Source organism: Camponotus floridanus, unplaced genomic scaffold, assembly GCF_003227725.1.
Source record: "Camponotus floridanus strain SB8 unplaced genomic scaffold, Cflo_v7.5 scaffold272, whole genome shotgun sequence".
Taxonomy (NCBI): domain Eukaryota; kingdom Metazoa; phylum Arthropoda; class Insecta; order Hymenoptera; family Formicidae; genus Camponotus; species Camponotus floridanus.
In genome coordinates, this window is record NW_020229406.1 from 4,307 (window position 1) to 74,515 (window position 70,209).

At 35.7% G+C, this 70,209-nt stretch overlaps 7 protein-coding genes and 1 pseudogene across 17 annotated transcripts in view; 4 read left to right on the forward strand and 4 right to left on the reverse strand.

The window, feature by feature from the left end:
• The window catches only part of LOC112638250, an 8,033-nt pseudogene extending 2,860 nt beyond the window's left edge, over positions 1-5,173 (forward strand).
• Positions 5,174-11,534: 6,361 nt separating this feature from the next.
• LOC105250317 (eukaryotic translation initiation factor 4E-binding protein Mextli) lies at positions 11,535-19,643 on the forward strand. Of its 8 annotated transcripts, none has more exons than XM_020027260.2 (11): positions 11,535-11,735; positions 12,864-12,977; positions 13,243-13,383; positions 13,972-14,141; positions 14,468-14,666; positions 15,002-15,073; positions 16,116-16,176; positions 16,335-16,617; positions 16,880-17,153; positions 17,431-17,552; positions 19,390-19,643. In XM_020027260.2, exons 2-11 carry the CDS (start codon positions 12,869-12,871, stop codon positions 19,492-19,494), a joined length of 1,536 nt encoding a protein of 511 aa, XP_019882819.1. In that variant the 5' UTR covers positions 11,535-11,735; positions 12,864-12,868; the 3' UTR covers positions 19,495-19,643. The 8 variants fall into 8 exon arrangements, with proteins under 8 accessions (XP_019882819.1, XP_025265410.1, XP_019882817.2 ...); XM_025409625.1 differs by having other exon boundaries at positions 13,246-13,383; XM_020027258.2 differs by lacking the exon at positions 11,535-11,735 and adding an exon at positions 11,882-11,915.
• Positions 19,644-23,329: 3,686 nt separating this feature from the next.
• LOC105250316 (DNA topoisomerase I, mitochondrial) lies at positions 23,330-32,895 on the reverse strand. Its single transcript, XM_020027257.2, has 13 exons — positions 32,824-32,895; positions 32,536-32,757; positions 32,141-32,252; positions 31,076-31,430; positions 30,668-30,990; positions 30,443-30,582; positions 30,160-30,363; positions 29,774-29,950; positions 29,581-29,666; positions 27,018-27,991; positions 26,014-26,464; positions 25,071-25,220; positions 23,330-24,600 (listed from the first exon to the last, which is right to left on the reverse strand). Exons 2-13 carry the CDS (start codon positions 32,575-32,577, stop codon positions 24,498-24,500), a joined length of 3,117 nt encoding a protein of 1,038 aa, XP_019882816.2. The 5' UTR covers positions 32,578-32,757; positions 32,824-32,895; the 3' UTR covers positions 23,330-24,497.
• Positions 32,896-34,278: 1,383 nt separating this feature from the next.
• LOC105250315 (mRNA cap guanine-N7 methyltransferase) lies at positions 34,279-37,773 on the reverse strand. The gene is made up of 8 exons (XM_011256332.3): positions 37,527-37,773; positions 36,969-37,137; positions 36,660-36,864; positions 36,067-36,326; positions 35,779-35,960; positions 35,198-35,410; positions 34,767-34,975; positions 34,279-34,671 (listed from the first exon to the last, which is right to left on the reverse strand). Exons 1-8 carry the CDS (start codon positions 37,580-37,582, stop codon positions 34,592-34,594), a joined length of 1,374 nt encoding a protein of 457 aa, XP_011254634.1. The 5' UTR covers positions 37,583-37,773; the 3' UTR covers positions 34,279-34,591.
• A 363-nt stretch (positions 37,774-38,136) lies between these two features.
• LOC105250313 (eukaryotic translation initiation factor 3 subunit B) lies at positions 38,137-43,567 on the forward strand. The gene is made up of 11 exons (XM_011256331.3): positions 38,137-38,370; positions 39,713-39,911; positions 40,012-40,324; positions 40,597-40,953; positions 41,060-41,202; positions 41,278-41,413; positions 41,619-41,814; positions 41,944-42,124; positions 42,248-42,488; positions 42,800-42,908; positions 43,068-43,567. Exons 1-11 carry the CDS (start codon positions 38,238-38,240, stop codon positions 43,166-43,168), a joined length of 2,109 nt encoding a protein of 702 aa, XP_011254633.1. The 5' UTR covers positions 38,137-38,237; the 3' UTR covers positions 43,169-43,567.
• A 401-nt stretch (positions 43,568-43,968) lies between these two features.
• LOC105250312 (CDP-diacylglycerol--glycerol-3-phosphate 3-phosphatidyltransferase, mitochondrial) lies at positions 43,969-48,069 on the reverse strand. 3 transcript variants are annotated; one of them, XM_025409622.1, is made up of 8 exons: positions 47,859-48,069; positions 47,012-47,219; positions 46,781-46,903; positions 46,289-46,566; positions 45,715-45,992; positions 45,339-45,563; positions 44,869-45,078; positions 43,969-44,548 (listed from the first exon to the last, which is right to left on the reverse strand). In XM_025409622.1, exons 1-8 carry the CDS (start codon positions 47,993-47,995, stop codon positions 44,346-44,348), a joined length of 1,662 nt encoding a protein of 553 aa, XP_025265407.1. In that variant the 5' UTR covers positions 47,996-48,069; the 3' UTR covers positions 43,969-44,345. The 3 variants fall into 3 exon arrangements, with proteins under 3 accessions (XP_025265407.1, XP_019882820.2, XP_025265408.1); XM_020027261.2 differs by having other exon boundaries at positions 44,346-44,548; positions 47,786-48,068; XM_025409623.1 differs by having other exon boundaries at positions 44,361-44,558.
• A 602-nt stretch (positions 48,070-48,671) lies between these two features.
• On the forward strand, positions 48,672-59,266 carry LOC105250311 (intraflagellar transport protein 172 homolog). The gene is made up of 14 exons (XM_011256329.2): positions 48,672-48,821; positions 48,995-49,138; positions 49,273-49,385; positions 49,474-49,659; positions 49,786-50,256; positions 52,404-53,018; positions 53,342-53,780; positions 53,866-54,579; positions 54,794-55,250; positions 55,565-55,671; positions 55,786-56,229; positions 56,650-56,973; positions 57,210-57,640; positions 57,929-59,266. Exons 1-14 carry the CDS (start codon positions 48,783-48,785, stop codon positions 58,650-58,652), a joined length of 5,208 nt encoding a protein of 1,735 aa, XP_011254631.1. The 5' UTR covers positions 48,672-48,782; the 3' UTR covers positions 58,653-59,266.
• A 2,762-nt stretch (positions 59,267-62,028) lies between these two features.
• The window catches only part of LOC105250310 (calponin homology domain-containing protein DDB_G0272472), a 76,382-nt gene continuing 68,201 nt past the window's right edge, over positions 62,029-70,209 (reverse strand). For both annotated transcript variants that reach the window (XM_011256328.3, XM_011256327.2), the window contains exons 10-14: positions 68,817-69,002; positions 68,236-68,338; positions 67,774-68,026; positions 67,374-67,549; positions 62,029-64,684 (exon numbers count right to left, since the gene is read on the reverse strand). In XM_011256328.3, coding sequence (XP_011254630.1) covers positions 62,260-64,684; positions 67,374-67,549; positions 67,774-68,026; positions 68,236-68,338; positions 68,817-69,002 — 3,143 coding nt within the window. In that variant the 3' untranslated portion in view covers positions 62,029-62,259. The remainder of the gene's footprint in view (positions 64,685-67,373; positions 67,550-67,773; positions 68,027-68,235; positions 68,339-68,816; positions 69,003-70,209) is intronic.

Consider the following 70,209-nt stretch of genomic DNA (forward strand, 5'->3'; position numbering starts at 1 on the left):
TACGTAATTTTTCCTTAACAGACACCTATTGTAATGAAATAACATACAGTGCACAAGATAGTTAATCAATATATATTATAGAGAAACAATAGAAAATCCGGGTACTAATTTTAGATATTTTTTTAAAGGATGAATGTTGTTTGTGTATATATTTCCTATCGATATGTACAAATAAAACTTGTATATATATTTAGGACATTCAGGACTGCCGCGCAAGACTGCACGCGCCAATCAGGCGCGAGAACGGACGCGGACGCGCGAAGACTCCCAATCAGGAGCGAGGACTGCCGTGCGTGCGCGAAGACGTCCAATCAGGCGCGAGAACTGCCGCGCACGCCGCCAAGACTCCCAATCAGGCGCGAGGACTGCCGCGGACGCGCGAAGACTGCCAATCAGGAGCGAGGACTGCCGCGCACGCCGCCAAGACTCCAATCAGGCGCGAGGACTGCCGAACATGCGCGAAATTGCAAATTTGAAGGTTTAAAGGTTTAAAATTTCGTTGGCGCTAAAATGTAGCGTCAGCCATTGGTTGAACAATGAAGCAACTACTTACTTCTTTGTTCAACCAATGGTTGACGCTGCCTTTTAGCGACAATGAAATTATCTTCCTTTATTCCTCCATTGTCCTCCAGACGGTCCTTTTATGTAATAAATATAATGCTCCATCTGTATACGTAATACGTCTATGCTCCGAGATGTAGGAATTACCTGGTCTGAAGTACTGTCGATCTTGTCGACGTTTGTGGTTTAATTAATCGATTCAATGATTATTGTATATAAATCATCGAATATCTTACTTATATTTTGATCTGTCGAAAAAATTATTACATTGACATTATAGATCAATATATATAATTGCAAATTTATAATTTAATATTGCTAGTCAAATGCCTAATGTCATAATGTCTAAGAATGTATATTATATATATTGATGTATATGATAATGTTAAAAATTAAAAATAAATTGCCATCAGTATTAAATAATTAAATAAAAATGGAGGAGAGAGCAATGCTATGGATGCTTTCTCTTGTTATGTTTGTTGGATCTTGTCTTGGAGCTGGATCACTGCCATTAAGTTAAATAAATTTATCAGAAGAAGTAAGATATAGAAGTGAAGAAGAATATTTTATGTAATATACAATTATGTATGTATATAATAGGTGTATATCAGAATTCATTGTATCTTGTAATTTACGTGCAATATGTTTTCCATAGGACAAGTTACAATTAGTTTCAATATTAGGAGCAGGACTCCTTGTTGGTTACTGCGCTAGCGATTATACCTGACTGTACCTGAGGGTGTAAGAGCATTATTTACTGTGGATGGTATTACTAATGAAAAAGGTTCATATAGTAGTATAGTGCAATTGCATGTTTACTGATTACCATATTTCATGAAATTAACATCTGATTAATAGTATTCCTGTTCTTTTTTCTTTTTTTACAGGCAATTTACATACTTTAACTTGGAATTAGTTTAGTACTTGGTTTATGCTTTTAATTGATCAATGTTCAGCCAGAAAAAGTGGAGGAAGACAAGAAAAGTATTACAGCAACTTTAGGTCTTATAGTAGATGCTGCTAGTTGATTGGCGGTGTTGCATTGGGAGCTGCTGCTACTACATCTCAAGCTGATGTCGAAGTGTCTTAGTTTTTCTTCGCAATAATGTTACACAAGGTAAGAAGGTTATATACAATGTTTCAGAAATGAATTAACAAGCGCTTATAAAATATGTAAGTTAATATAATTAGCTTATCAATTTTTTTTATCGCTGAACATTAAATTATATTTTATAGGCGCCAGATGCATTTGGACTTGTGTCAATTTCTTCTTCATGAAGGTGTAGATAGAAAGTAAGAAAATAAGCAGACACTTATTAATTTTCTCTCTTGCGGCACCGTGTCTTGCACTTGTGACATATTTTGGAATTGGAAAAGTAATGTGAGTGAGTAATGTAAGCTATGTTTGCCATAATAACTCTTTATATATATTCTAAAGATATTTCTACACAAAGTTTATGTAACAATATTGTATGGAAATATTACATTAGTATAGTAAATCTTATATTTGGATGAGGGCACTTTTACGAATTACATCCTTTTCCTGTCACTTAAAAAGAAGAAAACTTTAAGATTTCCAATTTATTTCAAATAAATAATAATTATAATTAATTAATAACAAATAAATTAAAGTTTTTATTAAAATAAATTTGTTTAAATGAGTACAGAATATGAGAATACTAATATTAACGTAAAATTAATATGTATGGTCATATTGCTCATAATCTCATCTAAATTTAATTTAAATATTTGCAATTTTGGTAATAATACAAATAAAACTTGCATCAAGTAGTATGAATATAATTTTGAATTTATTTTTAAGCTGAAAATCTTGGACCTTACTTTGTATCATAAAACATCCAACAATTTAGAGCGACTTTCTATTAAAGGACTTTAATTCTCTATATATATATCTACTGACAATTTCGAAATTAAAAATAAATAATATTTAATGTTTATTAAAGGCTATTCAGTATTTTCCTTTCTATAATATATCTAAAATCATTGAAATAGATGATCTGCTGATATTTTTAACTAGAATAGATTGAAACTGATTGGAGAACCTACTTGTTTTAAAAACTCTTCAAAATAATCGTTTTACAGTACATTTTTCAAGATTACTTATTAATTAATATTATAATATTGTTACATTACGTTACATAAAGATTTCATTATCTTGCCTACATATTTTTCTTCCTATTATACAAATTAATATTTTAATTTTGTTAAAGAGTATATGGAATGTATCGCAAGATGTGTACACATACAGTTACACCCATATGCGCACTATACTTGTTTCTTTTGCTGTATACATATGCGTATTGTTTAATAGAAACATTTATTATCTGAAAGGAAAAAATGTTCCTGCTGATGCACAAAAGCGTAACCATATACTGATATATCTAAACATTTATGATACTTGCTCTACAGAATGACATAATTTAGAGCAAATACTTAAATAAATGTGTTAGTATTTTGTTTTATATTTATAGAAACAAATTTGATGTAAAGTTTATATAATGAAGTTGCATAAAATTACTCTTCTTGCTACAGTATGCTTGCAGATATCCAAACTGTCGAAACGCAATCTCTGCAATATACAATTGTTTATATATATGTATGCAAAGCATATAATGGTGCAAGTTTGAAAAAAATGCTTTACGATTTAGAACAGATGCATTAGAAGCAATTGTACTAATTATTTAACGAGTAAAATCATTTATATATTATTTATTTGCCCAATATTTCTGTTATTAAATTACTCCGTAATTTTTCCTTAACAGACACCGATTGTAATGAAATAACATACAGTGCACAAGATAGATTAATCAATATATATTATAGAGAAACAATAGAAAATGCGGGTACTAATTTTAGATATTTTTTTAAAGAATGAATGTTGTTTGTGTATATATTTCCTATCGATATGTACAAATAACACTTGTATACATATTTAGGATATTCAGAACTGCCGCGCAAGACTGCACGCGCCAATCAGGCGCGAGAACGGACGCGGACGCGCGAAGACTCCCAATCAGGAGCGATGACTGCCGTGCGTGCGCGAAGACGTCCAATCAGGCGCGAGAACTGCCGCGCGCGCCGCCAAGACTCCCAATCAGGCGCGAGGCCTGCCGCGGACGCGCGAAGACGTCCAATCAGGCGCGAGAACTGCCGCTCATGCGTGAAAGCTCCCAAACAGGCGCGAGGACTGCCGAACATGCGCGAAATTGCAAATTTAAAGGTTTAAAGGTTTAAATTTCGTTGGCGCTAAAATGCGTAGCGTCAGCCATTGGTTGAACAATGAAGCAACTACTTACTTTGTTCAACCAATGGTTGACTCTACCTTTTAGCGACAATGAAATTGCACCTTTATTCCTCCATTGTAGACGGTCCTTTTATGTAATAAATATAACGCTCTATCTGTATATGTAACATACGTCTATGCTCCTAGATGTAGGAATCACCTGGTCCGAAGATACCTGGTGCTGTCGATCTTGTCGACCTTTGTGGTTAAATTAATCGATTCAATGATTATTGTATATAAATCATCGAATATCTTACTTATATTTTGATCTGTCGAAAAAATTATTACATTGACATCATAGATCAATATATATAATTGCAAATTTATAATTTAATATTGCTAGTCAAATACCTAATGTCATAATGTCTAAGATGTATATTATATATATTGATGTATATAATAATGTTAAAAATTAAAGATAAATTGCCATCAGTATTAAATAATTAAATAAAAATGGAGGAGAGAGCAATGCTATGGATGCTTTCTCTTGTTATGTTTGTTGGATCTTGTCTTGGAGCTGGATCACTGCCATTAAGTTAAATAAATTTATCAGAAGAAGTAAGATACAGAAGTGAAGAAGAATATTTTATGTAATATAAAATTATGTATGTATATAATAGGTGTATATCAGAATTCATTGTATCTTGTAATTTACGTGCAATATGTTTTCCATAGGACAAGTTACAATTAGTTTCAATATTAGGAGCAGGACTCCTTGTTGGTACTGCGCTAGCGATTATACCTGACTATACCTGAGGGTGTAAGAGCATTATTTACTGTGGATGGTATTACTAAACTGGAAAAGGTTCATATAGTATGCAATTGCATGTTTACTTATTGCCATATTTCATGAAATTAACATCTAATTAATAGTATTCCTGTTCTTTTTTCTTTTTTTACAGGCAATTTACATACTTTAATTGGAATTAGTTTAGTACTTGGTTTATGCTTTTAATTGATCAATGTTCAGCCAGAAAAAGTGGAGGAAGACAAGAAAAGTATTACAGCAACTTTAGGTCTTATAGTAGATGCTGCTGGTTGATTGGCGGTGTTGCATTGGGAGCTGCTGCTACTACATCTCAAGCTGATGCTCGAAGTGTCTTAGTTTTTCTTCGCAATAATGTTACACAAAGTAAGAAGGTTATATACAATGTTTCAGAAATGAATTAACAAGCGCTTATAAAATATGTAAGTTAATATAATTAGCTTATCAATTTTTTTTATCGTTGAACATTAAATTATTTTTTATAGGCGCCAGATGCATTTGGACTTGTGTCATTTCTTCTTCATGAAGGTGTAGATAGAAAGTAGTAAGAAAATACTTATATAAGCAGACACTTATTAATTTTCTCTCTTGCGGCACCGTGTCTTGCACTTGTGACATATTTTGGAATTGGAAAAGTGAGTAATGTAAACTATGTTCGCCATAATAATTCTTTATATATATTCTAAAGATATTTCTACACAAAGTTTATGTAACAATATTGTATGGAAATATTACATTAGTATAGTAAATCTTATATTTGAATAAGGGCACTTTTACGAATTACATCCTTTTCCTGTCACTTGAAAAGAAAAAAACTTTAAGATTTCCAATTTATTTCAAATAAATAATAATTATAATTAATTAAACAAATAAATTAAAGTTTTTATTAAAATAAATTTGTTTAAATGAGTACAGAATATGAGAATACTAATATTAACGTAAAATTAATATGTATGGTCATATTGCTCATAATCTCATCTAAATTTAATTTAAATATTTGCAATTTTGGTAATAATACAAATAAAACTTGTATCAAGTAATATGGATATAATTTTGAATTTATTTTTAAGCTAAAAATCTTGGGCCTTACTTTGTATCTAAGACATCCAACAATTTAGAGCGACTTTCTATTAAAGGACTTTAATTCTCTATATATATCTACTGACAATTTCGAAATTAAAAATAAATAATATTTAATGTTTATTAAAGGCTATTCAGTATTTTCCTTTCTATAATATATCTAAAATCATTGAAATAGATGATCTGCTGATATTTTTAACTAAAATAGATTGAAACTGATTGGAGAACCTACTTGTTTTAAAAACTCTTCAAAATAATCGTTTTGCAGTACATTTTTCAAGATTACTTATTAATTAATATTATAATATTGTTACATTACGTTACATAAAGATTTCATTATCTTGCCTACATATTTTTTCTTCCTATTATACAAATTAATATTTTAATTTTGTTAAAGAGTATATGGAATGTATCGCAAGATGTGTACACACACAGTTACACCCATATGCGCACTATACTTGTTTCTTTTGCTATATACATATGCGTATTGTTTAATAGAAACATTTATTATCTGAAAGGAAAAAATGTTCCTGCTGATGCACAAAAGCGTAACCATATACTGATATAAACACTATCGATATATCGCGATTGTTCCGTGATACATCAATCGTTCATAATTAATTAATTTAAAATAAAATATACTTCTATTTAAAATGTCGCGTGTATATATAGTACGCAAAATATTTCGGCAGAGAATTATCAATTAATATCATATGTTTAGCCTTGACGACGTATAGCAAGCGGCTATACATGTCATAGCTTTGCCATCATTCACACGGTGACACTCGAATATAGAAAAATATTTAACAACATGATAATTAAGTAAAGAGCATTAAGAGCCCACAAACCAATTCGTGTCTTATAATTTATATTATCAGGAGAATATATTTTGCGAGGAGGTCGATGATGCGTTGATGACCTCTTTACAAATCATGTTCTCCTAATAACGCAAACGTGAAAATTTTCGAAAATTCGTTTCTTATAATTTATATTATCAGGAGAATATATTATGCGAGGAGGTCGATGATGCGTTGATGACCTCTTTACAAATCATGTTCTCCTAATAACGCAAGCGTGAAAATTTTCGAAAATTCGTTTCTTATAATTTATATTATCAGGAGAATATATTGTGCGAGGAGGTCGATGATGCGTTGATGACCTCTTTACAAATCATGTTCTCTTAATAACGCAAGCGTGAAAATTTTCGAAAATTCGTTTCTTATTATTTTATATTATCAGGAGAATATATTTTGCGAGGAGATCGAAGATGCGTTGATGACCTCTTTACAAATCATGTTCTCTTAATAACGCAAGCGTGAAAATTTTCGAATATTCGTTTCTTATTATTTTATATTATCAGGAGAATATATTTTGCGAGGAGGTCGATGATGCGTTGATGACCTCTTTACAAATCATGTTCTCTTAATAACGCAAGCGTGAAAATTTTCGAAAATTCGTTTCTTATTATTTTATATTATCAGGAGAATATATTTTGCGAGGAGGTCGATGATGCGTTGATGACCTCTTTACAAATCATGTTCTCCTAATAACGCAAGCGTGAAAATTTTCGAAAATTCGTTTCTTATTATTTATATTATCAGGAGAATATATTTTGCGCGGAGGTCGATGATGCGTTGATGACCTCTTTACAAATCATGTTCTCCTAATAACGCAAGCGTGAAAATTTTCGAAAATTCGTTTCTTATAATTTATATTATCAGGAGAATATATTTTGCGAGGAGGTCGATGATGCGTTGATGATCTCTTTACAAATCATGTTCTCCTAATAACGCAAACGCGAAAATTTTCGAAAATTCGTTTCTTATTATTTTATATTATCAGGAGAATATATTTTGCGAGGAGATCGAAGATGCGTTGATGACCTCTTTACAAATCATGTTCTCCTAATAACGCAAGCGTGAAAATTTTCGAAAATTCGTTACTTATTATTTTATATTATCAGGAGAATATATTTTGCGAGGAGATCGATGATGCGTTGATGACCTCTTTACAAATCATGTTTTCTTAATAACGCAAGCGTGAAAATTTTCGAAAATTCGTTTCTTATTATTTTATATTATCAGGAGAATATATTTTGCGAGGAGGTCGATGATGCGTTGATCACCTCTTTACAAATCATGTTCTCCTAATAACGCAAACGTGAAAATTTTCGAAAATTCGTTTCTTATTATTTTATATTATCAGGAGAATATATTTTGCGAGGAGGTCGATGATGCGTTGATGACCTCTTTACAAATCATGTTCTCCTAATAACGCAAGCGTGAAAATTTTCGAAAATTCGTTTCTTATTATTTTATATTATCAGGAGAATATATTTTACGAGGAGGTCGATGATGCGTTGATGACCTCTTTACAAATCATGTTCTCCTAATAACGCAAACGTGAAAATTTTCGAAAATTCGTTTCTTATTATTTTATATTATCAGGAGAATATATTTTGCGAGGAGGTCGATGATGCGTTGATGACCTCTTTGCAAATCATATTCTCCTAATAACGCTAGTGTGAAAATTTTCGAAAATTCGTTTCTTATTATTTTGTATTATCAGGAGAATATATTTTGCGAGGAGGTCGATGATGCGTTGATGACCTCTTTACAAATCATGTTCTCCTAATAACGCAAGCGTGAAAATTTTCGAAAATTCATTTCTTATAATTTATATTATCAGGAGAATATATTGTGCGAGGAGGTCGATGATGCGTTGATGACCTCTTTACAAATCATGTTCTCCTAATAACGCAAGCGCGAAAATTTTCGAAAATTCGTTTCCTATAATTTATATTATCAGGAGAATATATTGTGCGAGGAGGTCGATGATGCGTTGATCATCTCTTTACAAATCATGTTCTCCTAATAACGCAAACGTGAAAATTTTCGAAAATTCGTTTCTTATTATTTTATATTATCAGGAGAATATATTTTGCGAGGAGGTCGATGATGCGTTGATGATCTCTTTACAAATCATGTTCTCCTAATAACGCAAGCGCGAAAATTTTCGAAAATTCGTTTTTTATAATTTATATTATCAGGAGAATATATTGTGCGAGGAAGTCGATGATGCGTTGATGATCTCTTTACAAATCATGTTCTCCTAATAACGCAAACGCGAAAATTTTCGAAAATTCGTTTCTTATAATTTATATTATCAGGAGAATATATTGTGCGAGGAGGTCGATGATGCGTTGATGATCTCTTTACAAATCATGTTCTCCTAATAACGCAAACGTGAAAATTTTCGAAAATTCGTTTCTTATAATTTATATTATCAGGAGAATATATTTTGCGAGGAGGTCGATGATGCGTTGATGACCTCTTTACAAATCATGTTCTCCTAATAACGCAAGGGCAAAATTTTAGAAAATTCGTTTTTAATTATTTTATATTATCAGGAGAATATATTTTGCGAGGAGGTCGATGATGCGTTGATGACCTTTTTACAAATCATGTTCTCCTAATAACGCTAGCGTGAAAATTTTCGAAAATTCGTTTCTTATTATCTTATATTATCAGGAGAATATATTTTGCGAGGAGGTCGATGATGCGTTGATGACTTCTTTACAAATCATGTTCTCCTAATAACGCAAGCGTGAAAATTTTCGAAAATTCGTTTCTTATAATTTATATTATCAGGAGAATATATTTTGCGAGGAGGTCGATGATGCGTTGATGATCTCTTTACAAATCATGTTCTCCTAATAACGCAATCGCGAAAATTTTCGAAAATTCGTTTCTTATAATTTATATTATCAGGAGAATATATTTTGCGAGGAGGTCGATGATGCGTTGATGACCTCTTTACAAATCATGTTCTCCTAATAACGCAAGCGTGAAAATTTTCGAAAATTCGTTTCTTATAATTTATATTATCAGGAGAATATATTGTGCGAGGAGGTCGATGATGCGTTGATGACCTCTTTACAAATCATGTTCTCCTAATAACGCAAGCGTGAAAATTTTCGAAAATTCGTTTCTTATAATTTATATTATCAGGAGAATATATTTTGCGAGGAGGTCGATGATGCGTTGATGACCTCTTTACAAATCATGTTCTCCTAATAACGCAAGCGCGAAAATTTTCGAAAATTCGTTTCTTATAATTTATATTATCAGGAGAATATATTGTGCGAGGAAGTCGATGATGCGTTGATGATCTCTTTACAAATCATGTTCTCCTAATAACGCAAACGCGAAAATTTTCGAAAATTCGTTTCTTATAATTTATATTATCAGGAGAATATATTGTGCGAGGAGGTCGATGATGCGTTGATGATCTCTTTACAAATCATGTTCTCCTAATAACGCAAACGTGAAAATTTTCGAAAATTCGTTTCTTATAATTTATATTATCAGGAGAATATATTTTGCGAGGAGGTCGATGATGCGTTGATGACCTCTTTACAAATCATGTTCTCCTAATAACGCAAGGGCAAAATTTTAGAAAATTCGTTTTTTATTATTTTATATTATCAGGAGAATATATTTTGCGAGGAGGTCGATGATGCGTTGATGACCTTTTTACAAATCATGTTCTCCTAATAACGCTAGCGTGAAAATTTTCGAAAATTCGTTTCTTATTATCTTATATTATCAGGAGAATATATTTTGCGAGGAGGTCGATGATGCGTTGATGACCTCTTTACAAATCATGTTCTCCTAATAACGCAAGCGTGAAAATTTTCGAAAATTCGTTTCTTATAATTTATATTATCAGGAGAATATATTTTGCGAGGATGTCGGAGATGCGTTGATGACCTCTTTACAAATCATGTTCTCCTAATAATGCAAGCGTGAAAATTTTCGAAAATTCGTTTCTTATTATTTTATATTATCAGGAGAATATATTTTGCGAGGAGGTCGATAATGCGTTGATGACCTCTTTACAAATCATGTTCTCCTAATAACGCATTTAAAAAAAAAAAAAAAAAAAATTCGCGAACAATTAATGTTCGAAATAATTTACGCATTGCCATCCGCGTTTTGTGGACTCTTAATGCTCTTTACTTAATTATCATGTTGATAAATACATAGAGCCGTATTATTTACCAATTTATTTTGAAAAATATTTATTTCATCTTTGAATATTACAGTATCTGTCGCGATTGAATAATTTATTTATTATCAATTTACACACATAAGTATTTAATTGTTATATAGCACTGGTGCTACCGGCATTTCGTGCACATAGCACGGAACAAAACCAGAAATTGTGCAATTATATATTACCCTCTGATAACATTCATGGATTTTGACTTTGTAGTTCATGTCCATGTTTTGAATGTCCATAGAGGGAGTATCACTTTTGGGATTACTCCATAGATTGGACATGAACCATAGCTCAGACACGAACCATGTATTATTATCGACTGTAATGGATGTAGTTGACGTCCACTTTGTCAGGGAGCGCATTAGGACAATATACCCGTTAAAGCGAGGTGGCCGCTCTCAGGTTTCTCTCTGTGCATATGCAGCTATGCAATTTTGTGTGTGATGGCTTTTACAGTACTGGTTGTGAATTTCGGAACGCATCCTGTTAATCGGAGTTTGGTCGTAGCGGTCCTAAGGCCCGGTTCCACAACTCGAGTTAATCCGATTTTAATACATTAAACTGGGTCCTGATTGATTCATTTGCTACTTAAACTCGGATTAACTGGATTGTGGAACTGGGCCTAAGTAGCAATCGAACGTGATTAGATTCTACTTTCAGATCCGGCCAATCAGCTTCAAATTATATCGAGAAATCTGGTAATGTTGCCCAAATGTTGAGTTTGCTGAATGCTTGGTCTAGTTATGTACGTCATTGACATCATTGCAACTTGGTGGCGCTAATAGCTAGGTTAAGCTAAGCAAATGCTAGGCTCTCTATGTTGAATCAGATTTCGAGGCATTTGGGTCTACTTTCGTGACATATGCCTACAATGTATGCTCACATCCCGGAACGATCTGCGTATCGTTCAGTGTCGTTGATCCGTTTGCACGGCGGACAGAGTGGTATTTTTCGTGAAAGGTATATTTAATATCTTGTCGCGATATCGTCGTTTATCGCAAAAATGTACCATTTATTTACAGCAGTTTTTTCGTTCAAATATGTTCTCATTTAGAACTGAGGAATAATAAGGAATAATGTATTCATCGATGTATTTGTTTGACACATCAATTAATTTATTCATGTATATTGTGTTGTATGGTATGCATTTACGCTTGTGTTTATGTGCATAGTATAGTATATAGTGAAACAAAACGCCAGAAATAATCTTTTTTTCGCAGTTAGTAATTGCTGAGTTACAATCTCTTTCTCTCTTGCTCTTTCTCTCTCTATCTCTTTCTCCCTCACTCACTCTCCCCCCTTCTCTTTCTAACCAAAGCATAAATATACATTTATTTTATGTCAGTCGCAGAAAGTGTATGAGAAAGTGCAGCGAACACAGCTACATATGTATATATGGGAATAAGTATGGCATATGGATGGTGTGTGCGTGTGTGTGTGTGTGTGTGCGTGTGTGTGTGTGTGTGTGTGTGTGTGTGTGTGTGTGTGTGTGTGTGTGTGTGTGTGTGTTCGGGTGTGTGTGTATAATGAATCTTTTTCCCATTTTCCTCATATATATATATATATATATATATATATATATATATATATATATATATATATATATATAATCATTGCTTACTCTCTTTTTTTTCTTCATCAGACTTTCACAGATTCAGACTTTTATATCTTTTTTTCTCTCTGCGTTTTCCTTCTTCCTTTCTTGCCTATAATATAGACATATCTATTGCTATTTCTATATAAAAAAAATATATATATATATATATATATATATATATATATAGAATTACGCGATATGTGAAAAAAAGGCTATTGGAAGATAGTGGCATAGCATGAAATTTTCTATGAATTCTATGAAAACAAAAGTTCAATTTAGGTTATATATTAATATCTCTTATAATATATTTATATTAAATAGAAAATACTGATACTCTAATAATATAATATTAAGTATAACAAAAACAGTGACGTCTCTCGTTCACTTTTTCTCTCCAATAATATATTGATTAATGTATGCATTAGTTTTTCCAGCAATTTTTATAATGTAATAATTTGGATTGCGTTATATGATAATATTCTTGTTCCAAGATAATATGGCTACTGCACAGTTGAACAGAACCAGAACTGCGAAGAAACTTGAAAAACCACGACCGCTTAAGCTTAACCAACGCAATTCGACCGTCGATGGACGGATCACGACTGGTAATGTTTTCATTATTTGTTTTAAACGATACTGGATAGTTTATGATTGCAAATTTTACACATAATTAATTTGTGGTCTTCTATAATGATAATTTCATTTAAGAACATAATTATTTTTTTGTTTAATCTTATAAATATATGTAATAATTTGTACATTTATGTATTGGTTGACATGTACTGTGTGCAATGATTTTCTTTTCTTTTTTTTTTTTTTAAATTCTTAGATAAATGATGATCAAACTCTTTATCTCTTCTGATCTTTCAGTAGAGGATATAGTATCCCTAATCGACAATGTTGCGATGCAACTGACCAATGGCTTCCATGATCGAACGCTGCAAATGAATGTGATCTCTATGTGTAGTCATTTGAAGCTTTATGCCAACCAATTGGAAGCTATCTACAAAGGTAAATGAAATGTAAAATTTACTTTTTTTTTTATTTCCTTTTTATTTCTCTCAATTGCTTGGATTTTTTTTTATATAAAATTTGATGGAAAGTTCCAACTTGTATATTTAATATTACTTTTTCAATTATATTTGATTTATATAATATAATTGATTGTAATGAATGTGCGTTTATAATTTTTTTTATGCTTTATATTCCCCCAAGATATACGTATACATTTGTATGTATAAATATATGCGCTAGTATTGATACAAATGGATAAATAATGTATCAGCATTGATCGCTATTGAATATAATCTGGCATTGCCAAACACGGATAAAAGCATTAAAACTGTGATGAATCTACAATGTCTACTATATAGCTACGAATATGATTGTTCGATTCGACAAAGCGCTTGTTTGTAGAAAAATTGTAAAATTCAAGTTTAAACTTTTTAACGAATAATGAAATTTTTTCTAAATTATTGCTTAATTTTATCTCGTTGATCGTCATTTTGTAGCAAGTAAAAGCAATTGTAAGACGATTATATGTATTATTTTGATTTTCAATAAGAATTGTAATCTTACGGATTATTATTATTTCTTTAGATCAGCTAGACCGAGCCTTTGTGGCGATCAGAAATGGGAGCCAGGACGACAGATTAGATCTGACGACCAGGGTTCATCTGCTGGAACTCATTGAACTGCGAGCAAAACAATGGCGTCACACGGATTCGATGGACGTGTATTATATGCAAAAGTTGTCACATCTAGACAACGTAAGTTAAAACTTTCGTTTGTAACTTTTATATAGTTTCCTGAAATTATATTATATTAAGATGATAAAAATAAAAGTTGGAGACATAAAAACCATATTTGTCAATAGTAAGATGTTTCTCTCACGTTGACTATTAAATGGAATTTTCTACTGTACATTTTTAGAAGTTTTTTACAATTATCATTAGTAAAATTATGAAATTTTAAATTTTTATTCTTAGCATCTCAATTTGTGGTGTGTACCGAAATATCTATAATAAGAGAAAAACAATTGTTATTCGGCACGATTAAATTAACATTTCCTTACATCAATTTAATATTTTATTAGCAGACTGAGGCAATCCCTGATACACCTACAAACTCTCTGTCGTCCCCGTTATTAGCAATGACTTCGCCCACTTCAACACCGATTTTGGGACCCGGTGAAGTAATCAAGAATAGCGGAAAATTCACCAAACCTACGCGTATACCGGGAAAAAATTACTGCAAAGACGAAGTCGTCATTCGCAATAGCGACTCGGGAAAAGGTAAAATATTATAATAATATATATTTATTTTATAAAAATTTCACTCGATTAAACTGAGGTATGAGGTTCGATTTTTACACGTATATTAGAATAGCCAATCATTTTTATGATTTTGACATCGATTATTTTATTATAGAATATTTGTGAGTTATTACATATCTTTAATAGTATTTTATATATAATCTCAGCAGGGATTTCTTTTTTTTATACAAAGTGGAATCAACAAACTGATTTTTATGTAAAGCGTAATCATTCATCCTCCAATTAGAATTTTAATGATTTTTCTGGTTATCTGTCGTTCGTTCTGTTGTTAAATAATTTGCACGAAAATACAGTGATGGGAATAAAAGGGCGTCGAGTTCACATGATAGAAGAGCTCAGCCAGACGATCATCTCCTTCCAGCGAGGTAAAAAGCAATGAATGATTCGCCAATGGCTTGTCGCATTTTGTGCTCATGCATAGCAAGAACGATATTAATCGTTCGAATAAAGCCTCTTGAGTTATGAAAGAAAAAATACACTTCCTTATTCCTCTTTCATTCAAAAACGTTGAGTTCTATATAGAAAATTATTATAAAGAAAATTATTACAAAATATATGTACAAACGTGTGACTAAAAGTTGCGATACTTTTTTCTTTCTTTTTTGAGCAAATCGTTTTTTTATCATTTATGCATGATGGAACTGTCACACTTTAATCGCAGAGTGATTTGACCACTTTTGAATTAGTGTCCATTTTGCAATAAAACCTATTAATAGTGAAACGCAAAGTATATATCAATCTTCTTTTGTGTAATGTAAGAAAACGTATGTTTTGAAATACATATTAGATGGATCTAAAAAAATTCATTTTCCTTTTTTTTTTATTTATTTTTTTTTATTTTATCAGAGCTTTATGTCAAAAAATAAAATTTCTTCATAAAAAAAAATCTAATGTATAATAATTCTCTTGTATTAGCTATTGTGGAATGTATTTCATTAATAGCTCGATGAATGAACTGTAAAAATATCGTGCGTTGCATTTGCAGCTTTAAAAGCCGAATAAGTATGTTATATTACCAGTTATTAACACATGCCACACAGATTAATCGATTGATCGCACATCACGGGTTCACCCGAACGAAAGGTTGGCATTTAATTAACTTATTTTGTTCTTTTTAATATATCTGATAACTCACCAGACATTTTTTTTCTTATCTTATATTTAATACATACATAACTATAAGAGATTTTTAAATATATTGTGAATGTATTTTATATATGTATACTTAATACATTTCGCTTGGTGATATATCTCTCCTAACAACATTTAATATTACGTCTTGTTTAATGTATTAACTGTACCATTGAGAGATTTATATAAAAAATCTTAATGACAATAACAATCGCACATAATTTTTATGAATATTAATAAAAAACACTGCAACTTACATGATATTTTGATTTATAGTAAACCCTGGAGCTAAAGAACGACTTGTCCAAATCACGGGCACGTCTGAGGACAAGATTCAGTATGTTTACATTAAATTATTTAATATGTGTGTGTGTATTATATATATATATATATATATATATATATATATATAATTATTAGTTATTATAAATCTTTAAATCTGTTTACAAAAAATTAATGAATGATATCTTTTTGTTTCATTTTCTCTTATACCAGTTACGCGAAGGATTTAATAAAAGATACGATACAACGAAATGCATCTCCAGTAAGACTGGAACAGAGCTCTAGTGGCGAGAAGGGAGCCATGGGTGGTTCTAGCTCCTCGCTCAACAGCAGCGCATCGGACGAAAGCAACCGGCTGCAACACAACTCTCGTCTACGTTCGTCTCTCCTACACAGTTTCTCTACCAACGATGCCAGTATAGGCGAATATAAGTACACTGTTACTGTTGGTAATCAGTCCCTCAAAATTACTGGCTGCAATCTCGATCTCGTTAGGGTAATAAAAATCGCCATAAATTCTGAATTTATCAATTTTTTATTTGTTTATCTATTTTATCAGTATTTATCCTTCTTTCACTAAATTAAAAAAATTTTAATAATTTTAATTATATAATATCTCCAATTTTTTATTTTTTCCATTTTTATATTCTGTTTCCGTTTTGTTTCCATCTATTTTTATTTATGTATAATTTAATTTTTGAAAATCTAATGAGAATGTTAATACACATAATGAGAATTTGGGGGACGGGGGGTTATAGACGGCGAAACTGGTACTAGATGAACATTTTTTGGGCGACTCTGAGAACTTTACCAGCGGGATAGAATACTTCAACTATGAGGATGAGCCCAGCTTCTCCGTATCTACCGTTTCTTCCCATATTCCCCGTTGTACACCGTTGTCACCGTTGGACAACGTGAATGCTTCTTCTCTAAATCGAGAGTTGAGCCTGGATAGCGCTGCAACTTCTTCAGAAAGCGAAGAAACTTACAAATCTCGTCCGATCTCCGAAGAACAATCCAAGACTCAACAAGGTATTTGTATGTTTGAAAAATAGTATAACCGTTATATTTTTAATATTATTATCGAAATAATTGTTCTAAGTTGAAAAGAATTGTATGATCTTGATGATTTTGTTAAAAAAGAAATTCTAAATAACACAAGATGACACACCTCGACAAATTGTTCATATGAATGATTTGTTTTTATATAGTTTCACAAAATTTGGTTACATTACATTTAATTTGAAATGAAATTATATATAATAAATTGAATAATACATAATTAACACTTAATTCTATCTTCATTCAGTTCCGGAAGCAAGAGAACTTACGTACGAGTTTCTGCTGCTATGCGCGACAGGCCCGTACGCGAAGCGACCTCCCGCCGATTGGGCGCGCATACAGAAGGAATGTCCTAATATAGTTCGTAAGGTACCGCTATGCGACAAGAACGCTAATCACATACTGTGCAACACTTTTCGTATTACTCTTCCCTGTAACGCTGCAGTTTAATACTCATATATGTATGTATGTGTATATATATGTGTGTATATATATATATATATATATATATATATATATATATATATATATATAATACTTGCTACAAATATGAACCTTATGCCGAGAATGAATTTGCGTTTCCGAGAATGTGGTGATATGAATGTGATCATTATGGTGTCTTTTAACACACACGCATTTAGATGCTACAAAAACAGAAATGAAATCTGTTCTCATTTAATAACTGATTATTGAATAAGTTATTAACACATGGGAGGAGACATTATTATAAATGTACGAATCTCTTATGTGAATAATCATATTTCGCGTTTTGTATTGAAGAAGATTATAGCAGACTCTATAACTAGGAGACACAATATACGTGATATTGTAAGTACAAGTTAGTGATTCTTCGCAATGATAAGGAGTTAAAAAATTTTTATCAAAATCAATACCAAAGATGTTACAAATGAGATACGATATTTGTTTTGCAATTTTGACGCGCATACGATTTAACTTTTAAAAGATTGCGCGTATTGAAGAAATTTATTGATTGGACATGTACAGCTGATCTTGTAAAATCTAAGATTTATTTTGTTTCCAATCTTATTCTAACATAACTCTTATTCTAACAGACTAAAACTGTTGCGTGTTCTGTCCCTCACTCTATCGCTTTCTCATTCTATTACGACAAATATCAATAGTGACAGAATGATAAGAATTTAAAGGAGAATCAATTTTTAAGAAGGAGATAGTTGACGTAAAGGATAGAGGAAAAAATGTAGAATAGAGAAAATCGTCTATACTCATGTAAAGTGTGATTTAGGAAGGAAATTTGCTATTTGTATTCAAATCGATGGTTAATCGAGATTAAACCGACTTGTTACATAAAATAGAGACTATATCTATTGTTTATTGCATACAAAGTTTTCTACAATGTTATTCTCCAAAGTTTAAAAAAGTTTATGTTCCTATGTTTCGAATCTAGAAGTATACGCGCTACGATATGTTTTTAATATATTTTTTTTTATAATGTTAAATTATATTGTTCATTTATTATAAAGGATTATATTTACTTGCCCTCCCCCTCCTCTGTTACCTTTTTTTCCTTTATACTTTACGAAAACACTAACACATTATTTCAAAAAATGGAATATTATTTTATATAATATACACACACACACACACACACACACACACACACATATATGTTATACACATACACATTCGTATACAAGAGGCTAATAAGACTAATAAAAATAGTATGTTATATGTATTTTAAACTCACACTCTGTATTAATAAATAATGCCCATTGCAAAATCTGTCGAATCTTGCTTCTTGTTTCCTCTTACAGGAAAAATATACTTTATAAGATACTTTTCAAAATTTAGCATGTTTTTTTAAAAAAATATACTGTAGAATTTGTGCAATTTGCAAAGTAAGTTGTGCACCTATAACATTGTATGCTGTTTAGACAGTAAAAGCAAATAAAAACATTTTAAAATATGTGTTTTTAGTTATGTGTGCGTGTGTATGTGTATCGCTATAAGAAAAGACATCATTTATTTATAAGCCTCAATTATGTTCAAATATAACTTTAGCGTTTGCATGTGTCCTCATGAAAGCAATTCAATTAACACTATTCGACGCTTTTTCAAAGAATCGAAGCATGTTGTTTGTAACGTAATAAGGTAAGATAATGATTTTGCCTTATAATATATATCGCGATTTCGACAATTTCGAAAACTAATCCTTTCTTATTTGCAGGCACCGATTCGCTGGTTCGAACCGGAGGCATACAAAGCCAAATTAGCAGCTGCTGGTTCTGTTGCAATATTGCCGATTAACGAAGCGGAAACCGATCCCGAATGAAGTTGAAATTGTCAAATTGCTTTTTCTTCCTGTATTCTATTTTCATCTTGGTGATAAATTTTCAGAAAACAACACGTAGTATCAACCGCAACAAGATTACGGCGTTTTATTCTTGTATGTGCGTATATGTTCTTGTAAAAGATATATATATATATATATATATATATATATATATATATATATATTATATATATTTATGCCGAAATTTCTTAAAGCGTATATAAAAAAAATAATTTTGTTAGTAATCTTTCTAAAAGATGCCAAAAAAGTAAATGTTTGCAAATTAAGTCATTTAAATATATATACAAAGATGTATTTAAATGCAAACAATTTAATATATGTGCTTTGTACAATTGATACACTAGTCATTAGAGTGAAAAATATTTAATTTATTGAATGAAAAATTATTTATTCGATAAAAAAGACTGCTTTCTTTTTTTATTGAACATATACATCATTTTTCAAATTGCATCGTTTCCAACGGTGTAAAGTATGTGTGTGAGCAAAATTTAAAATAATAAATTTCAAAGCTTAAAAGCAAAAATGTTATATTAGTTATTAATATAAAAGATGAGTATGATATATAATACTTGTAAAACCGTACATATTGAAAGACAACTATTAATTTTCATACATGTAATTACGATAAGATTAATAATGTTAGACTGAAGAATTAGAATTGTACATCCAACAGGGAATATCCTTCATTAACAAGATTATAATGATTTTACCCTATATGCTTAATTGAAATAAAGAGATATGTCTCCATTTTGAAAGAAATTATAATTGTAAAAGACTTTATATATATATATATATATATATATATATATATATATATATAAATACACACATATGTATGTATATACATGTACTTTAGAAGAAAAATACGATAGAATCCATTAGAACAATCATGTGCTTTTTATAATTACATATTACTATATAGGAATTTGAATGAAGATTTCAAATTTTGCGATTTTTAGAGAGATTTTAATTTTGCATGTGATGAAGGAAATACGATCTATACGAAATAAACCTATACGAAAATAAAAGAAAAAATCGCAATTTATTTACATATCTCAATGTAGAAATTATCATTTTGGTATTTATTCTATTGTGACGTAATAACAAAAGAAAATACGTGCTTATGCTATGTGCAATATTGTAAAAATCGTTTGATCATAGTAAAACTAATATTTCTCTTTTTCGTTTACAAATTTATATTTTATTATGTCATTAGTGTAAGATATATTGCTTCGCAAAATGTCATTATTTAATTATAAAATTGTTAAACACAATTATGTATTACGCGATAGTTATGAGAGTGATTCGTTATATATACATACATACATACATACATACATATATATATATATATATATATATATATATATATATATATAAATTTTATTTCTATTCCACAGTTTTAGTTGGAACATTATACTTTAAACAACACAAAGTTTTTACAGCATGTTTTGTATTTTTTTCAAGTAAAAGATATTTTTCAAGTAAAAGATATTTTTTATCAAGTAAAAGATGAGCAGAAAAAATTAATATTGTTTAAAAATTTTAAAAAGAAAGATACAAGGCGGCTATTATTCTATAACATATTGTTAACATTCATTAACTAATCAGCTTTTAATAAGTATTCATGAATAAAAGATGTGATTTCCTCGTGCACTGTACAAGTTTACTGCGCAATGTCTAAAACATATATATGTGTCTTCAAGTTTTTACATAATTTCACATATGGATTTACATCGTGTACACATATGAATGTACATTTGCTTTAAATTATATATATATATATATATGCGGTATGTGTGTGTGTCTATATATATATAATATATATATATATATATATATATATATATAATGTACACACATATACACAAAATTTATCTTTATCGTCTCTACTAATTGCGCAGCAATATAATAGTACTATATTGTATTATTATACTTCGTTGTTTATAAAATATATTATATTATAATAAATTAATAAAGTCAGAAAACAATTGTCCTTTTCTTTTTCCTCTAAAAGAAATATTTTATAAACTAAAGAGATGTGTAATAATATATAATAAAATCTACGCGATTCTCGGTACTAAGATTTTTTATTATTCCAATGTACATATATATATATATATATATATATATATATATATATATATATATATGTACATGAGAAAAATTATTGAAACATATGTATGTACTTTGATTCTGCAAGTTCAAAGAATTAGACTAAATTTCAATTGCACTATAACTCAAGTCTTTTTGTAAAAATTAAAAATCTTAGTAGTATTCAATTAAGATTTTCTCACACTAGATTGCATTTTTTCCCTTTTTTTGCTCCTTTTTTCTTTCATCGCAACATACACATTGTTATTATTGGTATTGCAAGTAATTGCGTGAGTGATCACGTTATTTGTGAAAAAACATTGTTATTACTATTATTACTATTATTATTATTATTATTATTATTATTATTATATCAATACTTTGTCCAGTCTAAAATCAATCTCAATTATGATCTAACTAGTAGATTTATAACTAGTTCTTCTCTTTGTAATTAATACATCATTTGTCATCGCTTATGGCAGATGCGTGAATCATGATCCAGTAAATACGATGTGTGTACGTATGTGTTTGTGTAAAAGACATAATGTATGTATATATGAACTTACTATATAATAAATAACAGATTTGTGTTTTAGAGAGCAATAACTAATAATAAAACTTTTATATTGCATGTAAGAAATCAAGATAATATACGGAATAAATATAACATGAAGCGAATAAGAATTTCGTTTCTTTTTTCTTTATACATATATTACGCGTCAAAGAATTAACAATAGTTTTTTATAGTTGAGCGTTTTCTTTAATGTTTTCGCAACTTCCAATTGCATAATTTTATGTAAATCAGAGCATTACAAATTTTCTTAAATACATCTATTTATACGCGTATATGTGTGTATTTGAGTTGTGGAGTATGATTACAAATAATTATTCATATTTATGTACATAACAAATTTGTTAAAATATTTTTTTCTGCGTCTAATGTATAATCAATAAAAGCGCAATCAATGTATTTCTTTTTGCTTCTTAAGCATCGATTCTCTACATATTTTTAATACATTGAGAACAAGAGATATTCTATATGTACAAATTGAGCGGAATAATAATAATTATAAAATTTTACTTTTAAATTTGCCATTTACTTATTACCATTTACACATATTTAGAATGATATAAAATAAATTTAAATTAAAGAGACATGTACAAAAATTTAAAATTATCACAGGGATAATTTTTATTTTCTATTCAAAACACAATGAGAGAGAGAAAGAAAGCGGCAGAGATTGCCTTTATTATCTTCTAGTTTTAAAAAATTTTGAAGAGTTGCCATTTTTAAAATGAAATCTAACACTGATTACGATTTTTATAATCCAAAGAGGGATGTTTTTACACTTGATTCGCGATACAAAAATGTGAAAGAAAGGAAAACGTTTTCAATTTCTCCTAGAAATATATATATATATATATATATATATATATATATATATATAAGCACCTCCGCCAAAATAATTCAGCACGAGAATGAGAAGCTAAATGCTACATTTATCATTAAATAAGCATAAAAGTATGTCTGTGTGTGTGTATTTAACTGGCGCGCATTATCCTTCGGCTCGATACTGCGCAAGGTTAACACGAGATATGCGAATAACGCTAAGAAATTAAAGGATACGATATATTTCTCGTTTATTTTTATAGTTTGAAGACATCACCTTATAAAACATAAATTGCTAAAGGCGATAAGTCACTTAAATATAAATTTCGCTATTTTATACTATTCATGGGGGGGGGGGGGGGCGGGAGGATGGACGAATCTCGATCCCGCGAAAATCTGCTATTCTTTACTAATCTTCTGCTTTTCCATTTATATCAAAAATGTGCACAATATCGAATATATTCTACGTACATATAATGTCGTCATACACGGTATTGTAAAATTGTAAATGTGCTATTTGATGAATGATATTATCATACATTTATGTGAAACAATTATGTATATGTATATGCGCGCGTATATACGCTTTAAGAGAATATAAAATTCATCAGCTGCCTCCTCCGCGATAGTCGTTTTCCTTTTCTTCTTTTTAATGTGTACTATAATAATAAGTTGTATCCCCGTCTCACTCACATGAATATCTCCTACATATGTACAACAGCGCATCTACATCTTGTTGTACATACTCCATGGCATGCCAAAATTATCGCGTAAGATGCATTAAATTATTTCGCACTCTTTGCAGCCACATTAATTGCCGCTGCATGTATATGCATACATGCATGCCTATGAATTTCGCACAAATTTGGGCTACTACTTTTCTCATCTCATACACGCTCGAAATAAATTTCTATCTAAACGAAATAAAATCAAAATCGTTCTCTTCGCGCGCGTTTTCTCTTGAAATTTATTTACGATTTCCTCCTATTTATTCTTTACGTCCGAATATTGTACATATGCACGAGCTAGCACACAGACGAAGTAGTCGAACGTTAAAATATAATTTTCCAAAACAAGCGTGTATGATTGAATTGAGATTGGCGCGGGCTTACATACCGCATTTAATTACATTGCATTACACTAGATATATATAGTCGCGCCTGATTTAATGCACGCGCGTATACACCATTCTATAGAAAATATGTTTGCAACACACTTTCTTACATTTATATTTCGTAAATGTAAAAAATTTTTTGCATTATTTAAGCACATACGCACGCATACAGACACAGACACAGACACACACACACACACAAACACACACACGCATACAACACACGTATACACACATACATATACATACATACACCACACATGCATACATGTATTTTTTTTAAGTCTCCCGGTTGTTAGAATGTAAAATTCACTAGATAAAATGTCAACGGGAGATGTCCTCCTTTCGTAGACCGTCAGATGATGTGAATGATGACCTGCATGGTTAAAACACATAATCGGGACCTGCCATATCTATCGCCCATCGAAACTTGTCCCTCTGAGTCTTATTGTAGATCTTCTCGATGGGTACATTATGCTTCTTACACCTAGAGTATCATAAAAAAATTCATAGAATCATTGAAAATATAAGAGTGAAAACAAGGATAAAATTACAAAAACAAGTACCAAGATATTGAAAAAATAAATAAATAAATAAAAAGAAAAAGAGATAATAATAATAATAATAATAATAATAATAATTACAATTTAATATTCACGTACACAATGTTGTGTGTGCGTGTGTGAAATATATATTTTTTTGATTTTATTTCCTTTAGCTTTATAAAGAAATATACGATATAAATGAAATAAAATATATAATAAAATTAAAAATATAATATATACAATTAGAAATGTAAAATTAAATAAAAGGAAGCAGGTAAAATAATGAAATTAAAATTATAAAATATAAATTTAAAAAAAATAAAAATATAAACTGAAGATGAAAATAACAATATAAAATGTAAAATAAAAAATATGAAATAAAATAAAAATATAAATATAAAAGGGATTTTACCATGCAACAGAAATTCTGGGATCAAGATAATTCAGCTTAGAGGTACCCAGCGCGATTTCTTTATTTTCTTCTCGATCTGTCGCTTGGACTTCCAATTTTGTCAATTGTTCCTTCAATCTTTCCAATTGCTTTTTCTTCTTCTCATATGTTCTGTAAAAGCATAAGACAGATGATTAATTACTGTGATGAACGCACTGCAATGCAAATAATATGCGCAAACTACGTAATATAAAAATAATTAAAAATACACGCATGAAATATTAAGGAAAAAAAAAAAAAACTGATTTTAAAAGACTTCCGCATTCCCACTGCAACCATATTGAATTATATATCAAAAAGGTGAAATTGTATGAATTTTATTCTTGCGAATGCATGAATAAATCGACGAAGACATAAATATGTGCGAATCGAAATAAGTGTATGTGTGTGTGTTAGTGAGATAAGTTTTTTAAATGCGACCATGTTTGATAATATGGATTAGTAAAATATCCTACAATTTTTGTCACCTTATATTTATAAATGTATGTATCATTCATCTGCTTATGTCCTGTATACTATTCAGTAAAAATGGATCTTATGATAATAGATTTACAGCTCAAGATTTACAGCTTCTTTTATTAATTCAAAAATTCAAAAGAGTTTTCGGCATATTTTATCGATCCATACTGAACACGAGTGGTCACATGTTTAAAAAAACTTATTTATTTCGATATATTTCGCAAGAAAATTATAAAACCTGTATGATTTCTCCTGTTACATTATTGACGCCACAATTCAGAATGATGTCAATAGGAAAACAGGAGCTTTAAATTATATAAAACATAAAGTTTATCTATTGTATCGCAATAATGCGCGCATATATATAAATTATGGCTTGTAAAGAGATTTATATTTCATACGATACAATGTATATAAATTATGTTATAAATGAAAAATAACGTACACTTTCTCCTTTACCGAGCCGTGTTTAGCATCCCGTTTAGCGTCCTTCACTTGTAATTCACACTCGGCTATCGCTTCTTTCTTTGCATCAATCTTTGCCTTGAGGTTTTCCATGGATTTCGCGTGCGTTTTCGGCACGGAACGTTGATGATTACATAATATAGCAACGGCACGATTAGCCCGATTATACGAAAGAATCTTTTCCGCCTCCGTGTCGTTCGGGTCAGTAAGTTTATCAAGTTGTTGCTGCAACGTCCATGATGCATTGTAAGTTCTGAACACTTTGGCGGTGAGACCTTCCATTAATTCATTCAAGTGTTTGTTCATCACAGTAGTATTGAGACGATCGAACAGATCATCTCCTGGTGATTTATTCTCCATAAAGAGTTGCAAATTCTTAAAGACGCGCTTTTCCACCGGCACTTCGTTGTAATATCGTATAGAATCTTTACCTGTAAAATTATTTTCGTAAACATTACGTGAAGTAAAAGAAGAAAAGGTATGACGCAATACGAAAGATATATAAGAGCTTACAATACTTTACATAATCCAATAGTTATAGATAAAATATAAAATAAAATGATGCATAACTATTTTGTGTAATTATATATCTTATACGCGCGCGCGCGCGCGAAATACGTAATGATTAAAATTGTTTAACATATGTAAAGTTACACAATTCAACAAAGTTCGCACAATTTTTATAATTGTTCAAACTCAAAAACTGTCAATCTTTCGACATTTTTCGTTATTTTTGAAAAATTGAGGAAAATGATTAAATCCATAAAATACATTATTGAGATTAAAATCCTTGCGTGCGCGTGCGCATGTGCGAATGTGTTAAACTGCCTCTCTTATAATATGCAAATAACTTAATATATAATTCCTGATATTAAAATATATATATATATATATATATATATATATATATATATATATATATATATATAGCATTAATTGTACACGTATAATCAATTTTGAGAGATCCTCGAAGAGAAAATTTACCTAAGAAATCAAACACAACCACGTATTCTTTGCCATCTCTCTGCTCGTGCAACTTAATGTGCTCTACTCGTAACGAGCAACAACCTACGGTGTCCGCCTGATCTTCATCCTTTTCATTACCAGCTCTGAGGGCCAGCTTATCGATAAAGTACAGAGCGACAGCGCGCTGCCTAATACGCATCTCTTTGCTCTTCCAATCCTCTCGATATTCCGCACGAATCTTGTCAATCGACTGCGCCAACTTCCGCGCCGTCTCATACTTTTGCCAGTCCTTTTCGCCCTTGAGTTTGCTAGATGGATTCAACATCACATATTTTACTTGGCCCTGAATATTCTCCGTCCAAGACGCAAGCCACGTAACATTGGGATCGTGTCGCACCTCTTTCCACTTGTGACCGGCTGGCGGTTTCGGTATGTTTGAGTCTTTTGAACAATTGATGAGCACATCTTCCGGCAATACTCGCTTCTTTAGCTTGCCCATCTTGGGATGCTCGCCGCGACCTCTGAACAAGCCGGGCGGCTCGATCTTGAAATTGCCAATCTTCTCCTTATGACCATCGATGACACAGAAGCCGTATTCCTTCTGAATTTCGTCATTCTTCTCTTTAATCTTCTGCTTCTCCTCTTTTGTCATAGCTTTACGTTCCTCGCTCTTTTGGAGAAAGTACGCATGCATCTCTTTAAAGTTACACTTGGATAGATCGGTGATTTTGGCGCGTTCCGACTCAGTCATCACCTCTCGCCAATCATGGAAGAAGTTATTATTGAACGCGTCCTTGGTCGTATAGTCATGATCCAGCATACGTGCGTAGAAAGTTGCGACCTCCTCTGCATCCTGACTCAGCTTTGTCTCTTTGCCGTTGTAATAAAATTTCACATTGGGAGGCAATGGTTCGTAGGGTGGTGCAAACACTGGTCCCTTGTGTTCCAAAAAATGCCATTTCGTACCATCACTTTTCTTCTCTTCTTCCCACCTGAAGAAAGCATTTAATAAAGCATAACGTTCAATGCTAATAATGCTAAATGACTGAATGTAAAGACATTGTAAGATGGATATGGTTATATACATAAAAGTGGAAAAACGTAAAAAAATATTGTTACACACAGATTAATGTTAACCTCACAAGTGCCTGTTTTTCTAGTCTTGTAGCTATAATTGTAGCTTCTAACATTGCATTTAGCAAAGAAACAACTTATATTTTTTATACAGCTCCTCATTATATTCCTCATTATATGTGAATAACAATAGAATAATTGTTATTCGCATCTCTTACGAAAGATAAACACGACGTACGAATCAGATAGAAAAATACCGAATACCAAAATGTAGGGTCTGTTCTTTTCAGTTGCACTGCTGCACTAGTGCAATTAGTTAGAGTGAAAGAAAATGTGTTTGTCTCTTTTTAACTTATTGCACTAGTGCAGCAGAGCAGGTGAAAAGAACAGATTGAGGCACGAGACATTCCACATCTAGGAACTTCAAACCCGACTATACACTTTTGTCCCTAGGGAATAAATATTAAGTCTGTTCGTGTTGCTCGCGCTTCTTACTCAGCGCCCTCTCTCTAAATTCATGCATCCATTTCGTTTCAAGTGCAAAATTTATGGCAAACTGCGCGAATACACCTATCAATCTTATTGGATATCATTATGAATATTGCGCGCGCAATCTTACCTCAATTTGATCCCTCGAGGTACACATTCATAAGACGCTCATTTTCAGCATCGAGACATTTCGCGATCAAAAAATGATGAATCGATATCTTTATTTTTAGGCAGAGTTCCATAAAGTGCACATTTATTACTTTTGTTAGTGCCTAACGTATATATAGATACATACGCGATAGGTGCTTTACGGAACCCAGCCTTAATCGCTCAGCGAATAGTGACAGTAGAATTTCATTGATCAACGAGAGGAAAAAGACATTTTTCTTCTCTTCACCCGGATTAATCCATTTAACGCTTGATTCGCAACGGAAAAGAAAAGGATTCCCGAAAATATATATATATATATATATATATATATATATATATATATATATATATATATATATATATATATATATATATATATATATATATATATATATATATATATATATATATATATATATATATATATATATATAATATATATATATATATATATATATATATATATATATATATATATATATATATATAATATATATATATATATATATATATATATATATATATATATATATATATATATATATATATATATTATATATATATATATATTATATATATATATATATATTATATATATATATATATATATATAGATCCTGACTTAATGATCAATGACAATTGAACGTAATTTTACATCAACGAGGAGTAATTTTGGAATACAACGGAAGAGTGCAGTGACCACGTGATTGATTTTCCACGATAAAATTGTAATTATGAATGCATTACATTTCGAAGCGTTTAATAGATCAATCAAAGCGAAAAATATATTGCACTTTGAAGCGAAATATGATAGCGTCGCAAACGAGGGGAGAGATAAGGAGACGCATTAAATTTCAAAAATTCATACCACTTCCAAACTTCTTGCTCCTCTTCTTGCTTCCTTTTTCTCGGACTAGCACCTTCTCCTTTCGCCCTTACCTTTTTCTTTGATTTCTGTAACAAATATATTATGCAGTCCATTATGCATTCCATAGTTTGTTTATTTTTTCAAAGTCCATTCGTAGAAAACATAATATCGGACAGATTTTTATAATCTATACCTCTTCGGATTCTACTTCAGAGTCGTCGTCATTCTCCCCGTCATGTTTTCGTTTCTTCTTCTTAGTCTTCGAGCTAGTCGCTCTTTTAGGTTTCTTGCGCGCAGACAGTGGTACGTCTTCCTCTTCGTCCGACTCGATTTTCCTCTTTACACTCGGCGACACTTTAGACCTCGACGACTGCATCGATATACATTTAATTGCGAATTAAAAGATTGATACGATAAAATTACGAAAAATAATATTAATTTAGAATGAAGACATAAGTGATGATAAAATATTTATATTCTGATATAGACCAAATGTAGCTACAAGACAAGCGATAAATCTCTAAATATCCATCTTCTTTTTTTCCTACATTCGATCGATATAATTAAAACGAAATTTACTAATGGTTTATCCTCCTCCGAGTCCTCTTCCGTTTTTAAAGTCGTGTTATGAAGATCCGATAGTCTGGTATCGTTTCCGTCCGTTGAGTCCATGCTAGCTTCCTCCTTAACGGCTTCCTCATCATCGTCCTCCTCTTTGATGTAGAGCGGTCGTTCGCCACCGCTGTCATCATCCTCATCCAGTTCTAATTGCGTCATAGGTTCCTGAGAAAAAATTTTATTCTTCGCAATGTAATTTCTTTATCTTTTCAAAAACACCTGCCAATTACAAAGAAAATCTTACTTCTTTTATCTCTGGCTTGACTTCCAGATTATAATGAAATCTTTCATTGGTCGCATGATTCAGTTTCATATCTGTTTCCTCCTTTATTTTAATTTCTTCCTTATCCTTATCCCTCTTTTCCTTCTCGTCACGATGTTTAGCTGTAAACATTTGAACGCGAGCGATTAGAAAGAATCAAATTGGATATTTATGCAATTGTATATTTCTATTCTTATTACTGCTTACATTTATCGTGTCGATGACGATCTTTATCTTTTTCATGACGATGCTGCTTATCCTTACTGCTGGACGAGCTTTCTCTATGTTTGTCCTTGTCCTTCTCCGACGAACGATGTTTCTCTTTATCGCCCGAAGAATGGGAAGTGGAATGTCTATCTTTGTCTCTCTCTCCTGAAGATGAATGTTTTTTGTTCTCTCTCTCCTTGTCTTTCGAGAGATTTCGATCCTTGTCTTTGTCGCGCGAACTAGAATTTAAGGAACTATTGTGCCTATACTTATCTTTATCTTTGCTCTTCGAGTCCTTGTCCTTGGATCCACTGTTGTGATATCTGGAAGGAATATTTAAAATATAAATGTTTAGCAACCCGAATCATGCGTCGTTGTCAATTAATTATTCTCTTCCTTTTATTTTACCTATCTTTATTCTTAGAGCTTGAACTCGATTTGTGATGATGTTCCTTGCTCTTGTCTTTATCTTTGTTAGACAAACTGCTGCTCTTATGTTCCTTATCCTTATTAGAGGAGCTTTTTTTATCTTTATCCTTATTACTGCCGGTACTGTCGTGTTTCTCCTTGACAGAACTGGAACTATGTCTATGCCTGTCCTTATCCTTATCCCTGTGTTCGCTCTTGTGGTTCTTTTCCTTCTCCTTGTTCCTATCTTTGTCTTTGTGATCCGATTTGTGAGACCGCTCCTTGTCTTTATCCCTATGCTCGGACTTGTGTTCCCTCTTTTTGTCAAAACCATTAGACATGCCATTGAGATGATCTAGGAAAATTAAATGGAGATTAAATTTTTTTACAGCAGAGTGAAAAGAGATTTAAAAAGAAATTTGGACATTTAAAAGGCATCTTGCAATCTTATATTAAAAGTAATAAAGTATAAAGATGTAGTAAAAAGTAAATAGCAAAATGAAGCTATTTTATTATTATATACATACTGATTTCTTTGCAATGCAGCGAAACGATAGCAAATTGAAATAGATTTAATTGAATTTAAATTTGAAAAACACCAAGCCGAAAGAACACCAAGTAGAAAGAACGTACAATTGCGTGCAGTTGATTTTAGTGCATTTTTTTTATACAAGAAGCATCGAAAGTTTTCCCCCAAAAAACTTATGTCTGCGCGCTCTTGTTTCCGTTATCGCGAATGATTCAAGCATTTGTACGCGCATGCATGTAGAATACGCGCGCGCCTCTCAATATATTGCGATTATATTATGATTGTCGCAAATTTTAATCAAGGATAAGGCGAATCCGCGTGCGTAAAGTCGTAAATTCTGTCAAACGACGATTCTCATGGGAGAGAACACGAGACACGTGTCGAGCCGCGGCGTTCAATCGGAGCATCGGAGTACAATCTCCGGGGGATATAGTCACGAGGCGCCCGCCGATTCCAACGTTGATGTTTGCGATATGTCGTGCGATGCTCGTTCGCGACTGTCTTTAAGCGCGACCACAAGTAACAGAGGAACTCACCGCTATGATTCCCGGAGACGACGACGACGACGTCGCCGCCGCCGCCGCCGCCACCGCCACCGCCACCGCCACCGCCACCGCCGCCGCTGGCGCTCTCCTTGACCTTCTTTTCCTGAAACAGACAAACCGAAATTTAACGTAAACTGTCGAAAGCACGGAGATTTTGCGCGTCGATTATCAATTTGCCGTCCGCGGCAGAGTCGTAGGAGCATCTCGATTGCTCGCGCCACGGTACACGGACTTAGTCACAGACGCCATTTTGGGACTTAGAAAAATTTCGCGTCGGCACGATCGTGCCGCGACCAAGAGGCGAGACTGCTCCGACGAACGTATATCGCGAAAACGTGCTCCTACCGAGTCGCGGCGGTTTATGCGTACGCGAAATATGCGCTTACCGAGTCCACGTTCATCTGCGACGCCGCTTGCTCGAGCTCCATTTCTCGAGACGAACGTATGCGCGGTATACGATGGACTGTGCAGGCCAACGCGGGCGAGAGGTAGCAGCGCTGTCGGCAGCACAGGGACAAGAAGCCGAGAGAACTGGGCACGCACACAACTCCAACTGTGCGCGAGTAGTCGTCCGTGCCTGTATACCGCCCCGTCGCAAAAGCGCGAAACTACGGCGAAAGAGAGACAGAGAGGGAGAGAGAGGGAGGGAGAAAAAAAGAAAGAAACAAGTTTACTTATGCATCCTGTGCCACGACTCGCCCGTTCCGTTGCACGTCCGTCGAACGACTACCACGAGCGACTATCTCTTCCTCCGCATCCGCACATCTCTGTACGCGCACGAAACGCCGCGCACCCAGTCTAAGTGTCAGAAACGAATGACTGCGCATGCGCTCGCTCGCCCCGCCTCTTTAATTTCCGAAGCACTCGCACTCGCAACTCGCAACCCGACGATCTCGCTTCGCCCGCTTCGAGTTTATAACGTCTCGCTTGATAATCCTATTTTCCCGACACTCGTGGGATTGTTTCATTCTTGTTATTCATCGAAAATTAACCAAAGTCGACGAATGCTCGCGAGCGTTGCAAGCGTTAAGTGGAACGTAACCTTACTGAAACGCGTAGCTCGATCCGACGAAAGATCATTCGTTTCGCGACGCGAAGCCGATCGTGAAGAAAAACCAGTGTAATCCGATGTCCCAAGGAACGAGTTCAATTTCCGATTTTCCGTTACGGATACAAGAATCTTAAATTATATAATTCGCACATTCGATGGGTCATTTGTAATGACCGTAATAAAATTCTCTCTAGTGAAATTTGATGACGAAATTGTATGGATCGATTACCGATTCGACAGACCTCGATCGACAGACTTTCTTCTCCTTTCTTCTCTTTGATCTTTCAGCATCGAAAAATCAAGATAAGTTTCGTCAAAAAATAAAGAAAAAAAATAAAACAAAGTCACTCTTCCAGAAATGGAAAATTTTATACTCACAAAGAGGGTTAACAAGTTTTTGAGGAGGTAGCGATATCGTTAGAGAGATTAAATGAAAATATTACTCCTTCAATTCCAGTGTAAGATTTCGAAGCGAAAGAATGTGTAAACGCGTGATAATTTATAAATTATATACTTTCTCAAATTTATATATACTGATTTTTTCTTTTTTTAAAGAATTTTAAACGAGACGTCTTTGTGTGTGTGCAAAATGATATTTCGATATTGATTCAATTTCACATTAAATCAATCCCGCAAAGTTGGATTCGAGTGTACGTACATTCGATAATTTTCAAAATGTTGGCGCGAAAAAATTTATATCGATCTCTTTTTCGATCATCCTCTATATAAAATTTTCAACAGCAAACTTTTACATGATCTTCGTAGGACAGTTATTTTTGAAAAATAGAGAAAGTAAAGGAGAATCCTCTTTTTTTTTTAAATAATACAATTTTTATAAATTATTCTTATACACGGTCAATAAAGTACGTTAAAGAAATGATAAAATTTTACCATATCTGTATAAATAATGTGGAGTAGTAGTTTGATAAGAGATAGAGATATGTAGGATATATAATTTCCTGTCGCGAGTTAATAATTATACAAAAATTGCTATATTAAAATTAATATTCAGAATCTTATTAATTTATTTACAGATTATATATTTCAAATAATTATATTTTATATATAATATTATATCTCTAGTGTATTTATTATTATAAGTCATTCGTGTAATACTAAAAAATTTCTTGCACCTCGAAAGAATCGAATTTTAATACAAATGAAAGAGAAGAAAAATTATTTTTGTCTCGCAATCAGTGATTTAACTTCAACGTTTTTAACGAGATTTTTACATGATCGTCAGCCTCTATTAAACTACAGTTTTACACAAGTATTACACGGATGATATATTGTAATAAGCCATCTATAGTAATAAAGTTTTTTATTGTAATATAAAATCAGTCGATAAAATTATTCTTTTATCGCTGCGATTTACCTAAAACTACGACGCTCTATAATTTTACATACTCTGGTTTTCCTTCACTGTTCCAGATGGTCTTCATTTTTTGAAACGCAAAGATTGCGTACAATGCTGTAAAGAAAAGAAAAGAGACTTTTGTTGAAGAATCTTAAAATCGAATTGATCCGAAATCTTATCAATTTCATTTTTGTTATTTTTATACTAACAAGTGACTTCCCATTCCGATTGCGAGAGAGTGCCGATCTTGCGATGATTGGCGGGTAGATTCTGCATATATCGAACAGCGTGTTGATAATCTTGCTCTGGATCGCCGAGCAAAGGTGTTTCGTGATATGGCGGATAAGTTTCCAATGCCTGCATATTCCCTAGAAGGGACCTGCCTTCGTCTTTAAAACGTTCGTAATACTCGTCGAACCTGAAGGAAGAAAAAAAAATAATCTTCGTATCTTAATCCAAAATGAAAATTTAAAAAATTTGTCCATTTTTTAATATTAATGTATACCTATGCAAACTTAAGTTAATTTGTGCAAGTTATAAATAATAAAATAAGTCTCTTTCTCGATTTTTGAAATTATTACTAATATATACGAGCGACCGATAGATTTAAATAAAAAGAAAACATCTCTCTTTCTCTCACCTTTCAAATGCTATCAATTCAAGACCATACTTTGAAGCCAATTTGCGAAGAGTGGGTAAGTGCACTAGAAACTCTGGACAATCAACAACACCATCCAAGTGAAAATTATATTTGGCGCCAAAAAGTGGCGGCTTTGTCTTATCTTCGCATATAAATTCAATGCTATATACATCGTTGCCAAATTTATTACCGTCACATTTTTGCCATCTAGAACTATATTAGAAGAAAAGAAAATAATATGAGGGTATATTTCGCTTTTGCATGTAAGAAATGTTACCTTCTATATATGAAAAAAAAATTATATATATCTATGTGCAACTGAATATACATTCTTTAGTAGAAAAGGGATTAAAAAGACTTGTGAAAATAAATTCAAAAGATTGTATAATTTGGTCTGAAAGAAAAAATCAATATTATTTTCATTACTATTAATTTCTTATAAATTATGTATAATTGTGAGATTTTGTTATAATACACTATATATATTTTATATTCTATGTATTAAAAAAAAAAATAGTAATAATTCCAATAGAAACGGATATTTATAAAAAAATAAATAAAGAAGGTAAAGAGAAACATACACTAGGTCGTATGCATCTGGAATGGTTCCGATAAAATAACCACCAGGCTTGAGACTCTCGCCAGCGTTTCGGAGCATGCATTCCGCTTGCGGTAGGGATTCAAAGCTATAGTGAAATGCAAATTGGCAACTAACAAAGTCCAGCTGCATACTTGGATCCGCAAATTTTTCTCTCAAACGAACCTGCAACAATCCTGATTAACCAAATTCCATTGACAAGTGCATTTCTTGCTAGGTAAAATTGCATACAATTGCAGTACGATTTAAGATGAAAATATATATCTTCTACCTTTGTACAATCAGCTGTTATAAATTCAGCAGTAAAAATGGGAGCGAAACCTCTATCCTTAGAACCTTTCCTATTCACCATGTCGCTGTATCGTTGCTGACACTGTTCTAATGACACTTGTGCTATATCTGTACAGATCAGATGAGAGATATTTGCCTTTTTCCACTTGAGAAGATCTCCCCCCTTCCCACAGCACATATCCAACACTCTTAGCGATGCTCCGAAACTCTTACCTTGTTTCAGCTTAACTACATATTCATCTATAACCGGAATAATATAATAGGTTTATTCGCTCTTGCAGCACTTGCAGCATATTAGTCGATGAAATAAGAAAAAAGATTGATAGGTTTAAATCACAGAGTTAATATAATGTAATATAATTTAAGAAAGAGTTAATAACAGTATAAATTTAATATTTTTTAAAATATTTAATAGAGATCAAAGTGAATTTTTCAAAATTTCAATGTTTGCAATCGCAATTATTTAATAGCAACTGTGTTTCAGTTGCAAAAATCTCTCACTGTTGTTCCTCTTTTATTGTTAACAATGATTTTATATTATTCAACATTTAACATTTAAAAATTAATACTTACGTATAAGCATGCTTTTAATCCAGTTATTAAAATTTCTCATGTATACAATGCGACTTTGATTTCTGAACGATAATCCCTTCTCTTCCAACATGTTATAATGATCAGCTACCAAAACTGTATTGTCAGTGCTTCTACCTGTATTAGATTTATCATTGCTTTTTTCATTATTTCCAGATGTTGTCAAATCTGAGGGAACACTTGTGCTCTGCGATAGAAAAAATATTAGAAATTTTAGCATTAGTACAACAGTTATGCAAACATAAAAAAAACTCACAAAACATAACAGAAATGCAAACATTCAAAACTTACAGCAGATAGAGCATCTTCCTCGTTATCATACTTGGCTACTTTGGATACATGTTCACAATCGGGCGACAATTTGTGCTTCCTACTCTGAGGGATCTCCAAATCTGCACTTTTGTCTGTTTCCGACAAAATTTCTGTCTTTATCATGGTGGTGCAGAATTTTTCCGTGTCGCTACAAAAGCCATAGTTTCTTTCAATTTTTCCATATTTAAAATAGAAACAAGTGTATATGATTACTGTACAAGTGTGAAATTAATTAATTTTATAAAAAAATTATTTAAAAAAAGAAAAAATCCATTCTTAACAAGACTGTAAAAATTTTGAAGTAAGAATATTAATACAACACTGATTTTCAAATCTGTTTATTATGAAATTGATATAATTTCACGGAGAACTTGATATTATAAAATTAAAGAATTAATTTTGTGTGTGTGTGTGTGTGTGTGTGAGTGTGTGTGCGCGCGCGCGCGTGTATGTGTGGCGTGTGTGCGTGCGTGTGCGTGCGCCTATGATATTAAACAGAGAGTGAGAGAAAGAGAATATGAGAGATATATAAAAGACCTTTTGTGCTGTTTTTCTTCAGCCTTCCCTTTAGTTTTCACGTGAAGCGCCGACATGTCGACGGCTTAATATATAAATAGTACGTAGAAAGATGTATATTGTATGTACAATGAAAAATTATTACAATGTTAAAAACACTTCCGTGTCATTCCTATGCACTCGAAATTTGAGAACGCGCAAGAACACGAGAAACGTAAAGTCTCATACCGACGACGAGGCTGAACGAAGCGCTTGTTGTCGCGTTCGTCGCAAGCTCTTAGGGCGCATTCACACATTGGCGGAAAAGCAGAAATCCAAGAAATGTAGATGGCCAATCAGAACTCGAATTGGTAATAAGCAGTGGCCGCATTCAGCGGACTCGACAGTTGGGCGACATTACTAGATTTTCCGGCGGTAATTCGACGCTGATTGGTCGGACCTGAAAGCGGAAACCAATCATGTTAAGTCCGCTGAGACGCGGTCCTTGTAGATCCTACTATCAGCGCGATTGGTTTCTACTTTCAAATTCGGCCAATCAGCATCGAATGCGGCCACTGCTCACATCGATAACGATCGCCTAGTTCTTTTTTCCTTGTGGCAAGAGCGAGTGTCAGCCTGTCAGCTGCCATTTTTGTCGCGGTGCGGCGTGGCCACGGCGCGGATTCACGTTCACGGATACGGATGCGGATGCGATATCGGTAGGAGGCAACGGCATGCTCAGAGGTTTCCAAGATGGCGAAGAAAACTCTGGCGGAGAAAGCGGCGCAAAACGAAGAGGCTAAGGGCAACGACGATCCGATGAATGACGATGAGGAACCCAACTTCAGCGATCCCGAAGGCTTCGTAGATGATATTACCGATGAAGGTGAGCGCCCCGTCGTCTTTTTCCTCGTCGAGATATCAAAACGCGACACGTCTGCACTTGACCGCGTGCATCCTCCTTGCGAGCATGGAGAATCTTGCATTTAGAGTGTGTCATTTGCGATTTAGATGTTGAGAAATTATGCTTGCCGCATGTTTCGATGAGTCACGATTCATTTCGAAACTCTTCCGAATGTCGAATGTCGACACGCCCAACTTTGTTCATTTTCACATATGCTGATCGCCGATGTAACTTAACCTGTAACCTTCCTTTCGAGGAGAAAGTATATAATATGATAAAAGTTAAATGTATCAAGATGTAAATGTACTGTATAACTTTATTGAATCGAAAGCATTCTTACGCAAATTTAATAATCATTACGACTATCTTATTATTAACTTGATGGTAATCTTGATGAATAGAGAAGCGAGATAACTGTTCATTGATACTTGTTGGAAAGAAAAAAATTTGTGTGTGTGTGTGTGTGTGTGTTGTGTAATATTGTGTGTAAGCATCATATAATAAATAATCTGCTCCACAGGCTGGCAATGTTATAATCTGCCTTTTTTTTTAAGAAAGAAAATGATTTTTTTATTTGTTAATCTCTTGTTTTATATGCAAACGCTCTATTTTGATGCTAGTCGTAATTTTAGTTGAAAGATGTGAAACAATACTACAAACAATAAACAATATTAAAGTCCATTCGTGGGTCCATTCTTTTTTTTCTTCTTGAATATTAAAATTAAATTCCCTTATCAAATTCCCCATCATCCTATCTCTTGAAAGAGCAAACCTTGACTCTTCTATAAAGTAAATCTATGTGAAATGTTCTTTATACCTAATAAAAATACATTACGTTATAATCTCAGGAACGTGAAAATTATTACAGGTATTAATATTATTAATATAAAAAATATTATTACAGTAATAATTATTACATTATTATTAATATAACAAATATTACTACAGGTATTAATAAATCGGAAAGTCTATCTGTCTATTAGAATAAAAATTATCTTAAAAATATTCTTCTTACAAAGTATATTCATCTATAGTTACTTAAAGATCTATAATTACTAAGGGGGGTAGAAATAGTAAAGCAATTAATTGCCGCATCGATATTAATCTACACGTCGTCTACAATTTATGAGAACCTTACTTACCTAGCCATAAATAAATAGTTTAGTAAAATTACTCGATTGTACTTATTCTTAGAAATACTATTAGCTAGAAAAGTGTGTTTGCAATGTTTTTACAAAATATTTTAAATATTTTTTTATTGTCACATTATATTAGGGAAGCAAGTGTTTTTTGCAACGATAAAACTTTTGTTATAAACTTGTAGAGTTGCTTGGTGATATCTTGAAGCAGAAACCATCGGAGACAGATGGAGTAGAATCCATGATTGTCGTGGATAATGTGCCTCGAGTGGAACCCGATAAATTGGAGAAGCTTAAGTCTGTTATCAACAAGGTGTTGGGAAAATTTGGTACAATTGTCAACGAGCACTATCCGATGAATGAGAACGACGGCAAGACTAAAGGGTTAGTTTAAACTGATGAAAAAGTTGGGACAAAAATTTTAAAAAAGCTATTTCGTTGAAAAATATTTTATGAGAATCGTTTTCCTTTTCTTCATTGACAGATATATTTTTCTGGAATACAACAATCATCTGAATGCTCTAACTGCGGTCAAATCCACTAATAATTACAAGATCGACAAATCGCATACGTTCAAGGTCAATCTTTTCACGGATTTCAACAAATATGAGGATATCCCCGAAAACTGGGAACCGCCGAAAGCTCAACCCTTCAAGTCTGCCAGCGACTTGCACTACCATCTATTGGAACCGGATGCTTACGATCAGTTTTGTGTTCTCTGTGGCAATGGGGCGGGTGTATCGGTGCAAATATGGCAGAACTCTGCACCAGAACCTACTTTACTTGAAGAACGCAATGTGAGTAATTTGCTCTTGAGAAGAAAAAAAAAACATTAAGGGACAAAACTTTGATGTAGACTCTTTTTTTCCGTGTTTTAAATAAAAGTCTAACGATATATCACACTTTTTATTTAACATATAATTGCAATATTAAGTAAGCTTAAGATTTTAAAAAATATAAAAATTAAACTGATATGATGTTATTGAAATTATGGATCTATGGAAAATGATTAGGTCTGTTAAAACACAATATAATCGAAATTCGAGTTATTTTTTTTCTGGTTTTCCAGCGCTGGACAGAGACATATGTAAAATGGTCGCCGCTGGGCACGTATCTAGCAACGTTCCACAAGCTGGGAGTAGCGCTATGGGGCGGGCCGCAATTCACTCAGCAGGCCAGATTCAGTCAACGGGGCGTCGAGTGCATCGATTTTTCGCCCGGCGAACGTTATCTGGTTACCTACACTCCGCGTACCGATCTCGGACAAGACCAGAAGCGCCTGGTGATATGGGATATTTTATCGGGTCAAGAGAAACGGTCCTTTTTTCCCGATGGATCTTCCGTCTGGCCGATCTTCCGATGGTCGCACGACGATAAATATCTAGCTCGCATGGGAGAAGATGTCCTTAGCGTCTACGAGACTCCAGTGAATACTTTTTACAATAATATTTAAGACAGTCTCTTGAATGTAGTTTACACAGCTCTTGCTGCTTTAAATTTATTACTCAATTGCTGCTATTATTTTTTTTTAGTCGTTTGGCCTACTGGATAAGAAGAGTATCAAAATACCAGGAATCAGAGATTTTAGTTGGTCCCCAACGGACAACGTTCTCGCTTATTGGGTGCCAGAGGATAAGGACGTTCCGGCCAGGGTAACTCTGCTCGAAATTCCCAAGTGAGTTTTTAAATTTGAATTAGTTATCAATTTAAATGAAAGTGATTTTTCATTAAATAATTTCCGACCTTTCAGCCGTAATGAAATACGAAATAAGAATTTATTCAATGTAGCCGATTGCAAGATCTTTTGGCAAAAATCTGGTGATTATCTATGCGTAAAAGTCGATCGCTTTGCCAAGCGCAAAGAAAAAACGGAACAAAAGTATACGGTGAGTTGAGTTTTAATATAGTTCTCGCATGTGCGCTGTCCGCAAGTCAAATAATTTTTTATGTACCTCAGAGCTCAAAAGAGAATTTCAAATTTTATATTTTGAGGAAAAGCTTTCGATTATTATTATTATTATTATTATTATTATTATTATTATTATTATTATTATTATTAAATCTCATCCGTTTTTTTTTCGCATTATATAGGGTATGTCGTATAATTTCGAGATCTTCCACATGAGAGAGAAACAGATTCCCGTAGACAGCGTGGAAATAAAAGAGCCGATTCATGCTTTTGCATGGGAGCCGGTTGGCAGCAAATTTGCCATCATCCATGGCGAAATACCAAGCGTGAATGTCAGCTTTTATGAAGTGCGATATGGTCACCAGCCCGCTCTTCTCAGTAAGTGAATATATAATGGAATTCTCATTATTATTCTTCTTATTCATCAAGTTAACAACTTGTCAATCTTTGTGTTTCACTAATTTAAGTTCAATAATATTTATAAATCGCACTTTTTTAATGTCACAGAAAGATTAGAGAAGAAAGCTTGTAATCACTTATTTTGGTCGCCATCGGGTCAATTTATCGTTCTCGCTGGCTTGACAACGATGGCTGGCGCTTTGGAATTTATTGACACCAATGATTTTACCATCATGAATTCCACTGATCATTATCAAACTTCAGATGTAGAATGGGATCCTACTGGCAGGTAAGTTCAAAAGATAGTGGATTGGAACAATTTACACAATATAAGAAAAATTAATAAATATATTGAAAATATATGTGTATTAAGAGATTGAATTTAATCAATTCTGATTATGGTTAATTTCAGATACGTCGTCACAGCAGTATCCAGTTGGAAGACGAGTGTTGACAATGGCTACTGGATATGGACATTCCAGGGTCGTATTTTAAAGAGAGTCAACCTGAATGCATTCAATCAACTGTTATGGCGACCACGACCACCGACTCTGCTCACCGCAGAACAAATTAAAGAAATCAAAAAGAACCTGAAAAAATATTCGGCGCAGTTTGAGAGCAAGGACCGCATGCGATTGACACGCGCTTCAAAGGTACATTAGTAATCTTTGTTTATTATACGTAATGTTATCCTTTCTCTTTTCTTTCAACACGCAATCATCTCTACTTTCAATCTTTAAATCATTCGTTGCTTTTTTTTCTTTTCTTTTTTTTTCTTTTTTTCCTTTCCCCAAAACGGTATATATCAAACAATTCCCCCCCCCCCCCCGCAAACAGTATATATCAAACATGTGTGTGTGTGTGTGTGTGTATACGCGCGCGCGGAGAAACGTGAAACTATTCGAAAATCTCAACAGATTTCTGGATATTGGTACATTTTAACAACTCGTCAACAATTTTATAGGAGCTAATTGAGAAGCGTTGCTTATTGATGAAGGCGTTCGAAGAGTATCGTACCAAACGAATCGAAGAATGGAATAATCAGAAAAAACGTCGTCTTGAATTACGTTGCAGTAAGTATATATTAAAAATAATAAAATTAGATATACCTTTCAATATTCTATAAAGCGATTATAGACGCTTTTGAAATAATTCCATATTATTGCGTTAAAAATAATATTCACAATTCTATATAAACATGATTTAATCATCGCGTATATGTACGTTTTTAGATATCGATACCGACGAGCTAGATTCCGATTCGAAGAACGTAGAAGAGGAGGTCGTGGAATTTTTCGTCAAAGAAGAAACATTTGTGATTGACGATAAGTAAAATTTCGCCGGATAATTGTTAATTATCGCGCACTGATTGCCGGTCTTGGAAATCTCTACAAAAGCAATCGGTTTCCATCTACAAAGTGTGTTACATTATTAATCGTCATCTTTGCCACTATCATCATCGATAATAATTGCAATCGAATCGTTGCAATTATTTTGATCTGTGAACCATGAGTGGTTTCAACAGACAATTGTTCTTGTATTATTACAACTGTATCCGGATTAAAGTCGCTTTCGCATCTCCGATGCTGCGCAAAAAGCGACGACACCGTAATAATATTAAATTCTATCATATTCCTTATAGAATAGCCCGCGAGAAAATGATCGCGCTACCAAACTTACGGCTTGCTCTGTTATTAATTTACAAAATAAAATTCTAATTTATCCCTTGAAAGACGACATTAATTAATTAATCTTTCAATTTTCACATACAAAATTTAAGATGGTAAAAAATTCTAATATTGCATTAAAAATCGTTCGTCAAAGAATCATCATCTATCTCATCTGATCTCTTTAATTTTCACAATTTTATTATATTTTAACAGAAAAGTTTGCACACAACTGGAGATTTATATATATATATATATATATATATATATATATATATATAAAATAATCTCTTAGAATTTAAAGAATTATATTACATTGATCAAAAAAGTTGTTTGGATTTTTTGCAAAGTTATAAGGTATAAAAGCTTTAATAATCAAAGGAATCACATGGGAGGTACATGGCACTTTCTTAGACAATTTCAAACTGTGTACTTTTCATAGTAGCTTGATCATTTTTGGTATGTATCGTAATATATTTAATTGTTCATACAGCATTATTTTTGTATATCGTACAAATCTTCCTTTAAATTTGCATCACATTTTTTTTATATTTCTGATAATAAAAGTATATAAGATAAAAAAAATATACACTTAGATATATTCTATTTAATCTAAATTAATACCGCTGGTATTATTCAATAAGTGTATATGATTAAAGAGAAAGGATTAAAAATGAACGTGAATAAGTTTGTATTCATAAAATATGAATTAATTAATTAAGCTTGACATAAGAAGCATATTAATGTGAGATGTACTTATTGCACAACGATATTACAGTTAAAATTAAATAAGTGTAAAATTTTATTTAATTTGCCTTCTTATAAGAGGCAAACATTTTAATTTTAAAAATAATAACGGAAGAAAAGTACAATCGCGCACACCCAGGCTGGCGGTACTCTATCTTGCTGCAAGAAAGTCTTTCTTGTGGCAGGCTTAGCACATGAGAATAACTGCGCCTGTTCTTCATGCAGCGCGTCCTGTAACTTGTTATTCTTCGTCACAACAGCTATCTGTGTCTCAAGATCTCTATTAACTGATCTATAACCTAAAGCATCCTTTATTTTTAAATATTATAGTTGAACTCACATTGAAATAATTAAAAAGAATCATCATTTATTGCAACTTTACTCTCCTAATTACTAACACTAACGGTATCTATAAAAAAAAAAAAAAAACTAAGCATTAAAACTATAACATTATTAATTTTTCACTCAAAGACGATTGTGAATTGCATAAAAAAGAATATCAAGGATTTTCGGCTTTTTCTTTCGTGTTTAACGATAAAGAACAAGTTGCAATATATTTTATTTATGTCGTCAATATCTCGATATTTAAAATTAGAATTGAAGGTAATAAAAACTTTACCAAAATTTGACGAGCCTATAAGAGTCAAGGAGGGTTTCCGCTGATCTGGCAAAGTGTACCAGAGACCTTTGGCATGATAAGTCCATCCCGGTTTAATAAACTCCCATAATGTTATTCTGTTGTGCTGATCCATCTTTTCGCATAAATCATAGAAAGATTCCTCTATTTTGGTGTAAGCTGCCGGAATTCCTCCAGCAATTCCCTTAGCATCTTGAAGAGATAAAATACTATAGTAATAACAACGGTAAATAGTTTCAATTATTCATACAAGCTCTTTGAAAAAAAAAAAAAATAATTATAATTATAAGAAAAATGTTATGTGTCTTCAAATGCGTTTCTTATAAGCTTCTCCCTTCTCTCCCAAACGATTTACTGAATTATATAATTCAAAGTTTAGAGATAATTTATCAATTTAGAAGTAATTTATATTAATGATGTAGCAAAATTTTCTTTTACAATATATAACATACTGAAAAAACCATTGGCAGTGGGATGCGCTGTCAAAAGATGACACGTTGCTTGACAATCTCTGAGCAAAGCTTGACTGTAATCAAAGGTCAAATTGAAATAACCGGTCGCTAATTTAAGCGTAGCTCCAACTGGAGCCGTTTGTATGAGCTTCAACGTTATCGCGCTATCGTGATAGACGTCGAGCTGACCCATCTGCACCATTGGAAATATCCATGTATCTGCATCTGCAATGTATTGAAAAAAAAAATTAAAACAATATAACTTCACAAAGTAATACTATTCTGTACTTTTTATATTTCAACTTTATTAGTAAAATATTTTTAAATACCCTTCTTACTTTGTGAATAAAAAAAACTTGTAAAGAATCGGCATTACCTTCCTTATCCAGACTAGCGCGCTTTTCCATTTCATCCCGGAATAGCATTTGTATTCTGGACGCGACTTCTTGGATAAAAGTTTTTCTGGATCCTTTTAAAGGATGAATGCAATTCACAGCAGAATTCAAATCCGTATTACCATCTGATTGCAACAGAAAGCTAAATTCCATCACTCTTTCGATTAATTTGTTATAAAAGTCACAAAGTTCCGCGCAATCTTCTACGACGAAATATCGGTCCTGCCGATTTGTAAAATAATCATTGCTGAGGTTCGCCCTAAAAAGTGTGTATATACATATACATACATATATATATATATATATATAATTTTTTTTTTTTTTCATGTTAGATATACATGTCTTTAAAATACTAAAATAATCTTGTCTTTCCCATTTCTGCCAATTTCTGACAAGATGACATTGATCGATCTTTTTTATCATATTTATCATATAAAACTAAACTCGCAAAGTATATTTTCCTTTTTTTTGTTTACAAATCAAACTATCGCTAACCAATTTTTATAAATCCTACAATTCCTTCATTGTCAACTAATTATCGCAACAGTAACCTACCCACTAATAATCAAATCGTCATCGATTATGTACAACTTCATGTGCTGCAGTCCGATAAGCTCGTTAAAACGGTCGGGAATCGTCGCCTTCATGACGCCGCGTAGTTTCGGTGTGTGATAGAGGAAAACTTTGCAGCGATCGCCATATTTGCCTTTGAGCAATGGCTCTACCATCTTCCGGGAGTTCTGCTTGCCCCGCGAACCTCTCATGTAGTCCAGGAGAATCCGCACTTGTAGATTGCCTTCACTTGTATTCATTGCTTTCTCTATAACGTTCACCTGCGCCGAGAAACGAGACTTCGTTTTCCAAGAAGATCGAGTTTGAAAGCTAGAAAATTGATAATTTGTCTCTTTCTCTCACTCTCTCTCTTCTCAAATTTAATCTTTTTTTCTGTAATCTTTGTAGTTTATTATTACATGTTTTTTTATTCCAATTGAACAATAGTTGAACAAATTTTTCCGTTATAAACTTATCTGCTTTTATTATACCAACCAATTCAGTTTCTAAAGGACCGGTACCCAAATATAACGAGGCAAATGTAATTCTCTTTTTGGCTCGCTTGCACTTTTCCAACAGAGTAGTGTAAAACGTTTGTGGCTTGTGAATTATAGTAATCTGCCGATGAAAGCATTTTTGTCGATAAATAACACATTCACTTTTTGTTACATGTATATGTGTATATATATATATATATATATATATATATATATATATATAAATTACCTTGGAGCCATTCACTGGGAAGATGGGAGCTACGGTACGCAACCAGGATAGCAAGCTCATTTCTTGTTGTGGCAAAGTATCCTCTGTCGACTCTCTCAACTTTTTGTTATTCATCATTGCTATCTGTGTTTTATATCTAATAAACAATGAATCTGAACAACAAATCTTTACTTTGGTCGCAGCGTCTAATAACTTTGGTTCGTAAAACCTATAAAACACACATGCATATGTAAATAGAGATGTTCAAAATAAAAATATGTTGCGTACACACAATATTACATAATTATTATATTACAAGATTATGACATGTAATTGCATTATTATATCTCGCTTTATATATTATATTACATTATAATTATATATATATATATATATATATATATATAATTATAATGTAATATAATATATAAACGATACACGGTGATTTTTGCGATAAAAATGATATTTCTCTCACAAATAATATTTTATTTTATAGATAATAGCAAATATATATATATATATATATATATATATATTTGCTATTATCTATAAAATAAAATATTATTTGTGAGAGAAATATCATTTTTATCGCAAAAATCACCGTGTATCGTTTATACAGTATACAGTATTGATCATGTATTTGCGAATATATCGAAAAATCTATCCACGTATAATTATTTGTCTCGTGTTATATTATTACTACAATTATTTATATTACACGTTGCATCATTACACATCATTATCATTTACAACGTGCCAAATTTAAATTCGTATCGAAGGTTATGCTTCATTAACCTGAGAATTCACGCGAATAGTGACGCGTAAGAATAGTAGTGCGCTTTGAGCGATATTAAAATAATTGGCACACCGTTTGAAGACTTGCAGAGCCGAGTTGTGCATGAGGAAACGCCGTCCAACGTAGTCATAAATGATAAATAAATACGAATGAAAACAATCGTGCACGCGCGCGACCTTCGTGTAATTTGTATGCATGTACATATGCATGTCAGGTTACACAGTTACAGGTTTGTTTATACAAATCCTCTATCGAGCGAGCTGCGGGCTTTCATGGGTAAGCAGAAACGACCAAATTTGTAGAAAGGAATACATACATATATGCTGGACGGGAGCGTCCCGTTTGACCACGTTGCGATTGACCACAGCCAATTATATCGACCTGTGCCTAGGGTCCACCAGCAACTATTAACCAATCAAAGAGTACTATTTTGAATTGGCCAATTGGCGACGTGGTCAATCGGGTGCCACCCTGCTGGACGAATCGTCCGTCTTTGTCAAAGATTCGCTGATTGGTCGATACTATTTTAATATCAGGGCGCATTCACACCTTGGATCTGTTCTTTTCAGCTGCACTGCTGCACTAGTGCGATTAGTTGGAGTGAAAGAAAGCATGTTTGTCTCTTTCTAACTTATTGCACTAGTACAGCTGAAAAGAACAGACCCCTTGGGTCTAGAAAAGCAAAAGCCAATCGAAACTCGGGCTGGTAGTCAAAATTTCTACTTTTGGCCCATCTAACGATATGTTTACACTCTGCTTATTGCCAGCGCGAGTTCCGATTGGCTTCCTGCTTTTCTGTCAAGTGCGCCCTAACATGTACATACCGTAGATGCGCGCATATGCTTTATGGCCAAAGTTAACGGTAGAGTGGGAAATTCTGTCGCTAGGCGACCAATGTGTACACATTGCGCGCAATTGAAATTTGCTTTACGTTAGCGTACGATAAAATATATTTTTATTGTTGGGATAAAAATATAATATTGCAATTAAATCGATATGTTGCTCAAGTATCTCGGCACCGTTTTGCCAGCGCAAGTGAGTAGAACGCACAATTATTATTTTCAAGCGAAATGAATTTCAAGATTTTGTAGAGAATTGATCTCTAATCTCATAATCTTCCTTTATATATATATATATATATATATATATATATATATATATATATGTGTGTGTGTGTACATATGTATACATATGTTTGTATGGCTTAGGAGCTTGAAAATAAAGTAGTTGATATAGCATGGTCGCCGAACAACTTGAAGCTAGCTGTAGCATCCTCGGATCGTTCCATTTATCTTTTTGATGAGAACTGCGTCAAACGCGACAAGTTTTCAACTAAACCCGCTGACATTAAGGTATTTATTGAATCAATGTACATAGGTTTATGTTATTATTACCTACAATATATTACCAATTATTACGCACGTCTATACCGTATATACCGTTTTAAAATTTATGTTTTACCAGTAACTTTTTGTTTTATTCGTAGTTTGGCAAAAAAAGTTATACGATAAAAGGAATAGCCTTCTCCCCGGAATCCACAAAGATTGCGGTCGGTCAAACCGACTGCATCGTATATGTGTACAAGATAGGAGAGGATTGGTAATTGTCGAGCATTTGAAAGAAAAGAAAAATAGATATATCGAGACAGATCGTATTATTAAATTAAAGTCGAAAATGATTATTTCAGGGGCGACAAAAAGGTGATTTGCAACAAATTTCGACAGAGTTCCGCGGTAACTTGTTTGATCTGGCCCGCGGAAGGTCCGATTGTCATAGGACTGGCGGATGGAAAGGTCCGCGCGGCTCTGGTGAAATCGCAAAAGGCGCAGACCCTGTACACTTCGGACGCAATGGCGATAGCCCTAGCTAGCAAGTAAATAAAAAGTCAATCGTGTTTTACTCGACGAGTCGCGCCCAACGACCTGTAATTATGTAATTTATAGCGACGCGTTTAATCGAGCGACGATAGGCTTAACAGGCAGTTTTTCCTTCTCGACAGTGTCCGCGGCAACGGCTTCGTATCGAGCCACGCCGACGGAAGTATCATCCGGTACTACGTGACCGAGAACGACGGCGCGGAGCCTTCGGGACGAGTGTGCGTTCACAACGTGCCCGCTTACGCTCTAGCGTGGCCGCAGTCGCACATCCTGGCGGCGGGTTGCGACAAGCGGTTGACCGTTTACGATTCGCACGGCAAGCCGGTCAAGACTTTCGACTATAGCCGGGATCCTCGGGAAAGGGAGATTACCGTAGCTTGTTGCAGCCCGAGCGGTCAGAGCGTCGCCGTGGGCTCCTGGGATAAGGTGCGCGTTTTCGATTGGACGCCACGACGAAGCATTTGGGAAGAGACTAACGTACGCGACCTGCCTAATTTCTACACGATCACGGCGCTTGCCTGGAGGCGAGACGGATCCAAGCTAGCGGTCGGAGGATTGTGCGGTGGTGTCGAGCAATTCGAGACAGTTCTAAGGTGACCGAATCTTGAGCTAGCTACATTTTTTTTTATCTTTCAATATTACCTTTCTTCACGAGCTTTAAATGGCATAAAATTTCGCATTTTTCCGTCGTTAAAAATTTCGACGTGAAATTATACCGATGCGCGAGAATGAGAAAAATTTACGCGCAAATTCAATTTCTTTTGCGTTTTCCAGCATCCAAAACTATAATACTTGCTATTAGCGATTGAAAAATTTCACCGACAAATTATTAATTACTCAATTCGAAAGTTCTAATTTGCCGAATGAATTTGCAAATAATTAATTACTCGCGAGCTCCGAGCGAGATGAGATTTTTATTCACATTTTACTTACATGTTGAGAGGAGACTACACAAAATTACTCGAGATACACTGATAAACACTCTCTGATAATACACTCTCTCTCTCTCTCTCTCTCTCTCCTCTCTCTCCTCTCTCTCTCTCTCTCTCTCTCTCTCTCTCTCTCTCTCTCTCTCTCTCTCTCTCTCTCTCTCTCTCTTCCTTTCTCCCCCCCTTTTTTTCCTTTCCCCTCTTCTCCTCTCTCTCTCCCCTCTCCCTCTCTCCTCCTCTCTCCCTCTCTCCCTCTTCTCCCTCTCTCCCTCTCTCCTCTCTCCCTCTCCCTCTCTCTCTCCTCTCTCTCCTCTCTCCCTCTCTCCCTCTCCTCTCCCCTCTTCTCCCTCTCCCCTCTCTCCCTCTCTCCCTCTCTCCCTCTCTCCCTCTCTCCCTCTCTCACCTCTCTCCCTTCTCTCCTCTCTCCCTCTCCCCTCTCTCCCTCTCTCCTCTCTCCCTCCTTCTCCCTCTCTCCCCTCTCTCCCCTCTCTCCCTCTCTCCCTCTCTCCCTCTCTCCCTTCTCCCTCTCTCTCCCCTCTCTCCCTCTCTCCCTCTCTCCCTCTCTCCCTCTCCCTCTTCTCTCCTCTCTTCCTCTCTCCTCCTCTCCCTCTCTCCCTCTCTCCCTCCTCCCTCTCTCCTCTCTCCCCTCTCTCCCCTCTCTCCTCTCTTCCCTCTCTCCCTCTCCCCTCTCTCCCTCTCTCCCCTCTTCTCCCCTCTCTCCTCTCCCTCTCTCCCTCTCCCTCTCTCCCTCTCTCCTCTCCCTCTCTCCCCTCTCTCCCTCTCTCCCTCTCTTCTCTCCTCTCTCCCTCTCTCTCCTCTCTCCCTCTCTCCCTCTCTCCCTCTCTCCCTCTCTCCCTCTTCTCCCTCTTCTCCCTCTCTCCCTCTCCCTCTCTCCCTCTCTCCTCTCTCTCCTCTCTCCCTCTCTCCCTCTCTCCCTCTCTCCCTCTCTCCCTCTCTCCCTCTCTCCTCCCTCTCTCCCTCTCTCCTCTTCTCTCTCCTCTCTCCCTCTCTCTCCTCTCTCCTCTCTCTCTCTCCTCCTCTCTCCTCCCTCTCTCCCTCTCTCCCTCTCTCCCTCTCTCCCTCTCCTCCCTCTCTCCTCTCTCCCTCTCTCCCTCTCTCCCTCTCTCCCTCTCTCCCTCTCTCCCTCTCTCCCTCTCTCCTCTCTCTCTCCCTCTCTCCCTCTCTCCTCTCTCCCTCTCTCCCTCTCCTTTCTCCCTCTCTCTCTCTCCTCTCCCTCTCTCCCTCTCTCCCTCTCTCCCTCTCTCCCTCTCTCCCTCTCTCCCTCTCTCCCTCTCTCCCTCTCTCCCTCTCTCCCTCCCTCTCCCTCCTCCTTCTCCCCTCTTCTCCCTCTCTCCCTCTCTCCCTCTCTCCCTCTCTCCCTCTCTCCCTCTCTCCTCCTCCTCTCTCTCCCTCTCTCCCTCTCTCCCTCTCTCCCCTCCTCTCCCTCTCTCCTCTCTCCCCTCTCTCCCCTCTCTCCCTCTCTCCCTCTCCTCCCTCTCTCCCTTCTCTCCCTCCTCTCTCTCTCCTCTCCCTCTCTCCCTCTCTCCCTCTCTCCCTCTCTCCCTCTCTCCCTCTCTCCCTCTCTCCCTCTCTCCCTCTCTCCCTCTCTCCCTCTCTCCCTCTCTCCCTCTCTCCCTCTCTCCTCTTCTCCCTCTCTCCCTCTCTCCCTTCTCTCCCTCTCTCCCTCTCTCCCTCTCTCCCTCTCTCCCTCTCTCCTCTCTCCTCTCCTCTCCTCTCTCCTCTCTCTCTCTCTCTCTCTCTCCTCTCTCTCTCTCTCTCTCTCTGTAAGCCTCCATTTCTTTTGTCTTTAGACGCACGGTAGTCCGTGGCAGTCACGAAGTGGCCTACGTAGGTCCCAGCCAGGTGGTGATTCGACCTCTGAACGATTCCTCGCAACGTTCCATCGTCGTCAGATCGCAGACTGGCCTGGAGATCGAAGACGTACGCGTTTTAGGACGTAGGGACAATAACGTTGTGGCACGCACGGCGCGCACTCTGCTGATCGGTGACATTGAGCTAGGCTTAATCAGCGAGATTCCATGGGAAGACCGATCTGGCAACGGTGAAAAGTTCTTCTTCGAGTATCCAGTCGTTTGCTTAATTTTCTATTCCGGTGAACTCACGATCGTCGAATACGGTCAGAACGAGGCGCTCGGTTCCGTACGAACGGAAGCGGTAAACCCGCACGTAGTTAGCGTACGCGTAAACGAACGACCACCTTCGACCGGAGGAATCGATAATAAAAAGCTCGCTTATCTGCTGGATCCGAGAACTGTCCGCGTAATCGATCTGTTAACTGGCTCGACCATCAGTGTAATCGTTCATGATGCTCGAATTGACTGGCTGGAATTGAGTGAAGCAGGTCATCGGCTACTGTCGCGTGACAAGCGAGGTCGTCTCTGGCTAAGCAATGATACAGGTGACAGGTAAATAGATGAAATGTTTTGTTAAAACTGCTAGTATTTCTACAAATAATAGAAAAAGGCTACTAGATTAATATTTGTATTCCGCCCCCTCCCCTATTTCCGGGAATCGATTAAAGCGAATTTTTCAAAAAATCAGAATAATATTTCTACTTGGGGAAAAAAAAGCACAGGATATAATATGTAAGAAACATATCTTTTGCATCGATATTTTTAATATTTTCAGGATCTTGCTTTGTAGATAAATTCCTTATCGGAATAAGCATTTTAATTATAATTTTAATTGTAATTGTTTTCCCCTGTCCCATGTTCGCGCGGAACACTAGAGTTCTATTGGTGGCTGGAGCATCCTTTGCATCTTGGGTACCCGGCAGCGATGTCGTCATCGCTCAGACAGGTCAAACTCTGGCCGTTTGGTACAATGTAGACGCGCCGGAAGCGATCACGCTGACACCGATCAAAGGCGATGTGATAGACATCGTTCGCGAAGACGGTCGAACGTCCGTAATAGTGGAGGAGCACGGCACCAAGGTGCCGTATCTATTGGACGAGGGACTGATCGAATTTGGTACCGCGTTGCACGACAATGACTTTGGTAGAGTCGTCCTATTCCTAGAAAATATGGGCAACAGTTCGCAGACAGAGACTATGTGGGAGAACGTAGCCAGAAACGCGATGAGCGAGAGAAAGATTGTGATAGCCGCCAGATGTTATGCCGCTATGGGCGACGTGGCTTGCGCAAGATTTTTGAAGGAGATTGCCGAGGTTCGTATATTTTTCCTTTCTAAATGTTTCCGATCTCTTGTGAGATGCGCGATATCGTACTTGTCAGCCTCTCTTTTGCTTCTAGATCGGTGAAAAGTACGCCGAAGAGACAGGCAACGAGCCACTGGCTAATCCAGACTGTTGGGCTCGGCTGGCCGTGTTGAACGGCGATTTAAAAACCGCCGAGGCGATCTATTTGGAGCAAAACGAGCTGGACAAGGCGTTGGATATGTATCAGCGCTATTGGCACTGGGAGGATGCTTTAAGTTTGGCCCAGAGCCGCGACTGGAGCGGTTTGTCAGAGTTGCGAGATCGACACTTGGCTTGGCTGCTTGACAGTGGCCAAGCAGCCCGCGCAGCGTCTATCATAGAGACTACAAATCCTAGGAGAGCCGTGAAGCTTTATTTGGAAGCGCGTCGACCTGGGAGAGCTGCCAGGCTAATTCTTACTGTCAATGAACTGCTGGAGGACGAACGAATCGTTGAGGAGGTTATTAATAGTCTTAAAGCTACCGATCTCATGGAACTCGCTGGAGAACTATTGGAGAAAACAGGCGCTGGCTCCGAGGCGATCGCTTGTTACGCTCAGGCTGGCGTATTTGCCAGAGCTCTCGATCTAGCGCGTAAAGTTGATCCGACATTGGTGGTCGAGCTCGAGAGGGATTGGGGAAAGTATTTGGCAACGAACGGTCATTACGACGCCGCCATTAATCATTTCATCGAAGCGGGTGAAACGGTATTAGCATTGAAGGCCGCCATCAATGCGCGACAATGGAGAAAAGCTCTGCAGATTATACAGGTGCGTGGTAATTCTGAAAGAATACCTTATATTAAAATAAAATACTGATAAAAAGATGTACATGCGAGAAGTACTTCCTCAAGCATTTATTATGATATATAATGTGTGTTTCAAATATTTATTTTTAAGATATGTTTCTTATAGATACGTACTTTTCATTAGACTGTTGTTGGGTTATCTATGTAATTATATCTCTCTTTTCTCTCTTTTCAAGGTGATCGAGGACGACGATAATCCTGAGATCCGTCAACAATGTGAAAAATTGGGCGAATATTTCTCGTCGGTCGGCGAACGCAACTTGGCGGAGAAGCTTTTCGTTCGCGCCGGAAATGCGCAACGTGCCGTAGAAGCTCACGTACAGTCGGGTGATTGGATGCGCGCCCACCAAGTGGCTCAAGAATACATGAAAAGTGACGAGGCCAATCAAGTGCTGATGAGACATGCCGAGAGTCTGCAACAGGCCGGCGAATTTCGCCACGCCGAGGCGCTCTACGTCGCCATCGGCGATTATGACGCGGCAATCGCGATGTATCGCAAAGCGGGACACCGTGGCGACATGATCAGATTGGTCGCCGAGCACCGGCCGGATCTACTTCAAACCACTCATGCTCATCTGGCGAGGGAATTAGATGCAGCCGGCAAACCGAGAGAAGCCGAAGAGCACTTTCTAGGTCAATCTCTACTGACACGAATCAACTGATTGCTCTAAACTATTAAAAAGAAATTAAAAAGGAAACCCATTCCATTTTGAATTCATAAGTGAATTTAAACAAAATTTCGATACGAACATAAATTATGATATTCCGTTATCGTGCAAGATTTGTTGCAATCAAATACCGATTATACATTTAATTGTGTCAATATTTTTTATTGTTGCGTGTGTAAAAGTTTGATTGTATCTAAAACAAGTAAAAATGTAAAAAATTTTTAATTTAAATTTACCGTTTATTTAACTTGTGCAGTAATAGAATGCGTTCTATCCTAGGTGCTGGCGATTGGCGCGGAGCGGTTACAGCTTATAGATCCGTTAATATGTGGGAGGATGCGTTGAGAGTCGCCAAGAAGGCTTCCGGAGAAAAAGCAGCACAACAGGTTGAGATTTATCCTAGGAAAGCCTAAAAGCATCGCTCGCTTTCTTTCTTTCTTGTTATCTCTGAATCTTAAGATCTCTTTTTTTTTTTTTTTTTTTTTTCATTTTTTTTTTAGGTTGCTTTGATGTGGGCCCGAACATTGGCTCCGGAATTAGGAGCGAGACTCCTAATGCGACTCAATTATTTGGATCCCTGCTTGCAATTGGCGTGCGAGGCCAGTTTGTTCGAGTGGGCTCTAGAAATCGCCAAATACGGTACGGTAGATCAAAAAAAGGAGATTCATTATCGCCACGCCATGGCACTGGAAGACGAGGGTCGTTTCGCCCAGGCCGAAAAGGAGTTTGTGCAAGCCGGTAAAATCATGGAGGCGGTACAAATGTATATACATAATCGCGATTGGGAATCCGCAGAGGATGTCGCGCGATCGCACAGTCAGGAGGCAGTGGCGCAGGTTCTGATTGCTCGAGCCGCCGAAGCTGCCGAGGGGCAAGATTACGCCACGGCGGAGGCTCTACTTCTGAGAGCTCACAAACCAGAGATGATAATAGAACATTACAAGGTTAATTTTTTTCTTTCGAAACTTATTTTACGCGAGTTGTGCAAAAAGTTGTTGCGGATAAATTATTTTAAATAAAATATTACGCGATAAAATTCGATTTTTTCAAAAGGAAAACGTGATGACGTACAAGAAAATTAAATTATTTCACGAGATTGACGTAATTTCTCACCTTTCGTAATCTAATCTACGATTGCAATGAGAAGCGAGGAGTCACCATTTAGAAAAGAATAGATGTGTGTGTGTGTGTGTGTGTGTGTGTGTGTGTGTATATATATATATATATATATATATATATATTTAATTATAATAATTATATATTTTATTATAAAATAGTTATTAATCTGCAGAAACTTTTTGTTTAATTATGATTATCTATAAATTGTGGGAAAAAAAAACAAGATTTAAATTGCTTCATTTCAGACAGCCGGAATGTGGTCCGAGGCGCTGCGAGTGTGTCGAGAGTATTTACCTAGTCAGGAGGCGGCCCTTCGCAGAGAGTTGGGTCAAAAGAGTGCGGGATTGGACGGGGCAAATGCGTTGGAGGAGGCTCGAAAGTGGCTTGATCTTGGAGAAGTGCGACCTGCCTTGGACACTTTGATTTTGAACCCGCAAGCGCCCAGATCGTATCTCATTCGTGCGGCTGACATTATGTTGCATCAAGCGGATCCCGAAACCGCGTCAGAAATCGGTGGTGACTTGGGTGCACGCTTGTTTTCCGTTGGTGAACACGCGCTCGCCGCTCAGGTATTTTTATTTTGTTTATTTATACAATTATACAGCTATATATTTCTCTACGATGCTTTGTTAAAATCGACAAGTCCAATTCCTGAAGAAATCCGGTTCATTTGTTTCTTTCACTTGGTTTTGAATAAAATTTCGAATATAAATGTATGAATGATTAAGAAAGATTGAGAGCGATCGATGTGAAACGAAAATCCTTAAAAAAGGAGCGCTTGGTCGAACGTTTCGCGTCGTTGCAGGTGTTCCTTCAAGCGGATCGTCTAAAGGACGCGGTGAGCTCCTTGGTGGCAGTTGGCGAGTGGGATCGTGCGCGTCGGATCGTTCGCGAACTCGCTCCCGATCTCGAGCCATATCTCGAGGAGAAGTACCGGGATGCAATGGCGAATGAAGGTGGAATGGAACGACTGGCGGAAGTGGATGGCAATGCCGCCCTCGAGGTGATGGCGCGCAAGGGTCAATGGAGTCAGGTGTTTGACGCCGCGAGTTCCCAGGGTCCGGAGGTGCTGCATAGATTTGTGGCGCGACGCGCCGCGCAATTGCTGAAGAGCGACGCCGCATCGCAAGCGTTGCAGCTCTACGCGCAGTATGGCGCGCCCGTGATCTCACAGAATTTCAATCTGTACTTGCAATTGGCGGAGACTGTCCTGAATACGGTGCAGCAGGAATACAAGTACGATATTTTGTAGCTAATGAGAAAAAAATCTGTCGGCGATAAATGATCTTCTTTACAGAGATTTCCTTTTCTCTAATAAAATTCGGTTTTTTTTTTTTCCTCGTCACGTTTATCTCTTTTAACACTGAAGATCATCTTCTGACCTAACCTTCTTCGCTTTCCACGCTTATTATTATGCTCTCCGATAAATCTCCGATACCGATTAAGATTTAAGATTGTTTTCTCCGTTCTCAATTTCATTATACTTTTTTTTTTTTGCTCATTTTGTTCACCGATTAATTCCAGATATCTGGCTCAGCTCCGCGACATTTTACACGGTTTCTGTCGCTCGTCGCCGTCCTCCGACAAATTTGAGCGGCTTTTAGAAGCTGCACATTTCTCCGCAGTGAAACACGGTTGTCGTTCGTTCCCGGCGCTTTCCGACATTGTCGTCAAAGTGTCTGTCAGCCTCCTACGATACACCGACATATTGCACGCCGACAGATTTTACTACGAAGCCGGCGTCGCAGCGCGTTCCGCGGGTCTTTTGAGCGAAGCTTTCGTTTTCCTCAATCATTTCCTCGATCTGGAGGAATGTATCGAGGAAGAGGGCGATGGAAATGTTCTCGACGTGGACGATCTACGCGCCACCGATTTTCCGCTAGAAGTTCCACTTCCAGAGAGTCTCGGCATCGCGACAGATCAACGCGAAGAGGCGAGAGAATGGGTGTTGGCGATATCTATGGATCAAAAAATCGAGCAGGGTCTGCCGATTGATCAGAGAGGCGTTTACGTGGGTTCATTGACGTCACCGAGCAACTCTGGCGTACCTCTTCAACAATGCGTAATCACGGGATACCCGGTACGCGGTCCGGTCATTAAATTCGAAGAGACTAGCCGCGTGGCTGATCGCGATGATTGGACCAAGTTGACTAACGTAGCCAGACAAGCGCCTCCGGATTCGCCCCTGAATGACATCCTGGTATTTCTTCAGGAATGGTGCGGCGCGGTACCCAAATACTCATTTTAAAAAATTAATTAACCTTTCAATTTTAATCGAAACGAAATGAAGGCACACAAAAATAGTATGAAAAACAAGAAAATAACTTTGCAATATGCTCGTATATGTATATAAATAAGTAAAGAGCAATGTATTATCTGTTGATATCTCTTAATATATTATTTGTTGATAATGTATTGTTGATGTTGATATACATCCGTCAGTATGTCACATTCTTAGCGATTATCTCCTTTCGTTTACCGAGCCGACCATGACGAAGTTATTAGAAAGTTGCGCTTCACTAATATATTATTTATATATAAATTTTTTAATATATTTTTTAATATGAAAAAAAGTTTAAATAAAAGAAGGGAGAAATCAAGAGAGATGGAGATCGATTGTTTTCTACTTAAATAATTGCAGTAGTTTTAGGAAGAAGCAATCAAATTGTTCTCCGTTTCCATCCATCTTTTTGATCAGACAGTGCGTTCATCAGCATCCTGCAGGATGAAGGGCTGATGAAGGGATTCGAGAGGACGGGGACGGGCCCGCAAATAATAATTAACCGCTTTGCAAATATGCTCGGCTTTGGCGCATTCCATAAGCCAAAAAGCCACCCGTGGAATTCGGCGGTTCAAAGTAAAGCAAATACATGTAGGCGCGTACACACGCGCGCATTATATTGACCCGAAATCGTAACGCGCGGGCTTAATATCACGTTGCGGGAAACTCAGTTACGTTTACATGTCGGCATTTACATAAAATAGAAAAACAAAAGAAAACATAATAATGATGTCTCGTATTATTCGAAAAAAAAAAAAAAAAAAAAAAAAAAAAAAGATACGATAAATATATAAGGCTGCAAATGCACGTTAAAAAATTGGTGTATTTATAATGTAACAATAATATATATATATAACGTGTATGCATGTGTACATGATTCTTGTTACAACAATTTTATTCAACCTAATCTAATCTAACCCAAATTGCCGGAACTCAGGTTCGGACGATCGTTAATATATAATTGTGTATAATTATAATATATTATTCGCAATATATTAACATCTCTCTGCATCTTAGACTTCCTCGAATACTTAACACTATCGCATTTTAAGTTACAAAAAAGTGGTTGCCTTAAAACCCGCCTCATTTCCCGCTCTCTGAATTGGACGAATTCTTTTTATTTGCATTCGTGTCTTAATTATTTTACGTTAGAATATTATCTTAAACTAAATCTATTTGAAAATACATGTTGAAAAACTCTTTAAAATACTTCAAAATAGCATGTGTGTTAGATACAAAATTGTTATCTATTCAATATTTTCAGACGTTAACCCTTTCGGTACACTTTCAGTGTATTAAATACATTAATTAAGTGTGTGTGTGTGTGTGTGTGTGTGTAACAATCTCTTTTCGTTAAACTCGTTTCACGAGTTGTCAAGACAAAAAACATTTCCCATTTCAGTTTGAAAAGCTGTTGGAGCAAAAATGTAATCTACGATTCATGTAAGAGAGAGCTATATCTGATATATATAAATATATATATAAATTTATGTAAAAATGTTTACAAATGATGGACTTGGCTCACTTTTACCGTAAACTTTTCATTCATTCGATTGTCAATGTAATTTAAATGTAATTTAATGTAACTATTAACGCTGTGTGTGAAAACATATTGATAATTATTAAGGTTTTCCATTCATCCGAGCCTCTTTATTCATTCGTCAAACTGATATTGATACGCAATCATGTTGCTCAAATCTTTGTATAACAATAGAATGTTTGATTTAACATTATAAAACTGCAAACTCTATTTTGATACAATACTTTACCTACTCGTGGTTCTGATGATGTGCATCGATACTTTTGAAAAAAATCGTAAAAAAATATATAGGTACAACACACAGACATATCCATATGGCGCGTAGTTACGGAAAGGGTTAGCATCGCATTTTCTTTTAAAAGAAATTTGCGATTAGATGATCATTTGGCAGTCGTTAATTCTGGTCTTTAGGAGAGAAAGCTGCGCGACAAAGGAACTTGTTCACAAAAGGGAGACACCTTCGCTCCCTTGTCATCGATCGTTAGTATTAGTACGAGAAACACGTCATCTAAAGAAAGAATTTGTTTCATGACAGTGCTGGCGCCGAACGGTCGTTAGTCTTCGTCTTTCGCAGCTTCACAGTAGCGAATATGTTTGTCCTGAAAGGTGGTGATTGCAATTAATAGAGGCTCATGATGTATATCGTAATTACTGGACGATCACATGATATAATCGTATACGAACGGCGGAAATTTTGGATTTCTACACAAATTTCTCTTTTTTGGAAATTTCAAGTTTGTAATAAATTTTTTGCAATATATCTCTTTTAATATTTCTTTCTTATAAAAGTAAATCATCTTTTTTTCATCGATACAATTTTCGATTAATTATTTTCTTCATCGATTGTATTATTTAATTGAAGTCCTTCATTTAAATCCCAAATTTATCAAAAAAATACATATGATTTTTCAAACTAGTTTGCAAGACAATCAAAGCGACTGATGACAATCAAAAATGACGAGACTTTAAGTTGTAAATAATCTAGCGAATGACTTGCACTATGCCAGCAATAACAAAAACGAAAAAACTATCGCGTGCAACAATGGCGGGTAACAATACAAAAGTCACGACCAACGATGATCCAATGATCCAAGCATCCGGTAAAACGTTGTTCGCTCCATTCCAAAGGGATAAGTCTCTAGGAACTAGCCTAGAAGTCGTCGCAAAAGTGTATCGAGCGCTTTCTCCGACGATGCTGCAAACTCCTACAACATCAACAGCCAATCGTTGAAGGCGAGACAAAACATCGACAGAAAAGAATTCATCAACACGACAAAGTGGGACCAAGTCGATCGTTTACGGAATTAGTCATGAAAGGATGGTTCGCGAAAGATTCAAAATAAATGGATAAATTTAAGATGTTTGGAGAGCGGAAGTAATAACGTACATGCGACAACAAGTTGCGAAATCAATCGATCGTTTCTCGCTCACAAATTATCAGTGCAATTGATCTTAAAAGACACACGTCGAGCATGCAATGGAAAAATTGTTGCTTTTTCTTTTCCTTTTTTTATGCTAATCTTTCCTTCTTGAGATGAGTATCCAATCTTTAATTTTTAATTCTCTCTTTTTGCGTCTCTCTCTCTCTCTCTTTCTGGATGGATGGATAGATGGATGGATATATATATATATATATATATATATATATATATATCCATCCATCTATCCATCCATCTATCCATCCATATATATATATATCTATCCATATATATATATATATATATATATATATCTATCCATATATATATATATATATATATATATATATATATATCCATCCATCTATCCATCCATCTATTCATCCATCTATCCATCCATCCATCCATCCATCCATCTATCCATCCATCTACCCATCTACCCATCTACCTCTCTCATTCTCTCCCTTTCCATTTTCTGTTTAATATTCTCACTTTTGCTTCAACATTGTGTTTCGTCTCTCTTGTTACTCTCAAACTCAACATTAGCCAATTTGAACATATCTTTAACATATTTTAACGTATCATTTCATATCGGCTCATTCGTCGGCTCCTCGTCTTACTGTTGCTTCTGCTTCCTCTTTTTCTTGTTGACTGATGCGTCCATGCCCCAAAGATCGTACCAGGGTCCGCAAGTATTTCTATCTCGATCAGACTCTCGTCTCAGCTTAGTCCTCGGCAACAGTGTCTTCTCCGGTATGCTCTGATCCTTAACGACGATGCAGCTATACGTAGATTCCTCATCGGAAGCCTCAGTCTCGCTAAAGTTCAACGTCGCGTCCTCCTCCTCGTCATAGTTTCGTCGGTTGCGCATCGACATCTCGTTCCGCTTACTCTCACTGTTCTCCTTCAACTCGGCCACAATCATCATATTTCGCTTCGCCTCGAGACTACGTTTACGTTCCTTCTCGATGATGGCCTTCCGCGACACGTTGCCCACAAAGTACGCCCGTTCCTCCGACTGCTGTTGAACTCTATACGCCGATCTCTCCGTAATCTTGGGCCGTTCCGCGGGCGTCGGGAAATCATCAAAGTAATCCGTCTTGTCGGGCACGTGACTTCTCTCGGCCGGCTTCGGCTCGGTCTCGTCGTGCCGATGCTCGTTCGTGATGGTGCTCTCGCTGTTGCCCAGACTCGAATTCGGACTACCGCCGTCCGAGTTTCTCTGTTTCTCCTCGTTTCCCGCCATCTTGTCTTCTTTACGAATCATCTTTGGAATGTCCACGAGAGAGCGGTGCTGCCAAAGAGCCATACCTTCCAAGACTTCCGAATCCCGGCGGAATTTCCAGAATGACTTGGTCCGCTTTACGAGCTTCGGGCTCTTTGGTTCCTCGAAAGCTCTGCCTGTTTGCGCGAGGTGGCCCATAGCGGTAATTTGGCCCTGTCGCGGGGATTTTCGATCCATCTTGAGCGTGTTGTTATTGGTATCGCCGTGGTTACTTTGCTCGCTACTTCTCGGTACGACGTTCCGCTTCTGAAGACCCGGGCCATGCAAACCCGCGTGATAACCATGTCTCTCAATCACCTTCGATCTTTCCAATTTTGTCTCAAAGTTTGACTCGTAGCCGCGATCTCTCTCGAGCGAATCGATTCCGTATCGGCCGGCCTCTCCATAAATCGCCTCTTCCTTATCGGAGTACCTGCGTTCTCGGTAGGGTCCTACAGGCCGTTCCGGAGCTTCCCGCGACGGCGGTCGCGGCCGTTCGAATCGCCGACTGGACAATCGTTCGATCATCCTATTGCGATTCTTTTCGAACGTTCGTTCGTAACTCGTTACTCGTTGCTCCTCCCTTCGTTGCTCCGCCGTGTTCGTGTACGCGCGTTCTTGCTCGTTGGTCCTGGAACGAGCGCGTTCGTTCCTGGCTCGTTCGTACGACTGCGCTTCCTCGCGGGATCGCTGAAAGCTTTGTTTGTCCTCTCGCGAACGATCGGAGCTCTGCTTGTCCTCTCTTAAACGTTCGAGGCCTTGCTTGTCCTCCCTTGCGCGCTCGAAGCTCTGCTTGTCGTCTCTCAACCGTCCAAAGTTTTGCTTGTCTTCGCGACAACTTTGCTCGAGCGAATGCCTGTCCTCCCTCAACGGGGGACGCTCGTCATCTCGCGGAGCGCGGTTGTCGCGTAAGCGCTCCAAGTTCTTTGGGCCGTCCCGGCTACGCTCCAGGCTTTTATTATATTCTACGGCAGATCTTTCGCGACGTTCGCGCGACAAGGCCGCTTCCCGCGTTTCCCTCTCCAGACTCTTATACTCCGCCGCCGTGTTCGTTCTCTCGCGGCGTTCGAGAAACTTGGGTGGGCTATGCGGCTCGCGCGCATACTTTTGCGCGGTCTGCTCGAGCTTTTGCGCTATATGCTCGACTTTACGGCCCGGTTCCGGGATGGTGATGGTACTCTCGTCGTCGGACTCTGACGACGAACTCGACGACGACTTGACGTATTTGTCTACCTCGAAACCGTTTCCTCCTCTTCGCTCTTGTTGAGATTCCTGATTGTTCCCGTAAAACTTATTGCTATTACTATTATTATTATTATTATTCTTATTATGACATTCGACGCCAAAATCCTCTTCGTCCTCTTCCTCGAGTTCGTCCTCCTCGGTATCCGCCTGCGTCCGCTTATCTACGCGTCGCTGATCGTCGTGGCGAGTAACAGCGGACAAGTTCCGCTCATCCGCCGCCATCTTTGAGCGCTGATTCGGGCTAGGTCGCTCATTCGGCTGCTGTGCCGCTGTCTTTTTGCTCTTCCTCTTCTTCGTCACATTCTCCAGCGCAAAGTCACCGTTCGCCATCTCAAAGTACTTTTTCGAGTCCTCTTGACCTGTCCGATTGGCTTTAGATTCCGCCCATAAATCCATTGCCGTGCGATACAGCTGCCAGGATTTCTCATCCCGCGGGATCGTCTTCCAAGAGTCGTTCTCCCAGTCCTTGGATTGCTTCTCGTCCTTTGAGGACGGACGATCCCCTCCGCTTCGCGGCTTCCGGCGCCGTTGTCTGTGTGCGCGGCGCGGTCAATAAAGAAGAAAAAAAAAAAAAAGACAGGTTGCGGAAAGAAGGAATTAGAAAGGTAGAGGCTGGTGAAGATGCAGAGAACCACCACCACGGCGGTTTATTTCCAGCGACCACGATAGCGCATGCGGTATCTACAAGAAGGAGAGATATATATTTCGAAAAAAACGGAAATAACTAATTTTCCAGGTAGAAGATCCGATCGAGAGTTTGATTCGTGAGATATATAAATAAATTATTTACAGCTATTTAAATATAAACTGATCAGAGATATTAAGATGAATAAAAATCAATTTTGTCTCGAGTAAAACATGTAAAAATATAGTAGCAAAATAGCTCTCGTAAGTCTCGATGGAGAATAAAAAGAAATATTTAATTGATTGAGATGTATGAAATTGAAGAGTTTGCGACAAGTATAATCACAGTAAAACTGCATAATAAATGAATAAAGATCATAATGAATAAATTATCCAAATATGAAATAGATAATATTGTCATTTGCTTAAATCGGGAAAGGAAAAGAAAAGAGGAAGGCAAATGTAATAAAAATATACTTGATGAAATTTTAGAATAAGGAGTGCCAAAGAAAAAGATTGATCATACCAATCGTGATATTATTGTGTATTGTTAATGTTGCTATTACGAATTGCTATTAAAAGAATGCCTAAAAGACACAATCGCAATAATAATATTGCAATAAGCAAAGCATTAAGTATTTACATATCCTAAATTCCACTTGGATAGCGTACACACATAACATAATATAATATCGCAAAATTAGCTACAGCATGCGCGTAGCAATGGACAAGTAAGTTAGATGAATATATTACACTACTATTAATACCAAGTTTCTCTATATTCATGGATTATGACTATAATTCGATATCGCTTTATCCGAAATTATTGTAAATTGTAGTTGCAATTGTCGACATTGCCAGAATCCTCTGAGAAGAAAATGCGCACGTCTACAGCATTCATTACCAACGAGTCTTTATTCTTTGCGCAATAGAGCAACAAATCAATCAAATTGAGTGCAGAGAGCCAAAACCAGAGTGAGAGAGGAGTTAAAATTGTATCAATTACAAAGAGACAGTTGAAAGCAGAATAAAGGTAAAGCTACAACAATATAAAACTTCTTTAATCGAATAGGACAAAGCACTAATTCGCACTAATTATCAAAGCGTAACGTTGCAGAAGCAAAAATATCAGAGAATCGAAAGGGTCTGATATATGTGTGTGTGTGTATGTATATATATATATATATATATATATATATATATATATATATACACACTCGCTATCGAATTTCTGCGAGTGCGTAATGATACTCTATGTGTAATTAATGTAAATCAAGGATCGAAACCGATATAATTACATTGAGATTAATATACTAGAGATATTAGAGATGTTAGAGACAAGGAAGATTAATGCTTGAGAACGTTTTGCTTTAATTTTTAGAATTTGCTTAATGTCTCTTTTTAATTTCACATGTTGTATTTATAAATGGTTTAGTTTACAAATTTAAATAAAAATGTGTAATATTTTAAAAATAATATCTTAATCTTTTTTCAAAGTCCCTAAAGTATAAAAGAATTTTGTATAAAAACTTTATATAAAATACATTACAGCAGATTTTTTTTTCACGCAAAATATACCCTTTACTGCTGCCACCATAAATTAATTAATTTTGCTTTAGAAATTAATTTTGCTTTCGAATTTCTGTTCTTTCTTTTTTTTTCGTTATCTTAAGATATTATAATAAAAAGAATAAATAAAATGGGTATACTGATAACTTAAATGATTCTTCAAATATAGATCTCTAGTTACAACAATCTCACTCGAGATGTGAAACAATATTAGAATTAAAGAAATTGCGGGAAATAATTGGATAAATATTGAATAATTAAAATTGAACATACATATCTGACACGAGAGAATTTTATAATGTATTTAAATTTTTGCAAACATCTTTTAAAAATTGAAAACTAAATGATTGTAATGAGCATGTTTATTATTCAAATTACAAACAGATGACGATTAAGAGAAAGTGATGAGAGACTGAGCTACGAAAAGTCTCACTTTTGTTAAAAAGATAATTAACGTGTCTCAAGGTATAACATGTTCCCAAGTACAACAGTTTTCAAAAACGGTCAAGAATGATCGTACATCAATATTATATATTGTGTTTATATTGTCAGAAATAATTTCCGTCTACGTTTCATGTGAATTCAATAAAATTTTACCGGTTTTCATCCTTGATGTAGTCTATGTAAATTACGCGCGTAAATCCTTCTTTGGATAATTATATTCTCTTTTGAAATAATTCGCGAGTTGCGAGAATGAAAAAAATCTGTCTCTTTCCGACAGATGCGCATAGGCCACGCTTTAATTTATTCATCTGTAATTATTATTTTCTTATTATTATAATAATTGATTATTGTCACAATTATATGGATATATTATTTTCAAATAAAATCAGCAAAATGACACTTTTTATCTCGTATACATGAAAAATAAAAATAAAAAACTTAACTTTTCTTGGAATGTAATTTACATAGCTCTCTTACACTTTACACATAAAGCATATAGAAAATCCAACTAGAATCACGTAAGTAAATGAGAAGTGAAAATAAATTTGCGAGCGGAAGAGGGACGTAGCTTCCGAGTGGTTTACCTCAACGCCTCGTCGTCGCTGTAATCGACGTCGGGCTGCACCGGGGGTTCGTTGGAAAAGCCACTGTCGTTGCTGCTATGGAGGGACGTCATCGCCGGAGGTGGCACCGGAGGCACGGGCGGTTGCACCCTTCGTCCTCCGGCCAGCACTGCAGGCAGTGTACCTGATGGACGGACCTGAAACACAGACGAATTGATTTTTCTACTCTTTTACATTTGTCCTAATCAATCTTGGTCACCGCATGTATACTTATATGTTTTGTGGTAAAGCCTGCATGTTGACAAGTTTTTTAGAATTTGAATTTGAATAATTTAAGAACGTCTCTCGGTCGAAAGGAGAGGAGGAGGGGTGTTAATCTGTATGAAATAAATAATAAATTGATAATCGATTAGCTTATTACCGATTTCGATTGACGCGCTGTCGGAGTTGCCAAAACACTCGCGTTGTTGGTCGGCGTACCGACGCAGCTGTTGTTGTTGTTGTTGTTGTTGGCATTGTTGCTGTTGGCAGAGTTGCCGTTTGCGCCCGTGGTACCCCCGGATGACTCGTCGATACCGGCTGGCGTGACTGGCGGTCGAGAGGGAGGTGGCTTGCATGGAGGGATGGCTTGCAAATCCGGGGTCCTACCGTTGCTCGCTCCGTGACTCGGTGATCTTGGTGCAATTCGATAATACAAATCAATTCGGTGTAACTCGTACTCGAGAAATTTTCTAAAGGCGCGATTAAGTGTTAAAAAACAAGCGATCGTTTCAACGCAACCACAATGGCTAAATTAGCGGTATAAATAAACATAAAGTTTGCACATCAAAATTTACAACGTGCAAAATTGTTGTACTTTGGGATTTGGGTAAGGTTTACTCACCCCAAAATATCGTCGATTATAATTTCGGTGTACGCCAAGGGAAACCATCCCGAGCTTTGAGTGCGGAGATTTTCGCCAAATTGCCATCCCTTCTGACGGTCTCCTGATAAAAAAAAAATAATGAAAAATATGCAAATTTTCGACGCAAAATTCGCTCATTATCCTCATCAACATTTTGCAATTAAGCTGCATTGGAATTTTCAAATTCAACTATCTCCATTATAACGCAATATCGAGGAGATATCATTGATATCACCTCGACATTATAATAAGTAAGTAATTTTAATGTGATTAGATTATAAATAAATATAATTATTTCAGATTATAATTATTTAATATAATGATAAATGTATAATTATCAATAAGAAATAATTATCATTAATTACAATGAAAACCGAGTTTTTTTCGATTTTTCTCTTTCAGAAAAGATTGAAGGATGGAAAGATCTCAAGTGTAGTCGTTTGTTGATCCTTTGTTGATCTCTATGATTTTGTTACGCGCCAATCACGAGAGCTACGAGCGCTACAGTTTCGGAACAATGATGCGTATCGGATCGACGAACGTCGCAAGATTTAACTCACCCATCAGAGCGATGAGATCGCCCTCCAAAAAGCTCAACTGATTTTCTCCCGAGCTAAGATAGGCGAAGAGAGCTCTGGCAAGAGGGGCGTCTCCCCAACCTCCAGCGCCGATTCCGGTGCCACCACCGCTGCTGCGAGACGCGGGAGGTGCCATGGATCGTGGTCGGGGTGGGGTCTCTGGAACCTCTGGAAACCAGAAGCGCTATGTAACTGATCGAGTTTGCGAGAGGGACGTAAGGGGAAGAGGGTTTGTCGGGGGATGAGGATGAGCCCGGGATAATGCGAGGGTAGTTTCGGGGTAAACCAGGGCAATTAGGTCAGCGGACGGTAACGATGGTCAGAGTGAATGTCGGAGAGTGGAATGGGTATCGCACCCCCGAAGGGACATTGGAAATAAAGGAGAGACAGGTTCTCTCTCCACGAGAGAAATATCAGCGGTGTATATTATTACAAACATTTATAAAAGTAAATTATGGTAAATTAATTTGACACAAATATATGATGTTAAATGTAAAACACACTGACGTGTGTACGTGTGTGTGTGTGTGTGTGTGTATATATAATTTTACGATTTAATTTTCCATGTCGAATTATTTGTAAAGGTATAGCGCAGAAGAGATTAATCAAATCATAATTTCATCGTTATAACAAGTATAATGGAATGATTTATATTCAAATTATATATCTTTCTTTCCTATATATTTAAACTTAAACACTCTCTCTCTCTCTCTCTCTCTCTCTCTCTTTCTGTGTTTGTGCGTGTGTGTTTTATTCTCGAGAAGGATTTTTATTTTATTCTTTGCAGGGATAGCGTAACTTGGCGTAGCCAAGAGAAACAAATCTACAGAAAACTTTGTCATAGAGGCACAGCACGTGTAATAACGGATATAATGGACTATATGAAGCGTGACATGCGACGCCACGACGATGAAATACGGACCCGGGTCGCGTTGCACAAACGAAAGCATATTCCGTTTTTATTGCATGCGCGATTCCGTTCGAGAGAGCTTCGGATTTCGACGCGAGTCCCCGAATCTGATCGCGACTGGAATTTATACGATCGGCACGACAGCACTCGCGAAAAGAGAACGGAAACGTCATTGTGACTGGTTCCATTCCGCCGATTTTTTTGGTCGATCGTTTCCGTTCTATAGATGGCTCGCTGTTGCTGTCGTATGTCATGTAACAAACGAGCAGTTCATTATATATATATATATAAAATTCTAGTTTAAATTGAAGTATATCTTCAATTTATTTATATTTTAAACTTAATTGAAAGAAGAAGAAATCACTCGACATACGTATACATAATTATAAATCTAACTTTTAACAAATCTAACTTTTTACAACTCTAATCTTCAAATAACTATTTGAAGATATTCAAATAACTAAT

What these genes read in the sequence shown, in the direction of transcription:
- LOC105250311 (XM_011256329.2), top strand. Translation starts at nt 48,783, where the DNA reads ATGTTGCTCAAGTATCTCGGCACCGTTTTGCCAGCGCAA. An exon ending in GCACCGTTTTGCCAGCGCAA is followed by an intron (nt 48,822 to 48,994) that starts GTGAGTAGAACG and finishes TGTATGGCTTAG; the next exon opens with GAGCTTGAAAATAAAGTAGT. An exon ending in TGATAATAGAACATTACAAG is followed by an intron (nt 56,230 to 56,649) that starts GTTAATTTTTTT and finishes GCTTCATTTCAG; the next exon opens with ACAGCCGGAATGTGGTCCGA.
- LOC105250316 (XM_020027257.2), bottom strand. Translation starts at nt 32,577, where the DNA reads ATGGAGCTCGAGCAAGCGGCGTCGCAGATGAACGTGGACTCG. An exon ending in TCGTCATCGACACGATAAAT is followed by an intron (nt 30,583 to 30,667) that starts GTAAGCAGTAAT and finishes AAATGTTTACAG; the next exon opens with CTAAACATCGTGACGAGAAG. An exon ending in GGCTCGGTAAAGGAGAAAGT is followed by an intron (nt 25,221 to 26,013) that starts GTACGTTATTTT and finishes ATGCTTTTACAG; the next exon opens with AACATATGAGAAGAAGAAAA.
- LOC105250312 (XM_025409622.1), bottom strand. Translation starts at nt 47,995, where the DNA reads ATGCATATGTACATGCATACAAATTACACGAAGGTCGCGCGCGTGCAC. An exon ending in GCTCTGCAAGTCTTCAAACG is followed by an intron (nt 47,220 to 47,858) that starts GTGTGCCAATTA and finishes TGTGTTTTATAG; the next exon opens with GTTTTACGAACCAAAGTTAT. An exon ending in CACTGCCAATGGTTTTTTCA is followed by an intron (nt 45,079 to 45,338) that starts GTATGTTATATA and finishes TATCTCTTCAAG; the next exon opens with ATGCTAAGGGAATTGCTGGA.
- LOC105250315 (XM_011256332.3), bottom strand. Translation starts at nt 37,582, where the DNA reads ATGTCGGCGCTTCACGTGAAAACTAAAGGGAAGGCTGAAGAAAAACAG. An exon ending in GAATTGATAGCATTTGAAAG is followed by an intron (nt 34,976 to 35,197) that starts GTGAGAGAAAGA and finishes TTCTTCCTTCAG; the next exon opens with GTTCGACGAGTATTACGAAC. An exon ending in ATCGGAATGGGAAGTCACTT is followed by an intron (nt 34,672 to 34,766) that starts GTTAGTATAAAA and finishes TTTTCTTTACAG; the next exon opens with CATTGTACGCAATCTTTGCG.
- LOC105250317 (XM_020027259.2), top strand. Translation starts at nt 12,134, where the DNA reads ATGAGAAAGTGCAGCGAACACAGCTACATAT. An exon ending in AGTTGTCACATCTAGACAAC is followed by an intron (nt 14,142 to 14,467) that starts GTAAGTTAAAAC and finishes ATATTTTATTAG; the next exon opens with CAGACTGAGGCAATCCCTGA. An exon ending in GTCCTAATATAGTTCGTAAG is followed by an intron (nt 17,553 to 19,389) that starts GTACCGCTATGC and finishes TCTTATTTGCAG; the next exon opens with GCACCGATTCGCTGGTTCGA.
- LOC105250313 (XM_011256331.3), top strand. Translation starts at nt 38,238, where the DNA reads ATGGCGAAGAAAACTCTGGCGGAGAAAGCGGCGCAAAACGAAGAGGCT. An exon ending in ACTCTGCTCGAAATTCCCAA is followed by an intron (nt 41,203 to 41,277) that starts GTGAGTTTTTAA and finishes CCGACCTTTCAG; the next exon opens with CCGTAATGAAATACGAAATA. An exon ending in TCACCAGCCCGCTCTTCTCA is followed by an intron (nt 41,815 to 41,943) that starts GTAAGTGAATAT and finishes TTAATGTCACAG; the next exon opens with AAAGATTAGAGAAGAAAGCT.